Source organism: Diplotaxodon limnothrissa, linkage group LG17 (assembly GCF_057381915.1).
Source record: "Diplotaxodon limnothrissa isolate DT_005_m linkage group LG17, D_limnothrissa_male_GT1.1, whole genome shotgun sequence".
NCBI lineage: Eukaryota > Metazoa > Chordata > Actinopteri > Cichliformes > Cichlidae > Diplotaxodon > Diplotaxodon limnothrissa.
Window position 1 is genome coordinate 34,972,553 of NC_140612.1, and position 72,089 is coordinate 35,044,641.

General features: G+C 40.7%; 1 protein-coding gene across 1 annotated transcript; it reads right to left on the reverse strand.

Moving 5' to 3' along the window:
• Positions 1-26,521: 26,521 nt before the first annotated feature.
• On the reverse strand, positions 26,522-34,308 carry ifrd1 (interferon-related developmental regulator 1). Its single transcript, XM_085375762.1, has 12 exons — positions 34,085-34,308; positions 32,310-32,414; positions 32,121-32,202; positions 30,964-31,088; positions 30,690-30,847; positions 30,509-30,559; positions 30,120-30,298; positions 29,896-30,004; positions 27,520-27,654; positions 27,219-27,347; positions 27,015-27,110; positions 26,522-26,893 (listed from the first exon to the last, which is right to left on the reverse strand). Exons 1-12 carry the CDS (start codon positions 34,110-34,112, stop codon positions 26,807-26,809), a joined length of 1,284 nt encoding a protein of 427 aa, XP_085231888.1. The 5' UTR covers positions 34,113-34,308; the 3' UTR covers positions 26,522-26,806.
• Positions 34,309-72,089: the final 37,781 nt, after the last annotated feature.

Genomic DNA, 72,089 nt, shown 5'->3' on the forward strand with positions numbered 1-72,089 from the left:
AAATGTATTCCATTACAGAATACAGAATACATGCCCCAAAATGTATTCTGTAACGTATTCCGTTACGTTACTCAATGACAGTAACGTATTCTGAATACTTTGGATTACTTAATATATTGTGGCGAGTTCAGACAAGGAGGAGACGGAGGTATCGTTTGGTCTTGCTTCCCGTGAGCTAGCCAGGGAGCACAGCCGTTTATTACATTTGCAGAAGAACACACTGCCACTAGCTAACTGCTCAGCGCGGCAACCACAACACACATAGGGCGCCCTCTGACCCCGGAAGGACACACCGTCGCAGCGAGAGGGCGTCACCCGTCACCATGGCAACATACACAAAACATAACTGTACAAGCAGAACCCCGAACAGCCCTGACCCGCTACAATATTATCATGCTTTTTACAACAACGTGAATGTACTATTGCTGTGTGATTTATTACTATTACTGAAGGTCCGCGACTCCGAACTGTAGTAAAGGGACCTCTGACTAATGCTGGGCTCACACTGTGCGATTTTTGGCCCATTTTGAGCCGATTTTTGAGTCGTGCGATCGTTTTGGCGATCGGCCCGATTTTGGCCTTCATCGTGCGTCGTGCATCGTGTAGTATACGTGGGGTAACGAGAAGCGATTGACACCTCACGACCAGCTCCCGATCATCAATCGCTTGGTCGTGAGGGTGTCACCGCAGTTTGCCACACTGCGCACGCGCAAACACAAATGTCAGCGAAAAAGACGGCGTAGCACGGCAGTGCAGCGTGTGATCTGGACACAAGCGATGGAGGCACAACCTGTAGAACCATCCGAGCCCTTTCGATGTGGCCTCACAAAATTATCACGACCACAACAACCTTGAAAATAGTTGGATCGACACTGCTGCTCAATCACAGCTGCCTGACCAATGTTTTTCATTAGCAATTTAGCAAAGTTGATGGTGGTGGTGTGTCTGTGTGAGTGAAAGACGGAGAGGGAGAGCGAGCGACAGAATTTCTGTTATAACCTTCATTTTTATGGACGCACAGTGTGAGCACTCAGGTCGCATCAGAGCATCGGGCCGTATAGTGTGAGACCTGCATCGTGACCTATGAACTTCTAACCCCTGCGAGTCAATCGTACAGTTTGAGCAGGAGCTCAATCGCGCGACTGAAAAAATCGCACAGTGTAAGCCCAGCATAATACGGCGGGGTCCCTGTCGGCTGGTAGCCGAAAAATAGCTCTACTTTGTTGTGTGGGTCAACTTTTCTTGCGACAGACAGAGAGAGGCGTTGAAAGGCTGCTCCAACGGAACTTGTTGTTTTCGGAGGAAAACACGAACACAGTGTACAGTCGAGTCTTAATACCTTACTTACAACTGGGCTCGTCAGGCACTCTTCTTGGCTGCAGTGGTTATTATTATATTTACATGCTTCCAGCTCCCGTTTTTGCTCGATGATTGCTCGTACCTTTCCACTCCCCTTTTTCTCCCTCCTAGCGCTCACAGACACATAACGTGTATGGCAGTCCATTCTCCCTGCAGCACGGACTACACTGAACATGATGCTACATTCTTTAGAGCTATGCTTGTAGCATTCTGCCTGTTAGCTTAGCACAACAACAACAACAACAACGAAAAGGCGCTCTCTCACCCAGGAAACACACAGTCGCAGAGAGAGAGAGAGCGTCGCCCTGTAACCATGGCAACCGTAACGCTGCCGCCTGGAACAAAAGAACGTAGCTGTCAAACAAAACCCAAACAGTCCTGACCCGCGACAAAATGAAACAGGAAAGTACCCCAGTGTATTCCATTTATTTCACCAAAGTAACTGTATTCTGAATACCACCTTTTTAAACGGTAACTGTAACGGAATACAGTTACTCATATTTTGTATTCTAAATACGTAACGGCGGTACATGTATTCCGTTACTCCCCAACACTGCCCACTGTGGATCAATCACTTATTCATTTTATGCTTTTTCCCTTTTTTTGCTTTTCTGAATGCATATTTTCTGAATGTGGTTCTTCAAACAGGCTTTGTGATGGTGAGGACAAGATTTTAGTTTAGTTTAGTTTTTTTAAACCTAGCTTTACCTTTTGACATGGCTGGTCTCTGTGGTGCAGATTATTCATGCCCTGACATTCTGGTTAGTGTTTTGCGTTTTGCCTCAGTACTCTACTGGTGAAATCATTCTGACATCTTTTTTTAAAGTCTTAAAAGTATTTTGTGAGATTTGTAGTCTTTTTCTTCCACATCTTGTCTTCTCAAGATGTGGAAAAATCGCAGAACAGTGAGAAGGAATTTGAATGTGAAAAAAAAAAGTTAGCTTCATCATTTTTCTTGATGTGTTGCATGAGGGATAGAATACCCAGTGAGCAGAGATGACATCATTTACATCAAATGGGGGATTTGGTGATACCCAAGGTATATCTGTCCAGGAAGATATTAAAGTGTGTAGATCTCAGAACAGATGAGCCGCTCAGTCGAGGCAAACAACAAAAATAGAACTCCATTAGGAATAAATTGGAAATCGGCTCAGATAATAGTGAAGTAATTTGATCTGAGAAGAGATTTATCGCTTTCAGCAGAGCTTTTTACCAATTTAATTTGACATTAATTTGACAGATTGTTTACTCAAATCTTGAGCATGATTTTGCTCATTAGAAACATACCAGTGTTTGATCCCTATCACAGTGTCAAAATTGTCTAAACAAGGAGGAATTTCAGTTTAAGATGGAGAATTGTGCTGCTGGAGCTATTCCTTGACTGAAAATGACGAAGCAGTGCTCAAAAACCCAGCGATACACATGATCATCCCTATCTGGAAGTCATTTCACAAACATTTTAATACGTCAGTACAGACAGAGACAGGCAAAGAAAAAGTAATGCCACGTATATTCTGAAATATTTTCTTTTGTTAGCAAAGTTTAAAATGGGTAAACAGTCATCGTAGTTGTTTCTGTTTTGTTTCTGTTTATAAATATAAATATGCTATACCGGGTGTAACTGATAGCATGAATAACAGTTTATTCCCATTTATAGGTTTTCAAGGTATAGGACCCTGCTGTTGTGAAAGTCTTCACAGATACAGACCAAAACCCTGCATCTGTGGTCAGTGATTGATGGGTCTGACCACATTTGCATTGTCTGTGGTAATGAAGCAAAAACTGTCTGCCCAGCCTCAAACTGCCAGTCTTTCAGGCAAGAGACTTTCTATTCATTGTATGTCTTCCTATTGCACGGTTCTTCTGGAAAAGCTTCCCTTGCTTTCTGTGTGCAGATTGGACAAATGCCTCCGTCTGTCTGTCTGTTCTTCACCTTTCCTGACAATTGAACTTGATACACATTAAACTTTGCAGGACTGATACTAATTTTATCACCATGCCTGATTTTATGTCTTTTAGCTGAAACAGCCTTTTGTTTTTTGATATTTTAATATTTGTCTTCTTTTTCCTTTAATGCATCACCTTGAGAACTTTACACCAACTCATCAGTAAAGGTGCACTGGACTAAATAATGAATTTAGAAAAAAATACTCTAGATGCTTCATCTGCTATTTTTATTTTTCTTTCAGCCTGGCTGTATTTAAATGTTGTCATTAGCATTGCAAAAAATAACCCCACTGCATGTTTGGTCCAGTCATTAGACCATCATTATATGATTTATAGTTGTAGTTAGTACCCAATAGACTGAAGCTCAAGTCATACTTATTCCACTGCTTATTAGCAGTGGCATTAGTTGAAAGTGTCCTATGAATTTGCGTACTTCATTGTCTAATGGGTTGTGATAATGATTATTTTCCTCCTTTTTACGGCAAATGTGAGCTGTTGTCTATTAGCATCTTTTATTTCTCCATCCAGCTGTTTTTTAAGCACAAGTTATTGTTCACCAGACACCATTTTCTCTAGGAATTGTGCCTGCAAACAAACTGTTTCAAATTAAAACAGAAAAGCGATTCCCTTCTGGTAAATATCTGTATGCCTAGTGGATCAGCTGCCGAAGATGTATGGCTTGAATAAAATAACGGGATATGAAACACATCGCCATTTCCTTTAAATAAACATTGTGCTATACATTGTTGGGGCTGAACACAGCTGAGAAGGTCTGACTTCTTTCAGCTGCATCATTTAGAGAAAAGGCAAAAAGAGAACATGCAAGGTTTATTCTTGCATTAGTGCTAGTTTACCTGCTGCCCAAACCTCCAGCTGATATTAACAGGCTGCTTTTCTTCACGTCAGATTCAGCGGAAACTTATAATTCTGGTCCTCTTTAAAGGAAATAAAGGTATAAATGAGCTCAACACCTCTCCCAAAGAAACCTGTGTTGGGGTTGTTACTTAAGGATTTAATATATAACAAATTAGTGACTACTTATTTAATCCCAATAAAAAACTAACTGCTTGTTACATACATGGTACTTTATCATATAACTGCCAAGCTATATAATGATATTGAATAAGGAGAATATTTATAGTACAGTGTGTGGTTCTGGTAGTTCTCCATGTTTCCCTTCCTTAAGAATGGCATCTTGATAGCCATCTTTCCATTAAGACTATTTCTGATTAGTAATGGATCAACTGAAAGACCAGATAAATCTCTCAGGTCTTTGCTGACCTCCCACTTCTTCCTTTTTCCTCAACTTTTACAATGGCTTCAGACTTTTTGGCTTATAGCCCTGATGAATGCTTTTTTGGTATAAAAATATTATTTTATGTATGTCAGACTTTTTAAGAAATTGTGTTTTTGCAACAGGCTTCTAATAACAAAGTGTCTGGCTGTTAAGTGGTTCAATAAACCCCAAAAAAACATTCCTCTGAAAATGGTCGGGTACAAAAAGACTACCGAATATGAGTGAATGAGTGAGCCTGGAGAAGTACTGCACGAGAGCAGTTTTGTTTAAACTACTTGATGCACTGCATCAGTATCGAAAAACAGATTGAGTAAAATATCCCATCACAAATATGAAACCCAGCACTCAGTGATACCAAAAGTATCTATCTAGGAAACACATATTAAAACAATGATGGATGAGACTGCGAAGCAACACAAACACATCAAAACTAGATGTACATTAGGAATAAATTCACTTAGATAATAGTGAAGTAATTTGATCTGAGCTGAGCCATTATGGCTTTTAGCAAAGCTTTTTTACCAATTTAACTAGACATTAATAATGGCAGATTGTTTACTCAAATCATAAACATGATTCTGCCCATATAAACATGCCAGTCTTGGAACATTATCATGGTGTGTTTAAACAAAGAGGCATTTCAGCTGAGCCAATTACCCATCACTTACTTTAAAAAAAGAAACAAAGAGGAGTAAAGCTGAGGAGTAAATAGTTAGAACAGACAAGAAATAGACAGAAATGCATGTATTTACTGCCTCAGTCTTTTGCTGTGTCTATGGAACATATTTCCACAGTGTACAAACAAGGCTTTGTTTCCTCTGACTCTAAACAGATGACTGTGGAGCTGTAAAGTCTGATATGCTAGGTTATCTGGTCCATCTGCGGGCAGAGTGCTGTGCCTCAAGCTGTAAATCTACATGTACGTGTAAAGCAAGATAAGAAAGATCCCAAAGAGACGAAACCTTTCAGTTAGCAAGTAGCTTTTGTCGATTCTGCTGTTCTATCGCCACAGTTCCTGTTTCACTCTGAGTGGATCACTTAAAGTGCTGTCCATATCCATCACTGGCATTTTATTTAAACAAGCAAGGGCAAAATTCAAAAACGTCATAGAACAGTGTTGTGTGACAGTATTTTATACAGACTCATGCAACCATCCCCAATAAGCCAGGCATGAATCCTGCATGAGGGGCACATTCATTGGTTTATATCAAAAACACAGATTCATGTCTGTTAGGGGAAAAAATGGCACCGTAGACAGCCAAAGCAAACTTGTTGCCATGAAATACAAATAGTTTTCATTTTTGTCTGTTATTCTTTGAGTGGCTAAATAGCTTTAATAGCCATGTGACTTTTGTCTGCAGCACAGTATTATTCCTGGTTACCACGTTTTGGTTTTCATGCTTTTGTGCAGCCATGCTGGAGGAGGATCGCTTGCCCTGACGTGAACTCATCACATCTTACCATAGCAAACATGACTGGAAATGAAGTGCCACATTTTGTAATTTGGACAGTTTCTGCCTTTGGCAATAAGTAGTGCCGCTGAAAGGGAAAAACAGCCAGATTTATTTTTAATACAACTTCTCTTGGGAATGCGAAGGGGACAAAAACATGAAACACAAGGCTAGGGACAAAAAAAAACTGGATGAGTCATTTTCATTGAATTGCTACCAACTTTTATCATGACAAAGATTTGAGTACACTTCGGGGTATTTTAATTGCTTTTGTTCTTCTAATGAGGAAATTATGAATTTAAGTATATACTTAAGGATGAAAACAGTGTCCTCTGATGCTCAGCCACACTAAGACAGCCAAGAGACATGCTCACTGGCTTTACCAGAAATTGAAAGTGATGGACAGCAAAACTGAGTTAACCCAGAACAATCAGTGACCTCTATGCCTCCATGAAAACCCCCTTTAACTACAAGTGTCAACATTTGTGTTTGTTCTTGGCAAGAATAGCACCTCTATCCTGAGCTGTTATACCAATCAGATTATTCTTTTTGAAGACATCAGCTAAGTAAGAAATGTCTTGTTTTTTTCAAGGCACAGCACTTCTAAACAGCTTATGAAACAATCGATTTTGCGTGTCACAGTCATCCTTAGTGCAGCATTTTTGCTCACAGCTCAGATGTGTCACAAAGCATTGATAGAAGTGATCTGTAACAACAAAAAATTGCAATTTTTTGTTTTGTTTTTTTTGCACAGAACAGTATTAAACATTTATGCTAGTATTTCCTCTCATACACAGCATTAAATGGAGAATGTACTCACTTTTTATCTGATTAGGATTGACTTACATTAGCCAGGCTAATTGGATTGATTGTCATTTTCACCTATGACACTGTGTAAGTGAGTATCCCTTACAAAAAGTTACTACTATCCTTATCCAAGAAAACTTTAGCCCTTATTCACATACATTCACTATACTATACTAAGTACACATGTTCAACTACCCATTAACACAAATATTATATTAGCCAATCACATGGCAGGAACCATGTGATTGGCTGCGGTTAGGCATGTAGACGACCCGCTCAAGTTCAAGAAAGGTGATCTAAAGGGAAGAAATGTGATTTAAGTGACTTTGAATGTAGCATGGTTGTTGGTGTCAAACCTTTGAAGCATATGGGCTCCACCAGCAGAAGACCACACTGGGTGCCTCTCCTGTCAGCTGCTGCAAGCTAAAAAAAACAAAAAAAGAAGGGAAAATTAGACTGTAATTCACACAGGATCACCAGAATTGGACAGGAGAAGACTGCAAACATTCCCAAGTCTGATGAGTCACCGTTTCTTCTGGCACGTTCAGATGTTAGGGTAAGAATTTTGGTGTAAACAGCATGCAAGCATAAGATGCCAAGTCACAAAGCTCAAATCATGTCAACACCTTTCTGCATCTATGCCATGAAGAATTGAGGTCGTTCTGAAGCTAAAGGCCAGCAAACCTGGTAACAGCAAGGGCATGTTGAGCATATATTAACACCAATCCTTAGTCTGGGTAGGCAAGTTATTTTCACTACCACACCCTACTTAGCTGACCAACCACCAAATCAAATCAAATCACTTTTATTGTCACATCAAATGTGCATGTACACTGGTACAGTACATGCGAGTGAAATTCTTGTGTGCGAGCTTCACAAGCAACAGAGGTGTGTAAAAATACAATTGAAGTAGTCTGAACAGTTAATGGCTGGGGTGACTGGAGTCCTTGATGATCCTCCCCGCTTTCCTCAGGCACTGCTTCCTGTAGATGTCCTGGAGGGAGGGAAGCTCACCACCAATTATCCGTTCAGAACACCGCACTACTCTCTGGAGAGCTTTGCGGTTGTAAGCAGTGCTGTTGTCATACCAGGTGGTGATGCAGCCAGTGAGGATGCTCTCAATGGCACAGTGATAGAAGGTCCTGAGGATGCGGGGGCTCATGCCAAATCTTTTCAGTCTCCTGAGAAAGAAGAGGCGCTACTGTTTTGTTTATGTGTACTGACCACGTAAGATCCTCAGCCAGATGTACACCAAGGAACCGGAAGCTGCTCACTCTCTCCACAGCAGCACCGTTGATGGTGATGGGGGTGTGTACTTCTCTGCACCTCCGGAAGTCCACTATCAACTCTTTACGACGTTGAGGGTAAGATGGTTGTCTTGACACCACAGGGTCAGGGCGCTGACCTCCTCCCTGTAGGCCGTCTCATCACCTTTGGTGATAAGACCCACCATTGTAGTGTCGTCCACAAACTTCACAATGATGTTGGAGTTGCTAGTGGCCGTGCAGTCGTAGGTGTAGAGTGAGTACAGAAGAGGGCTCAGTACACACCCCTGTGGAGCACCAGTGTTCAGTGTGATGGGGGATGAGGTGATGCTGCCCAGTCTGACCACTTGGCGTCTGTCAGACAGGAAGTTAAGGATCCAGCTGCAGAGGGAGCTGCTCAGTCCTAGATCCTGCAGTTTCCTGTCCAGCTTCGAGGGAACGATGGTATTGAATGTTGAGCTGTAATCTACAAACAGCATTCTCACATACGTGTCTCTCTTCTCCAGGTGCGAAAGGGCAATCTCAGCTAAAACTAGACAATCTCATTATGAAGGAATGTGTGAGTGCAGATCTTATAAAACGTTGCTAAACCCTGATCGGTACAAATATATATGCCACATATATACACATATATGTGCCCAGCAAGCTACTGCCTCTTTAAACCTATTAACAGATAAAAATACATCAAAAAAAAAGAAAAAAGCATTCTCCGGTGATATTACTGGGAAAGTGTGTGTTAGTGTGTTAACGGGGGACTCTACCCCCCGTAGAAAAAAAACATAATGAGTAGATAATGTACGTTATCAGATCCTTTGATATTAATGCACATAGCGAGGATGCAGCATGAGCCAAATTCACATTAGAAGTATCTTTTCCTAACAAGGCAAAAAATTCAGGTGACATGCTGCTTAGATTTCCACTTACACGGAGGAAAGGAGGCATGAAAAATGAGAAGAAACGCAGTCCTTTATTAACATGTTTAACTGAATATCTTAGCTGTCAGATGTACGTTCACTGATCCTGTGCTATATCTAACAGATGACAGGTTGCTTCTGGGGGGTTTTTTTTTATGTTAGGCTATTTATTTCCATATGTGTAGGATTTATGAGGACATTATATTCATAAACCAAGCATTTTAAGTTTTATTTCCTGTGCAGCATTTTAAGATGTATAGGTGCAACATAAAGCATTTCATTGCATATTCTGGTACAGACACATGCTCCACAATACAAGCACTTAAAGTTAATAAATAAATAAATAAATAAGTGGAATGATTCCTATTATTAAACCCAGCTTCCTGTCACCGGAGAGGTGAAGAAGGAGGAGCAGCAAATACGCGAAGGGTGACAGCACTGATGGAAAGGAAAACAGCTGCCTATAAATAACATCAGCGGATTCACCGGCCCTTGTAAAAAATGATGATAGAATGCATTTGAACCCTGAATGCCAAGTAAAAGGAGTGGCAGATATATGGCGTACCGCTAACCGATAATAATTGGCTTCTTCTCACGTTGTGCTCTACAGTTCGTCTTTTACGGGAAAGAGTGATAAAGATAAGGTTGCCTGTTTGAGAGGGGCGGAGAAGGATGGTTGTTGGCGGCCACGTGCATCTCACAGCTGCACTCTGCACAGGCGGTATGCCAGTCTGTGTAGTTTTGGTGAAAAGACATCCTGCTTCAAAGTTTAATTACATTTCCTGCACGCTCATTCTCAGGAAATGTAAAATAACGCACATATGACCCAGCAGCTTTTCACCTGCTGGGGCCTCTAGAGGGGTCGCAAAATGTATTTTATTTATTTAAACTAAAACATTCATAGAGGCCTGTGTTTCATTTACATTGATGTTGAACATGTGCAGAAGTTGGGAAAAAGGTGCAGTTATTTATTGAAACAAGTGCAAACATACATGGATGTAGAGCTTACAAGGCTAAAAAAAAAAAAGCCCAAAAAACCAAAACAGTTCATATAATTCTAAGATAGCTGAAAGTCGGTATTTGGTATGACCACCATTATTCGTCAACACAGCCTGAGTTCTCTTAAACAGGTTTACTTGTAATTTCTTTAAGTAGTCTTCAGGAATAGTTCTCCAGGCTTCCTGAAGAACATTCAAAGCTCTTCTTTGGATTTTGGCTGCCTTTTGTTCTGTTCTCTGTCAAGATGAGCCCACGCTGCTTCAGCAATGTTGAGGTCCGAGCTCTGGGGAGGCCAATCCATGACTGATAGTGTGTATTTCTATCTATTTATGCTTTTACTGTATTGACGGTGCATTTGGAATCATTATCATGCTAAAGGAGAACCTGTTGCTAATCGCTTGTTTTCCAGGTGAATGCAAATCTGATGCCAGGTCCTCTATCAGGTCTTTGCTGGATTTCTTTCCCATTTCTTAAGGATTTAATTTTCAGACACTGTTGATCTCCTGTAGATAGTTCTTTAGACCTTCCACGCTTTCAGTGGCAGAGAACCAATCAGATTGTTTTTAGCTGTGATATAAGTATTATAACTTTACTTGCTGATTAGCTCACCTTGTTGACCATTTACTTTTGAACTCTGTGGGTCAGCGTTCAACTTCAGCTCAAGGTGGGAGTTATAATTGTTACTTGGAGGCATGGTTAGTATAGAATGCTGATGGTTCAATTCCTGAATCCTGTATAGCTGTGTACATGGAGCAGTAATCACCATGGTCAGTTATTGATGCAAATTGTTCCAATTTTAAAAAATAAAGTAAACTTTATTTTTATTTATGTATTTCTTATTTAGACATGTTTCATCATACTTTTTAAGTATAATTTGGTCTAAATTTTAGCTTTCATAGTTCTTCATAAAATATATATCTTACTGCCATTCACACATTCATTAATCCACTCCTGTGTTCTTGTTGACATTCCCAGGTTGAGTTTCGCTGTATGTATGTCCAGTTGTCCAATTTCCTCAATTTTATTAAGGACAAACTACATGCCATCCTAAGATGTGCCAAGTTTTCCACTAACAGCTCTTTGAGAATCACCTTGTTAGTGTGAAATTACTATTTTATACCTGACTAACTGTGTTATCTTTGACATAGCATTCAACTAAAGAAATGGGCCTGGTACAGATAAAATACAGCCAGTTATTAATACATGCGCCAGATACAAAATTGAAATTCAGCAAAGTTACCAGAGCATTTATTTTTGAAGGGTTTATTTAAAAGGGTTTCTGATGACTGGAGCATACAAACTAAAAGCTTTTCTTTTTTTTCAGTCTCAGTACAGACTTGCTGTGATAGCCAGTCATTTGACATTGGACTGACACTTGAACTGGCCTGGAGTGCTAGTCTAGTATAGAAGTGATGTAAGAATGGCAGCTTCCCACTGAGAGCCTCAGATAAACAATGATATTATGCCTGTCACATATTTTAGACACAGAAAATCACCCAAATCTTTCATTTAGGATCCAATCATGAGTACTATAAATGTCACCAGTAATAAGCCTATAAGGGCAAAATGATAAGCAGCATCCAGGGGCTTAAGACTGGATGCATTCAGGCCTTTAAATCAAAAACCCACAAAAATGGCTTCAACTATTTTTTTTATATTCGAAACTAAGATATTCTAAAAAAAGATAGCTCTCTATCTATAAATGGCAAGATATATTCAGTAACTCTCTCTCTAGTGTGACAGTGCTGCCAAAAAAGTTTAATATCTTTACTGCAGAGGTGTTGGTAAGTGTAACTGTTATCTTTTTAATATTTATCCTAAACTAAGCTGATCATGTCTTTGTTGTCCTCATATTTACCACACAGACATGAGAGGTGAATTCACTCATCTAGCTCTGGGTAAGTAAGAGCGACAGACGAAAGAAAAGTTGGAAAAAATGTTAAATGATCATCTGTGTACAGAGACACTGGCCATTTTGAGGATATATGTCATTTCATCCCTTTGGTCATGTTGGAGTGGCAGGGATTTAAAGAGCTATACCGTCTCTGTACATAGGGATGGTTCCTAGCTGCATGTGTGTTCGAGGGAGCAGTCAGCCTTGCACTGAGCGACCTTGTTTAATTCAGTGCATCCAACGCAGCGCGCTCACACAGCCACACACAGCCAGAGGCACGAGGCATGCAAACACACAGTCACACACACACATGCTTGCAGTCATGCAACAGACACACATCATGGACAGGCAAACACACACACACCCAATCACGCTAACCCTGAGGCCGAGGACATATTTTGTCATTGGTGCCTATCAACAGATATAAACCACAGACGGGTAAAGTGTCTGTGTGAGCTGCACGTCTACAGAGGATTTTTTTTTTCTATCTGGTTCGTGATTATGTCCTTGTGCTGTGTATACAGTATATTACCACAGCGCACTGTGTGTGCTCTTCATCTCAGCCAGTCAAAGACTAGAGGGAATCAAGAAATTGCTCTGATCATATCTTACTAGGCTCATGATTCATATGATAATGTGGATAAAGAAAAACAACTGCTAGCCAGCTTCCTTTATTCGCCTTGGAATACCTGCTACAAATAAAACTATTCAGATTGGGGGGGGGGAGAGACACACTAGTGTGAAGCTGAGCAAATCAAACTGAGGGGCAGTGTATGGAGATAATGAGCGTAATGAAAGATCCAGCAGATGGTGAAGAAAGAGACAACTTAACATCAAGAAAAGCTTCCTTTATGGAACCAGCCAATCCAACTGGTGAATTCCTACGGTGAGGAGCAGGAGCGGCCAATCAACACGCTCATTCTGAGCCTTGGCAACAACCTCCCAGGAAAAACGAAACAGTAGTGTGAAGTATGAGAGCGTGCGCGTGCGTGCGTGCGTGCGTGCGTGTATGTGTGTGTGTGTGTGTGTGTGTGTGTGTAAGATTGTCTTAACATCTGTGTGAGTGAAAAGTGTGAGTGTGTGGCTCATAACGTCACCTACAAAGCCTGCCTCGCCTCTTCTATATTCAGATCTCGTGTGGGAGCTGGTGTGTCTGTTCCGATCTGCTGTGTACACTGATCATTACGGCTGGCTGTTTTCATTCCATGAGTGACAGATTAATTGATGACCTCATGAATGCATTATTACAGTCTTCTATAAACACGCTGCTCGCGCAGCACAGTACAGACGCAGGTGTGTCTGCATAAATACAATCCAGCAGAAAATTTGTCCAAGTTGGATCAGGCAGAAATTGATTGTAGAACAGCTGATGTGCAGATAGAGATCCCCCTCTGGCAACAGTGAAACCAATATAAAATCCAGCAAAGGGCTAAAGAGAACTTTGGCTTTTTCTGAGTGGAGAAAGATCAATGTGAGGTAGTTTTTTTTTGTTTATTTGTTTGTTTGTTTGTTTGTTTTTATCTAGCCAGGACAGACAATCCTCTGTCTGTGAGATGACAGCAGTAAAAAGCTGCTTTGCTGTGTGAGTAAGTTGGAAGATATACTGTAGACATGGTGGCCATGAACAAAGCAGATAGAGAAGCTGTGATACAGATGCTGCAAGCAATACCACAAAATCAGGATGGATACTCAAATCAGCTTCAAAGATGAGCCAGCAGCTGCTGCAGTTCTCACAGCAGTTAAGGCATCATGCATGTTTCAAATCCTTTTCAGTACTTCATGAGTCAGTTGGTTGACTCTTTATTGAAATTAAATGCACTTTAATCATGAGTTGTAAATCATGCTCACATGCTGGAACGTGCATATGAAATATAAACATACATGTACCTTTGGATCACAGAATTACAAGAAATAGAAGTTACACCAACTAAACTGATCTTATAGGATTTGGGTCTGCTAAGTTAGGCTGATGGATGGATGGATTTGTAGTAATGTCACATTCTCTAACCTTGCTTTGTCCAAAATAACAAAAATCAGAATTCCTTAAGCTCACTGATTGCCATGCTATTTTGCTTGATTAATGCCAAAAAAAAGTTTGTTTGTTTTTAAAAAGGGTGAAATTCAAAACTTCTTAATGCTAAGCTAACCACATCCTCATATTTACCAAGAATCTCTTTCCCCTCTGCTGAACAACATGCTGCCTGCTTCAGGTTCATTTCTGTATTAACCTGTTTTCCTGTTGTTTTTTGGGGAGATAGATAGATAGATAGATAGATAGATAGATAGATAGATAGATAGATAGATAGATAGATAGATAGATAGATAGATAGATAGATAGATAGATAGATAGATAGATAGAATATCCTTTTGATTGAAGGATATGAAAGATATGGGAATGAATGATGGACTTTAGGCAGCAGCAGTGCTACTTCAGCACCATGGACAGTGCCATAGCTACAGTATTATTGCTACAGCTCACTGTTTCTTAGCCTAATAGTCCAATAGCAAAGAGTAGTGTTATGGATTTAGGATACTTTATAGCTGAAGAAAAAATGAGATCTGTATCCTTCAGTGCACATGTTTGTGTTTCATAGACAGTTAAGCAAACTGGACTCACCTAGCCTAATGTCTGTTTGTCTAAGTACCCTCAAGAAGATACTGAGCTATGAGTTCCCCCAGATGCATCAGAAAAAAGGAATTGTGTGAATGAGTAGATGAAGCTGGTAGCTTACCACCTAATCAAAAATCTGTGCACAAATCCACTAACATGTTGTTTTCCTCCCATTTGTTTTCATATAGTGGCTTCTGCATTTCTGTGCCTGTGTTCGTGGGACTGATGCTGCAGCACACAGAGGAAGTCAAGTCAAGTCAAGTTTATTTATAGAGCACATTTAAAAACAACCAAGGCTGACCAAAGTGCTGTACAGTAAATACAGATAAAAATACAATAGAACACAATTTCGTAATAACACCTCGCTGATAAAAATAAAATAAAAATATATAAAACAAATAAATTAAACCTTTCTAAAAGCCAATGAAAAGAGGTGAGTTTTAAGAGCGGTTTTAAAAGTTTCTAGGCTTTTGGAGAGTCTGACGTGAGGAGGTAAACTGTTCCACAGTCTGGGTGCAGCCACAGCAAACGCCCTCTCTCCCTTTGTCTTTAATTTATACCTGGGAACATCTAAAAGCATCAGGTCGGCTGACCTCAAAGATCTCCTGGGGCGATAAGTTCTAAGGAGTTCTGACAGGTAAGAAGGTGCAGTGCCATTTAAAACCTTAAAAGCCAGCAATAAGATTTTAAAATCAATCCTAAAGGCAACTGGGAGCCAGTGGAGAGAGCAGAGAACCGGAGTGATGTGGTCTCTTTTTTTTGAACCGGTCAACAGGCGAGCGGCAGCGTTCTGCACCAGTTAAAGGCGATGTAGACAGGAACGATCTAGGCCAGCATAGAGGGAATTGCAGTAGTCTAGCCGTGAAGTAATAAAAGCATGGACCACTCTTTCTAGATCGTTCCTGCAAAGGTAAGACTTGACTTTGGCTAAAATCCGCAAATGATAAAAAGATCCCTTAACTACAGAGCTGATTTGTTTATCAAGTTTAAAAGCATTGTCAAAAATAACACCAAGACTCTTAATGGAAGAAGTGCAATCGGAGGTTAGGGGTCCCAAAAAGTCAAGAGAGAAGTTGGGATCTTTAGGAAGCCCAAACACAATGACTTCAGTTTTGCTTTCATTAAGGTGTAAGAAGTTAAGAGTCATCCAAGTCTTAATGTCAGACAAGCAGGAGAGTAGCGGCTGCAAAGAAACATTGCAGTTCAACCTCAGAGGGAGGTAGATCTGAATATCATCGGCAAAGATGTGGAAGGACACATTATGTTTACGGAGCACATCGCCCAGAGGGAGCAAGTACAGAATAAACAACAGGGGGCCTAGTATGGACCCCTGAGGTACGCCACAGGTTAAAGGAGCTCTGGGAGATGACAGTTCACCAAGGTGAACAGAAAAACTCCTATTATTCAAATAGGACTGGAAAAACTTTAAGACAGTGCCCTTTAAACCGACACAATGTTGAAGGCGGGATAGCAGTATGTTGTGATCAACAGTGTCGAAGGCTGCTGTCAGGTCCAGGGTTACTAAGACAGCAGCACAACCAGAGTCAACAGTTAAAAGCAAATCATTAAAAACTCTCAGAAGGGCGGTTTCTGTGCTATGCCGAGCTCTAAAACCAGACTGGAACTTCTCATAGAGATTGTTATTGTCAAGAAATAGCTGGAGCTGCGTGAGGGCGGCTCGTTCCAGTACTTTAGACAGAAAAGGGAGGTTGGAAATGGGCCTATAGTTAGAGAGTAGGGATGGATCTAGATTAGGCTTTTTAAGGAGAGGTTGAACAACAGCGTGCTTGAAGGGTGTTGGAAAACAACCAGAACTGAGGCAGGCATTGATCAGGACCAGAAGGAAAGGTCCGACTGAGTCCAGAACCTGCTTCAGAAGCCGAGAGGGGATAGCATCGGTGGAACAGTTGGTAGTCTTAACCTTGCAGACTATTTCATGCAGCTGAGAGAGAGAGATTGGTTCGAACTGATTAAAGGCAGAATGGCACAAAGACAAAACACAGGGATTGGAAGGTGAAGATGGAATGACAGACTGCAGGGAGGAAATCTTGTTTACAAAGAACTTTAGAAAGTCATTACAGAGGGTGGCAGAAGGTGTGAGGCTGGTGGATGTGTAAGGATTTACAATGGAATTTAAAACACGAAACAGAGTCTGAGGTTTATGGACACTACTGCTAACCAGGTTTGATATGTAGGAGGACTTGGCCTCTTTAACGGCTTTCTGATAGGTTGAAAGAGAGTCTCTGAGGATATTAAAAGAAATGTGCAGCTTGTCCTTTTTCCATTTTCTCTCAGCACACCTACAGGTGCGCCTGAGAGCACGAACAGAGTCTGTAATCCAGGGTTCAGCGTGAGCTTTGGGACGGAGTGTTTTTAGGGGAGCGATGAGGTCCAAAATAGAAGTACATGTTGAGTTGAAAAGAGCAGGTAGGTGTCGTCCTCTTAAATATGGCCTCTTGCCTCCTCTCTGTGGCATCATCCAGCGAACAGTTGTCAGCCCTGACGGGGGTCTGCGCTCGCCATTGGCCTCACCAAGAGAAAGGCAGAGGGAGTTAGTGAGAGAGAGAGAGAGAGAGAGAGAGAGAGAGAGAGAGAGAGAGAGAGAAAGGGAGGGAGAGGAGTGTCCATGAGGGAGGAGGAAAGTGTAAAAGCGTTTGTCAGCGCACGTGCACTCATGCATGCGCGTGTGTGTGTACAGTAGCTATGAGTCACACAGTGTGGGGGCTACAATGCATCTGCGCCCAGCACGACAAATGTGTACCGCTTGACTCTTTTTCAAGTCTACAACCACATTCCATATGGTGTCAGCGCGGCACAGTATGATATAGAGCTTGCACTGTTTTGCTGAATGATGAATGAGACGTTAGAAATCCAGTCACTGGATATTTTACTCTTAGTGTGACCGGTGAATCCGGAAAACCATTCAGATGATTCCAGAGAGGAAACAAAACAACAACAAAAAAAATGCGGTCTGAATGACTCAGCTTACAAAAGAAGGGGGTAGGGGGTGGAGGTGGGATTGTGTGGAGGTGGGGGTTTTTTTTGGGGGGGGGGGGGGGGGGGTGCGGTAAATCAGGAGGAATGCAATATTAAGAACAGGTGGGTGTAAATAGAAAAATGTAAAAGAACTAATTTGATTATCTTCCTGGGTTGAAATCCTTCACGTTTATTCCTCACAATTCATACTCGGTATCATCAGTTATGCTCAGTTGCAAGTTGCAGAGGTGATTACTGTCTACTCAAGTGTTGCTATGCCGGACAGGTTGATGGTGAACAACTGCCACCACCTGGCCAAGTTTAAAATTGCACGCCTTGGCATCTTTACTCCGACAGCGGGGACTTTTTTTTTTAATGATGTCGAGGGCCAACCGAGTGCAATGTAAGCAAAATTAACACATAGCATAATTGCATCAGTGTTGCCGTTGAGCCTATTCATAGCTCGTCTGTTCTCTTTCATGTTTCAAAGAGGTGCAATGTAAATAAACTCCACTGGCTTCAGCTGAAAACAATTTCAGTGCAGCAGCAGTGAAGGTAAAATTAACCCTTAAGTGTTTTTCTTTGGCAAAAGTTATATAATTAAATTGTTATTAATAATATTATTAACAGCATGGTAAGATTTCTAGTTAGCTATTGTTGCTCAGGCTCTGCTTTCAAGGAGATTCTAAATTAAACATAACATAAGACAATTTTAAAATCTTCATATTTTGCCTCCAAGCAGACAGACTCACTTTCTTGTAATATTTTAAAAGTGGTCTTCAGCAACACTTTTCCAGGCTTCCTGGTGGACTTTCAAGGTTTATCTTTGGACATTGGCGACTTACAGAACTTTCACGCAAGAATTTGGCCTATGTTTGCATGGTATGCAGTGTGGGCTTAAAAAATCTGAATAAACTGGACAAGTGGTGGATACCTTCTTAAAGAAGGTATACAGGGAGAAAAAACTGAGGAATACAAAATTACACAAGAGGTGGACTGAAAATCACTAGCAACCAGACTGATGTAGTGATGAATCCATATTTGAAATGTTTGGTTCAAATGAGGAGGTCAAGAAAGAGTTTCTACAGCCATCTTTAAAACATGGTGGAGGCTCTGTAATGGTTTGGGGATGCTTTTCAGCCAGTTGTGTTGGGGATCTTGTCAAAAGTGATGCAATTATAAATGCAAAGAAGTACCGTCAAATTTTGATCCATCACACAAGTAAGTAAAATTTATTTATAAAGCACTTTTCACAGTAAAAAAAAATACAAAGTGCTTTAAAATCCAAAGCTGATTTGTTAAAACAATTTCTTTATAAAGACCACACTAATCCAAATGAGAACGAAATAAAACAGGAATAGCCTTTGACACCAACAGTCTATTTCTGAAATATTCAGTGATTCAATGACAATGATTCCAAACACACTGCCACTGCAGTAAAATCATAACTGGATTTAAAAACTCACTCACGGTCACAGATAGGCTTCCCAAGAACCCGGATGTCAATTAGCGTGGGACAGAGAATGAAAAACAATATCTAAAGAGATCATTGAGTATCCTTCAGGAAGCCATGAGAATTATTCCTGAACACTACCTAAAAAAAATGACAATAAAACAAATTCAACGTGTCAAATTCAGGCTGTGTTGAAGAATAAAGGTGGTCGCACCAAATGTTGACTTTAAGGCTTGTTAGGAGTGTACAGACTCACTTTTTGCCTTATATACTGTATTTCTATGTATCTTTGCATGTTTTAGTAGTTCGTGGCACCCATTTCCCTAGCAGAATATAAAGAAATGAAGGGTGTCTGAAGACTTTTGCACAGTAATATACATATACTCCTTATCAGGAGAAGATTTAATATTCTTTTTTTTTTTTTTTTTTTTTCTTTTTTTTCTAATGACATCAGAAACAGCAGTATGCGACATTACGTGATGGCAGAGCTTCAGTTTATCCTTTGTCATTTTTTTTTTTTTTTTTTTTTTTTTTTTTTTTTTTTAATAAATAGGACAGGGGGAATGAATGAGAGAAAGAGGGGGAGAGAAAGAAAGAAAACCAAAGGGGAGAAGAGACGGTGAGAAGGGGGGGGAAGAGAGAGAAAAAAAAAAAAAAAAAGAACTCCTGGGTCACCTGTATGGAGAAAAAAAAAAAAACAAACAAAAAAAACAAACAGAGGAGACAGCAAACAACAAAGAGCAACATAATAATAGAGAAAACAAAGCACCATCACAATAAACTAGCTAGCCATAGATATCAATATTTACTAAATAATAAACGATATTGTGCAGCACGCAAGATAGACAGCGCACAGTGTGCTTTGAGGCAGCAGCCAAGAAAGCTTTAGTCCGCGTCTGTGAATACCCATGTGTGCATACCTGTGTGGATCAGCATGCTTGCATTCCAAAGGTTTCTCCATGTAATGATCTGCTAGGGAGTGTGGGGGGGCCACAGCCCCGTCCTCCAGGGTGTGAAGCGGGTATGGAGGAGATCAAAACTCCAGATATCCAGAGGCCCCCAGAACACAAGAGACCATGGAAGACCAACAGAGGGGCAGCCGCGCCACTATTCCAGTAAGAGCTGAGGAGAGTCCCAGATGAGGGCTCGCCCAGCAGCCGCGGAGCAGAAGTCAGGGGGAGTTGCAGTGACGCGCCCGTGAGCTCCGCCGGCCCCCAGCTGCGCCTGAGTGACCGAGCCCCAGGCCGAGAGGCCGGGGGCACCCCACCTCCAAAGGGGGCCCGAGCGAGCCCCAGGCCCCACGCCCCGACAAGCGGCCGCCAAGGAGTGAGCCGGTGTGTACCCGGACGCCCACCCCCAGACACAAAGAACCACCAACACACCGACACCTGAGGGAGTCCGCCACCGGCAGGGGAAGTGGTGGTGGGTGGAGATAGGCCTCCAAACCTTGGAGGGCCTGAGGTGTCCCCAGAGAGGTGGCGTCTGATACCCAACCTGACATATAGACACAGACATACAGGCACACACAGACACAAACATCCATTCCCACCCTCATGCTCTCATATGCACTCACTCCACACTCAACCAACGTGGAGACAGACATAAAGAGACGCTGTACACACAATCACACTCCCCAAGCGTACTCTACAAACCGGGTCTAGGTACCCTTGCCCCTGGAGGGGGGAATTGCACCCAGACCCAGGTGGTGTTACCCTTTTCCCTGCGGTGGGGAGAGGCAGACCACCCCGACTCCGCAGCAGCAGGGAGGCCCCACACCCCAGACCGCAGTCGGACGGCCAACTCCTCCTACTAGCCCTCCCGCTCCAGCAGGCCGCAGAGAATGGGGGTGAAGATTTAATATTCTCTTGCAGGAAACAGGCAAAAAGTAAAATCTTTGCGTGCTTTCCTCTGTTGCCTTTTCTCAGCCTGAATGCACAAGATGTAGGATGATCTAAATGAAAGAAGCCAGGCCCTATAGGCCACGAGTGTGACTCTTGGAGCAACCCAAGTCAGTTTGCATTTAACAGAGATGGTGATATAAGCAGTGAAAATAAGAAACGGTATATACATACACTCACTGTGTGCCCAAGGATTGATGATCAATATGGTGCACTTTGAAAAACATCTTTTTTCCTGGAAGTTTGCACATACACTATCATTCACTTTATGTTTGCGCAGACATGTAAACGAGTGACTGATACAGTGATTGCTTCTCGTGATGATTTTGCAATGCATGTGCTGTCATAAATAATATGCAGCACTAACAAACTCCAGCTGAAATAAAGCGCATTGGGAAAGTTTAAATAAAAACATACATCGTCTGTCTCCATGGTTCCTGCTAAGGCAGTGGTTGCCCTCAGAGTATGCATTTAAGTGTGCCATCTAAACCTCCACGGCTGATCTAACGCAGGATGATGTTTACCCTCGAGACCGCGCTGGCGGGCAGGAGAGCGAGAGATGCTCGATGAGTTTTCTTGAAGAGTTAGGTCACCCAACCAATGAGTTTTCACTGTCTAAATTTTAGGGCACAAATCATTTTGAGGAATTTCCATTTGCACTGCAGTCACCGTGTGGTACACCGACGCCCCAGAAGGTGACAGAGCATGGGATAAATCATCCTCCTGATGATATGTATTGCAGGATAACTGTAGTTACCAGAGGCAGCAGCCGCTTTATCAGTCCCAACAAGGCCTTTAGCATCTCGGGATGAAGAACACACAACTTCCATTCAGTAACAAAGTGCTGCTAATCTCTCTATTCATTTTTCATTGTGAAAGATACTGCGCACACGTCGCTTCAGGGAGCGTGGCCAGGGAGAATGAGATGCTGGAAAGAAAGAGGGGGAGGAGGGAGAGAGGTAAGTACAGTAGGTACATGTGGGTGGTGCACTATTGTCAACAATAAATATTTGCTAAGAAGCAGGTTGATTTATAGGAGGTGACGCAGTAACAGCTGCTTATATGACAGGGATTCACAAGCGGAATAAATACATTAACCTGGTTAACTATTGAAAAGCATCCATCTGGAGGGAGGGGTGTTTGTATGTGTAAGCAGGCCCGTATCTGCCTGCGTGAGCGAGACTGCTACACGAGATCAACAGTTTGGCTTTGAGCCCTTTTGTACTGCCAACGTGTGGCACGATGAATGGAAAACTAAGCTGAAGAAGAAGCGCTTAACCAGCCATGGCAACGACTGGCAAGCTGTGGCAGTGTGTCGCAATTGATCGAGCACAATGCCACATTAGTGCGCATTAACTTCTGCTATATCAAGGCAGTTAAGCTAATTGCACTGAAAGGTCAGCTGGCTTGAGTGGGATACACATTTCCGTATCACACTGCTGCGGCAACAGCAGGATGCAAAAGAAGAATAAAAATTTAAAAAATACATCTTCCTCTTACATGTACCTTTGAGCTCGTTGTTTTGCTCTTCCAAACACGCAACGGTCAAATCCCACTCACAGTAACATATTCTGTTTTGTTCCACACCTCCTCAGTCTCACTGCACTTTCCACAGATTTTTTTCTCAACTCGCACACAGCAAAACAACACAGACAGAAGTGCTTAATCGAGTATGAGGAACAGTCTTTTAAATTGGGGTGAGTGATATATGACACATAAATGAAACCAATTATTGATTGAACTGAAGATACCTTATCAAGTCTCTTACGCGTCTGATCCTCATTTATCCCTCCTAATTACATATTGATGTTTTTATTCCTTTCTATGCAACTCAACTGTGATGAAATCTGTATAATAACAATGGTTCATTAACACTCCCTTTCCACCTGAATGCCTGTATCATGATGAAAACGATCTAATTAAATGATTGTGTTTATCTGCAAAGAAGCTTTGATCTTAAATAATCAACTCTGAAACTAATATGGTTTTAAACAATATGTGTTTGTTAATCAGATTTTAAAAATGCTATAGTCAAAGGTAAAAGATGTATTCAATTTGATTGATTGTCACTGTGAATATGAAGAGAAACTTTATCAGGTGGCCAGAGACAGAGCGACAGAAAATCTTTCTTCTTCGCCCACAAGGCAAAGCATCTATTAATAGAATATTTCACATTATAAAAACAACACAGAATGTTGTTAAATGTGTTAAAAGGTTATATGCTTTGTTTTGTGGCTCCAGAAGGATCTAACAGAATGGAGTAACAGAGAAAAATGGACACAAATCTTAAAAGTGAGGCTAAGACAGAAGAGACTTTAACACACTTTCCAGTAACCAGCAGATGGCTAGTCTGGTTGCAAAAATGATTCTGGCTTCTGACACTGCAGCATGATGTTAATTTTACAAGTTAAGGTCTCATTTAGAGTAAAACAGCCAATAAATCACTATACTTTAGGGCCTGGCTATATCATGGTTGACAAGTTAGTACTCAATGGAGCCCTTGTTTGTTCAGTGTTCAGTGTCAGTTTTTCTTTATTAACCCTTTTTTCAACTTTTTTTATTTCGATTTTCTCATTTTGCTGATATGGGATGTATTTTAAAAATAAAATAGTCTAATTAATATCCCAATGAACAACAGATGCATCTTGCTAACCAAGATAGTTAGCTAGAAGTCAGGGCTTTTTCTTTTAGCATTATCCAAATTAACTTTGATTTCAGCGGTCACCAGGGCAACAGCTTAACTGAAAATAAGTATTTTTTTCACTGGCTGGGGCCTTCTCTATCAACTCTCTTGTCGAAATATGGTTACTATGAGTTAAAAAAAAACAGATCACAACTCAAATGATAAACTTTGTTATGTCCATCACTTATGTACAGTCTGTTGTAGATACATGGTTAAAATTAATTAGTTATTTTTAATATTTAACAAAAACTAAGCCAAACTGCACAAGTAGTGCAATAAAAACTAAATGCATCCTTACTGGTTCCATGGGAAACAATGACCCTTTGTTATATGAACATATGTTGTTGTTCATTTAAGGCTTATTGACCTTTTTAATAAATGGTAAGAACTAGATCATTTTGATGTCTTTATTTGAAACCTTAAAATTGAAGGAGGGTGCACTTTTCTTTTACCGTGACTGTAGACATCACTCTCCAGCATTTTAAAACCGAAACCTCAGTAGCACGGTTTTCTAAATTAAAAACAATAATTAAATATCTTTATTTTAATGGCATAATCATGTTTACCAGTAGCAATTTATAGCATGGAGCTATGAATCAAGCTTTATCAAGGAGTAAAACATGCCATGAAAATAGAGGTTATTTAAATGATTATATTATAATTGGAGGTTTGAAGGGGAATCACAGCTTCTACTCAAAGACTTATTTTTTTTAGTCCCAAAGCATTTGACTAACATATTGTAGAGGCAAAGGGCTCGTGAGTTAATTACCTGCAACTTCAATTTTCTTTCATTTTCCTCTTGAACAGAACAAGCCCACAGGGATGCACATTTTGAGGAAATTTGTGTAACATGAGCAATTACCTCTCCCTAATTGAGCTGCTGTTGGAAAATAAGTGAAACTTTCCTTCCTGAAGTCACAACAGTACAAGAATGAGACGTAAATGTTTACTGAGGAGTCAATGCCTCAATCGTCCTGTCATGCCACATAAAGATGGGCAGCTTAATGCTAGTATGAAGTAGCCCACGACTTCTTGATTTAATACTGGCTCAGTCACCCTTAACACAGACAAATTTTCTCTGCCTCTGCTTCTCTGTTGATTTTAAAGGGCCAGGATATGAATGATGCAAATTGCTACGTGTCAGAAAGTTTTCTTAAACAGAGAATGAATATGCATAAACCAATTAGATGCATGAATCAGGTTTTTAAGAAGAAAACTAAAGCAGGCAGCCTATAGATTAAAGTGATAGAAAATGCAAGTCAATACTGTGAATTTAAGATATGAACAAAAACTAATACTATGTGCAATAACTTGAACACTTTTCATTTACACATTTACTTTTTTCTTCTTACATCGGATTGTATATTTGTACATTTTTTTTCTGTTAATACTGTTCATATGTATATAGTGCTGCAGAACTGTGCAGCCCCCCTTTCATGTTTGCACTGAGTTGGAGATGCTCTGTATCTCATTGTAAACTGTATAGTGACAATAAAGTCATTCTATTCTAAAATAAGTCACGAAGTAACGAAATACTTATATCCACATACTGTATAAAACAGATGGACAAAGAGTCTAGAAATCATGTTAAACTGCATTCTTCTGGCCAGCAGGGCCAGTTTCTCTGGTTTATCTACTGTAAACACCTTCCTGGTGAGTTCATGGTGTCAAATTACAGTTTCAAGCCTTATTACAATGAGATTTTTTTTTATTTATTTTTTAAAGATAAAAAAAAAAAAAAAAAAAAAACTAAAAAGGTTCTGATTAGAGTCAAGAATAAAGCAAATTAGTCTTTAGAGTGGGCCCATATGATAGCATGTTTCAAAAGAAGCATGAAGTCCCAAGTCAGTGAGAAGAAAAAAAAAAAAAAAAGGCTCCCTTCCTCTTAAACTAGATCTGACAACATTGTATCTTACTCAGTTATATAGTATTTGTATTCTTTTTATTCTATTGTATATAGTATTTTATTCAATTGTGTACATTTATGTACAGTATCCCATTCTTATCCGATTCTAGTGTTTTATTTTTTGCTATGTAACTTTCCACTGTAACAAAACAAATTTCCCACCTATGGGACTAAAGGTTATCTTATCTTAGTTTTAGCCTACAGCTACATCATCCACTCCACCCAAATTGAAGGACCGGTTTTCCCCAAGTAGACACAAAAAGAAGCAGCTCCGTTTCGGCTTTCTGTCAGTAATATTGTTCAACCTGAAATATGAGGATGCTGACTGGTGATAGGCCTGCCTTGACCATGTGACAGTCTATTTTTATGGCTCCAAAAGAAGCAGCCCGCTGAGGTTCACCTTAGGGGAGAGTTAATATGTTGTGAGCTTTGCAGCTGCTAGACCTCCATTATATCCATCTCTTGTGTTCCAACAGTTTCACCTGTGACAAACTGTGCACCGCCTTACTCGCTTTCCCTGCAACACCACTGTTACCTTGGCTGCAAGATCCTTCACTTTGATATGTGGAAGTAGTGCTGAGTAAAATTTCTATTGCCCTTTCAATCAGAATGACCTTCATATATTTGCCAACAGTTCCAGTTCTCAAAGCTACTAACTCAAGGAACTTTTCCAGCCGTTTCTTTTGCAAGCTCTGCTGACACTGTCCCAAGATACTGTATCAGATCAATGAATCCAATTATAGCCAATTCATAGCATTGTATATTGAATACAGGAGCTGGAAAAAAAATAAGAACAGTTGTTGCAGCTTTTCAGCATTTATTGCACCATCCTCAACCTTTACATTACATACACAACACTAAATACACTATTTTAGCTTACACATAAATAACGCTAAGTGTGAATTAATTAGATAAACTTATTACAAATCCAAGAGTTAGGGACGGTCACATGTCTTGATGTTACTACTTAATGGTACGAGAGACAGATCCATCAAAAATGTTAATACCTGTGTATTTCATTTAACAAGGGAAAAAAAAAAAAAAAAAAAAGGAAATGTGCATGATACCCAACAAATGTACACCACCTTTCTGTGAACAAACTGTATTCAAGTTGTAGTCCACCTAGAATCTGTTTAATTATCAAATACTCACTTGCTGTAGGTGACAGAAAGATGTTTTTCCCCCAATAAAAAGCAACAGCTGTTATTAAAAAGATATAAGCCTACAGAAAGTGAGCATTTGATACACAAAGAGATCTTGGGACAACTGCATTAACTTAGGCTTGTGACAATTCATCTAAAAGCAGAAAAGCTTGATAAATAGTTTATTAGAGTCAAAAGAAATTATTAAAACTCTCCCACGTCCACCCTCTTGTCTCTGAACTTGCTTCTGGCCTTGGTCCGAGCCTTGAATGCAGCAGAGTTGTGAAGATGCTGGAACAGAAAGAATTTCAAGCGTTCATTAATAAAATGCCACAAAACTTTGAAAGCATTGATACTTTTAAGCTTACAAGAACACCACAATGGTTTAAATGAGCCTTCCTTGCACACCTACCCTTTCAAAGCGAGAGATTTTCATGGCCTTCATGGTGGCTGAATCAACCAGCATAGGTGGTCCCAGTTCAAACACGTCTCTGATGAATTCATTTGCCTAGTTGGAAAACGTTAACAAAAACGTCAAGTCCAGTCACTAGCGCAAAAGAAAGACACTAGTTTATCACAAACTCCTATTGTACATAAAGTGTTTCTAATAAGATACCTGTAGGTGGTAGTTCATTCCAGAGCCCACGAATTCTCTGAAGGCATCGTATGTCCTCTTTCTGACCCAGCTGTCAATGTTCATTCGCTCTGTGCCAAAGCGAATGGTCTCAGATTGGAAGGCCCCCTCCTGGAAGAGAAAGCAATATAAATAAGTCCACGGTCAGACACCATCATTCACTGTCTCTACCTCCAAGGAGCTGCTGTTAAGTTTTACCTCTGTTCAATTATGTTGGTTAAAAGCAGGAAATTAACATCCAACTGGCAAAAGGAACATGGTTCACCTGACATGTAGCGCTTACCTCAACAGCTTTGAGAACATCCCTAAACACCGAGCGCTGCTTCCTCTTGTCAGTCTTGGCTCTGTGCTTGTTGCAGTCTGTGGCCAACGCGTTCAGTTTATCACAAAGTTCATCCCAGCCATCAAATTCAAAATCCTAAATAAATGCAGTGGGGGAAAAACAAATAAATAAAATATGCAGCTAATGTGTTTTTAAAAAATTAAAAAAAATTTAAAAAAAAAAAAAAAAAAAAAAGCACAGACAGCAGGGCTCTAGAGTGCGACCAAACTTCTCCATGGTGCGACTCATAAAAAAAATAAAATAAAATAAAAAAAAACACTTGGTCGCACCGGTGCAACCAAGTATTTTCTCGGAAAAAACGTTTCAGCAACCCTAAACTCTTCGTGTGTTCAACAACAGACACACATTATGCCCATGTCGTGTTCTAAACCAATCAGAGATACTCAGAGGCGGGGACCTCTGTGATTGGCCGTGGTCCAGATATTCCTGCAGACCTACTTGTGTTTATGTTTGAAAGTGCAGGCAGATAGAGAAGGGTGAGTAGCCCAGGTCAGAAGTGTATCAAGTTGGTATTGAGAAAATATGAAAAGAACAATTGATAACTTTTTCGTTAAGTTAAGGCCTGATCAGTCCAAAATTCTGAGCCAGCGCTCTGACACGGAGCCATCAACCTCTGTTTTTGTCAAACACTGGTCCGGAGACGGCATCAGAAAATGAGCCACATAGATCGACTCCCAGCCGGAGTCCACTGAAAGTAAAAGTGAGAAAATGTATAAATTTCAATTCGAGTGGCTTGACCAGTTTCCCTGGCTAAGATACAGCCAAGCTGACAATATGATGCACTGCATTTATTGTCGCGAGTGTGGAAAGATCATGGCCGGCAACACTGCATTTGTCACTGGTGCTAATACGTTTCGAATTGAAACCCTGAAAAAGCATACAGCATTGAGAAGACACATTATATGCCGCGATAAATGCTCTGCCAAAATGTCCCCGCTCCCCACTGCCTTTCAGCGGCAGGCAGGAGTAAACAGGTCATCGGAGGAGGCCGAGATGATCATTAAGTTTAACATCGCCTACAATATTGCAAAAGAAGAAGTTCCGTTTACTAAGTTCAAGTCAGAAATAACTCTTCACAAGAAAAATGGCTTGGACATAAACCCCACATACAGCAATGATGTTGCGTGCGCCCAGTTTATAGGCGTAATCGCTGACACACTGAAAAAAAAGAAGTCAGTGGAAATTGCGAACAGTACATACATGGCCTTCCTGATCGATGGAGACGCAGACATCGCCACAAAAGAATGTGTCATTGTGTACGCTCGTATCTTGCAAAAAGGAAGACCAGCGAAAAAGTGATTGGACACATTGAGGTCCAGCATGCCCATGCCCAAGGTAAGCCATGTCATGTCACGTAGCCTATGTATATGATTAATAATATTACGTTGTGTTACTGAATTAACCATATCTAGCATATTCTTATCATTGAAAATTAAACATAGCAATAATACATGAATATAGAAACTCAAACTGAAAAAGACTGCATTGTAAACTCTTGATCTGATAAGTAAATGGTATATTTTTTAATTTGTTTAGGAATTTATGCTGCCTCAAAGAAAGCATTTGCTGCTCTTGGGGACCAGTGCAGTAACTGGTTGGATAAAATCATTGCTATGGGGGCTGATGGAGCTGCTGTTAATTTGGGCAGCAAAGGGGGTGTCAAGTTAATCATTTTGAAAGGTTGTTAGTTAATCATTTACAAATCAGAAAACGTGAACATGTAAAACTGCGGTGTTAAGTAATGCGGTTTAAAAAATTTGGGTACGCCTAACTTTTGTGCTTGTACGCCTAAATTTTGTGCTGGTGCGCCTAAATTTTATTTTTAGGCGCACCACTGCAACCATGGCAAAAAGTTAGTCTAGAGCCCTGGACAGAATATCCTGCTCCTCTGGGGCAGGCCAGCAATCTCAACTAAGAAATCCTGGCATAGCATTGTTATGGACTGTATTCCCAATGAATATATAACTTGTATGCTCAACTCCATCTTGGACTCTTTCAGTTTGGGGCTTTCCCCAAACTGAATTAATTTGCCTGACTATTGATCTTACTGTGATTTGTTTTGACTCCTGGTGGGGTTGCGGTTTACCTCAACTGCCTTGTATGTGCCTCATAATGTTGTATTGCCTGAGCTAAGTTCAGTTCTGGTTCTTGTGTACTTTTTTTAGTCATTGTCTAATACTATTGGGGGAAGAAAAAAAAAAAAGAAAAAAAAAAGCACAGACAGGACGTGCCACATGTTAACATTTGAATTAACAAAAGAAATTAACTTTAGGATAATCTGGTGTTGGGGAAATTAAACAGCAATTGCAAACTTACAGAATCGATGTCCCTGGCCAGCTCAAAAAGCAGAGCAATAGTCTCCCCAGCTGCAATCCTCATGTTCACGTCATCACTCTCGAGCAACCTCTGCAGTTTAAGAAGGTGTCTGCAAAACACATAAGCAATTCTTACTCCACTTAACTTGGTTGGAGAGCAATAAACTAAAAGCAGCAGAACCTGTGATTAAAAAAAAACTTAAGGGTTGGCATAAAGGAGCTTACTTCTGCAGGATGTCTTTGAGCTGGCTGGAACTGCAGATTGTGAGCAGCAGTGCCCAGGACCGCAGAGAATTTGTGTGGAGCTGGCTCATTTGAGGACTGATTGAAGGACAAGTGCCATCCGCCTTTGCATAGGACCGGGTGAACAGGTTCTCAAAACACTCCATGGTCGCTTGCACATCCTAAAGAAGCAAACATCAGTAAGCTCTACTTATTACCACAAATAACATGTTTCCGACTTACTGAAAAAATTACTTGAGGCATGTTAGATTTCAGCAGCACATGTTTGCCACTCATTGATATAGCATTATGTTAGAACTGATGAGTAATATATGACAAATGAATGTCAGACGTGACACTGGTTTGCACTCAAGCCAAGATCAGAAACTTACCAATATGTCATCCTCAGCAACTAATGTGCAGAGGCCCAGACTTGTTGCTACCTATTAAGAAACAAAATAAACAAAACCATATCAGTTGATATTTCATGGAAAAATCCAAAAATGTGGTAATCTTTTTTTATTAAGGGGGGTGCATTTATTAAAGGGGATCAGTACAATAAAAGACACTCACAGCCTGTCTGGCTTGTATGTTGGCTGATCCATCTGCCAGGATGTTTTTGAAGATCGGTTTCAGCGTCTTGAACACCTCCTCGCTCTCAATTCCTGAGCCCAGCTGGATGCACAGCAAACAGGCTAAAGAAGCTGCTGCTCGCTGCTCCTCACCTTTGCCTAACACGAGGAAGAAGAAAAAAGCCAAATGATTTATGAGCACGAAGACAAACATGCGCTTAGTTTAAAGCATTGGAAAACCTGCCATCTCATTGACAGCAACACGTTTTTAGTACCTTTCTTGAGGCAGCGTTCAATACTGTCTGTGATGGTCATCCTTCTCTCTGAGATGAACTCATACAGGATGCGTGTAGCCATTGCTGTCTTAAGCCCATCTAGTGCCCCCTGTCTCGTCTTAGCACTGAGGAAAAATAAATATATATCAATCACCATAAAAGTGATAACCATTATACCATGAAGCCATTTATCAGAAAATACTGGCAACCCTCAGTACTACCCCTCAGCCTCCTAGTAGACACAACTATGATATCAATTACAAATAATACAAAACCCTGTTCTTGTGTTATCAGAGTTACAAGATTATCAGAAAACTCTGACATCAACGTCGAGGGTAATAACTATAAGTTATAAGTCTATAGCAGGTTTTTTCAGGATGCATGTGGCCAGTTTCAGCAGATGTATTCAACCAGCCATCACACAGCAGTTTCTCAAAGACGTTGCCCTTTCAGGTAAACAAGTTGAGGTCAATTAGCTTGTTGATTTAATTTTTTTTATTTATATATAATCTTAAGGTAATAACAAAAATATTTGTAAAAAAAAACCTATACAAAAAGTTAAGAATGTGACTTCACCCATTTACTTTTATATAAAAATGTTGTTTGACAAGTGAAAAGAATATCAGCTGAATAGATATAACAGATTTAGCAGCTTCTGGCACTTCTGGGGAATCCCTTCTATAATAATCACCCCACTGAGGAAGCCAATGGTGACAGGGCCTTTTTGGGATGAAGTCTATTTTTAAATTGACAAGCCTGCAAACTCCAATAAAAACTTCCTGCACTGGACTCACTGTTGCATACAACTCAAGTTACCCCGCGTTTTTAAAACTACATTTGAAATTTCTTGATACATGTTCATCATCCAGGTAAGGAAATCCCAAGTGTCCCACATAGCTTTTCCAGTGGGAGGAATGTTTTGTCACTTCAGAGTGAAGTACTTTTTGGGGTGTATTTGAAACATCAACCCTGTACCTTTGTTAAACTGGCAAGACAACATAGCAACGCTGCATAAAAGGGGAAAGCATTTCTAAATGGTGCAAGTGTTACCTAAAACTCTTGCTCTGACAGGATTAAGTAACTACATTGTTGATCTCTTGTAAAACTGGATCCAAGACAGAGGCAATATAGATCAGATAACATTTTGGTCATTTTACCTCTTATCTACTGTGCTATCTATGAACCCCTTCAGTTTATACTGGAAATCCTCCTGGGCTGAATCCTCATTGGTCTCGCCACCTTAAAAACAAAAAAGCATTTAAGGAGGTCGTAAACAGACTTGTTTGATGTGTTTAAAGAACACACACGTTCAAACAGAGTACAGTCAGGGGTACACACAAACCTACCTTCATCTGCTACACTGGTGGCGTCACTGAAGCTGCTGCAATGACTGAGGGTCTCAATGGAGGCATCCTCATCACTAAAAGGCTGCACAGCCCCATGCTGGCCCCCTGAAAAACAAAACAAAGACACATAAGCACGGGCAATCAAATGTAATTTATTAACACAGAGCCGTAGGTCATTGTGAGTCAATTGTGTAATCCAAGCGTCAGGCAGGTAAGGCAGCATACACTGTACTTATCTAATCAGCTGCCTGTCCGTTGCTATTGGCCTTTTCATTATCTCATCCAAAAATAAATATGCACCACGTTGTCAAAGTGTGCTGCCTGTGTCAACAAAATGTTCAGGTTGGAGGGGCACAGGCACATCAAAAATGACCTGAAACAACATTGTATGGGTAACCGGTATGGCCCGGCAACCGCAGCAACTGTCCAGCAAGAGGCAAACACAGTTTGGGTACAGCCGAAAAATACAGGAGTATCACGTCTAGTATTATGTCACTGAGGCATAGGAGGAAGTAGATTGTTTTACTAAGCAAAGTCCACATCAGACAAGTTACTATCAGACAATTTATTATCCACATAGTAGGGACAACGTGGCTGAAACGGAACAGAGCGAAACACGATGTATTGGAAAATGTTCTGGTTACTATAATAGCTCTAGAGGGTGGGATGGGCAAAACATTCACAGCTAAAAGAGGCTGCTAAAATCTTGGGTGAGATCTTTACGAAACCTTATAAACAAACAAGGGTTTAATTTAATCCCACTTAAGGTGAACTCTGCTACTGCAAAAACTGGACAAACTTCCAACCCCACCCAGACTCAACAGGCTTCTCTGCCTTGACCTGAATTTACCTCTGGTAGACAGGTTTAGGTGAGCGTACGACGGCAGGAACCCGCCGCTTTTAGAACACAATGTGAAAAATACTTCCGTTATTCATAACAATCAGACCTAAAAAAATATTAGCTGAAAATAAAATATCCGTCTTTAAACTGATTAAAAATAGCTATTTAAGATCTGTGTGTTGACGTGGACTGTTTTCCCCACACGACAGCTGATTTCTGAAAACCGGGTGCCGCCTCCTTCCTCCCTCCGAGTCCAAAATGTCGGACTTGTGCCTCAAAAACAAATATATGCAGTATGTTTTAAAAAAAAAATGACCCTTCCTCAGTGACATAATATGATACTCAGGCTTCAAAACTGCTAATCGGGTATCAATATCATTTTCCCACATAAGGCTAAAGATTAATCGAGGTCAAAGAATTCTAGTTTCCTGTGGTTTGCGTTATATACACTTTCACAAAAATCAAACGTATTGCTTTATAACATTTATGATGGTTATAATCGAATTCAAGGAAGAAAAAGCTTGGGTGTTTTACTCCTTCAAACGTTTATTTTTACTAAGCAACCACATGTGTCTCGCGTTGAAAGGGAGTGGGCATGAAGCTAGCCCTCGTTAGCTTGTGAAGTACAACAATTATTCAGGGCTTTTGTTGAGTAGCTCATGTTATACTATAATGTTGTGCTTTAAAGGCCCTTTACAGTAGCTTTCATATGACAGTATCAATACTATGATAGTACACTTTTTCATTAGCAGTGTTGCTTTGTGTGAGTACAGCTAGCTACGTTTTGTGTTTTGACCTAGGCCAGCCTCTACCTTTTGTAGTCCGTACTGTAAACACCTTCAGCTCCATTCGATGAACAAAGAACACGGAAAGAACTACAATTACCATCAACAAATACACAAGGCCGTAGCATAGCAGCCGCTAGTTTACTTACCCCTATTCTTTTTCTTGTTCCTCGGCATTTTCGTGCAGACAACTAGAAAATTTTAACCAAAAATCAGCCAATACACGACCAGCCTTTATTGTATTGTCTGGTAAAATGAAAATATTCCCTTGGCACAGTGGATAAAAAGAAATCGAAAGCGATCTTGGAGATAGACTGTGGGCCGAGACGATACATTTTCCCTCATAAACCAGGGCTACGTGAGTACAGCGCGGTTCTCAGTATTTATACCGGCGGACATGTCACGAGGAGTTTTCCCGGCTTCGCTGGCCAATCCTGGAACAGGAAAGAGTGTCGCATGTGTTCGCGCGTGATGCAGTGACAGAAAGAGGGGAACTGTGAGTCCTGTTCTGTTATTTTGGGGAAAAACAATGTCTGTGTATACAAATTTGATACATTCTCCAAGACAAACCACGAAATCAAACGGCGTTTACGTTTACACAAAGTGTGATAACACCACATTAGACTGGTTACGTAAGTTTTAAAGTCGCAAGGTAGGAGGAGGAGGTGGAGATGGCTTTCAGCTCTGGTTGATTGGGACCCACAATAGCCCATCGTACAAGCTAAATAATAGTGAATAAATTCCACTGCAAGAAAAAACACATATTGTCTGACATAAAACATGTTATCACACAAGACAGTGATAATGTTCCACTGTGAGACTGCAAGTGTGCGTGTCTTGCAGTTGATCACATTATTATAGAGCTGTTGATGAGATCATGTTATGTATCTGTGATGAGACAAATATTGTCATTAGAGAATTGTGATGCAAAATGTTTCACTCGGATGCATTCATGTTTTTTATATAAAGTGGATTTGAAACTGTGCCTGTCTAGAAAGTTGAACAGTTATCGTCTACTTGACAGGGATGTGAAAGAGACTATCTTGGCTTTTCCCCTTTTAGTAGACAGGGACATCTGAGATACTTCTAGAAACCGAGCACTGCTTCAAAATTGTTGCATTCGTTTCAAAAGTGCACGAAGTAACACTGCTAGAGCCAATTAATTCTAGCTAGTTTTACACTGCTTCTGCATTTAGTGGCAGTTGCAATAGATGTCTAAAGAAAGACTGCACATTGTCAACTTTCTGCAGTTAAAAGTTAAAATGCTTAATCAGCCAAATATGAACCATTCCTAAATCTTGCACTCACTTGCCTCTTTGACAAATATAACTTGGGATTTTGTTTCATGTCACACTCACATGCCAAATATTAACTTTATTCATTTTACATCTTTGCCTCTAAAAGCACAAACACAATAATAATGCAGTAACTACATTCCAAATCCAGCAATCAGCATTTTACTCCTAGTCAAATCACAGTATAGGGCTATTAGTTGTTCCTGCTATTGACTCCTTCTGGAGCTCCATGTATGCAGATTTGTTAATATTTGTTGCGCAGGATTGGTTCAACATAAAATGCCTATTTTTTTTTAAGCTGTCAAATTATTCAGACAGGTGCCGCTTGTACTTTTATAGCACTGTGCAAAAGTCTTGACCACCCGTTATTTCTTTATATCGTGCTTCCAGTTTTTAGTTTGTTTATTGAACCAAATAGCAAATAGTATCTTTGAACCAACAAGGTGATACCCAAAGTGCTATTAGCTGAAAACTTTGCATATCTTGGCACAGTGTGCAGTCTGACCTTCAAAAATCTGAGAAAACTGAACAAGTGGAGGGAAAAAATAGAAGTGTGAGGATCTAAAAAACACATTCAGTCGATGAAGAGTATTTGAAAGTCGTGTTCTTAAGAAATAAATTAAAACTTCAGTTTTCAGGAGGACATGGTCCCAAACACACTGACAGTGCAGTAAAAGCATACCTGTAACACTATCAGTCATGGATTGGCCTCCCCAAATCCAGAACAGAACCAAAGGCAGTCAACAACTAAAAAGCAGCTTTGAATGTCTTTCAAGAAGACTGGAGAACTACTTAAAGAAATTAAAAGAAATCTTACCTAAGAGAGTTCAGACTGTGTTAAGTTAGAATAAAGGTGATAATACCAAATATTGACCTTTAAGCTTGTTAGAGTTCATGTTTGGGCGTTATACACTGCAGTACGCATGTATTTACATGTATGTTTGCACAGTTCAATAAATCGCTAAACCTTTTTTTCTATTTCCCCAGCAAATTATAAAGAAATGAAGGGTGACTCAAGACTTGCACTGTGTTGTATTTTTAGCTAGTCAAATTTCAAAAACCGTATACAGGGTATTGGATACAATGTAATAGCCTGCGGTTTTTAGTGTATCCAATACACTGAGAACCACAGGCAATTGCAACATGCCTAAAAGCCTAATAATATTAGGCTGTTAGGCTATTAGGCATGTTGTGTTGTAATGCCTAATATCTTAATAAATATCTTTCAAATTACATAACCGTGAGCTTAGGTTGGCAGCTTTCCTTCTTTTCATTATTGAATTCTCTAGCTTTACCTTGAAACGACAGAAATAGGTCTTTCTTACACAAGTGGAAAATCTCACAGCTGCACCCTTCTTGCTGTTCCCACCGTGCTGTTGTTAGCAGCGTTTCATTTTTATGTTTGTTATGTTTGAATACAAACCTGCAGACTTTGAGTTTTCATGTGCCTGGTGTTTGACTATTGGAAGGCTTCCAGAGCTGCTTCCCTAACACGCACTCTTACACACTGGTCATAATCCTCATTTATTTCCTTTTTCAGTTCATTAATAAGCTGACTGTTCATAATGTTGCTGCCTGATGATGAATGGGGATAGGTTTGGGGTGTGTAGAATGTTGTCGTGTTTACTGTTGAATGTTGTCATTTTCTAATTTTGTAGTTGTGATAAGCATTTGTGTAAAAGTCGAAGTTAAAGTCTATTTAACATATTTTTAGTGTGCTTAAAATGGAACAACTTTAAATATGTACATGCAAGGTAGGTACATTATGTATAGAAAGACTTTTAAAAAAGAAAGAACACCTCTTGTGGTGTCTTTTAATCTTTGAATTCTCCTGTTTTCAGTCCCATAGGTGTGTAACAAATTCCTAGCCATGCAGTCTGCCTTTACAAACAGTTGCATGTGAATGGGTTGTTCTAAATGAATTCTAAAGAACTCATCGAAAAAAGGTGTTGGTCATTAACATCACAGGGACCAACGGGTGAAACCTCTGTGAGACAATGCCTCACTATCATGTGTGCTTGACTTGAAACTCCAAAGAAGGGAACACAACACTGCACTGTAGGTGGCTGATAAGCGACGATGTAAATCAGCACCTCTGTTTAACGATGGTCGTTCACAGTGGACATGGGAAGCCTCCTTTACTCCCCTCCCAAACAGTCATCACAATCCAAAAAGGTTTTCACACCTCAGTTCATGCAATGACTCACATGATCAATAGTGGGTTAACAACTTTTGAGAATACCTGCAAAGGAGACAACCCCCTCCCTGGAGGTTTACTTGGAGCTTCCCCATCAGCACAAAAACTGTGCCCCAGGAGCTTCGTGCCAAGGGTTTTTATGGCATTTACACCTTTTAATGAATAAACAATTATTTGAATTGCTTTTCTGAACATCTTCCAAAAAGACACATGAGAAAAACAACATACAAACTGTCACAGTGTGTGGAACCAGACTGTGTGGAGTGAGGAGGACCCACGTGCTGACACAAAAAAGAACAAAACTTAAGCTTAACAAAAAACAAGCTGTTTATTCAAGGCCAGTGAAACAGTACAAAACAAAAGGGCAAGGGTGAAATTAAGCTATAACCTAAACTGGGTGATCTAACGCCAACATAAAAAACCTGGAACATGAACATGGAAACCTGGCATTGAAAACCTGGAATGTGAAGCCTTGACATGAATATATGAAATCCCTGGAAACATGACATGAACATAGCAACAAGCAGGCTAAACAGACGACCGGACAAGGAATGAATGAAAACACAGAGACTAAATACACACAGGAGGTGATCAGGGGAAGTGGAAACACTCATACGAATGAACATAATGACGCCACAGGGGAAGTGAAACTGAACACAATGAACATGGGACACCAGACCTCTTCAAAATAAAACAGGAAACATAACGAGATTCAGACATGGCAACGCAAGCCTGATGTGATAGGCTGTATCCCAATTCAGGGTCTGCAGCCTTAAAGTACGCCCTTGTGGACCTTAACGGTCCACAAGGGCCGCGTACTCAAAGACCGCTAAGGCCGGAAGTGCGAGGCTTGTGAAATGGGACGGTCTAGCCTCCGTGGCGCTGCCCAGGTTGCCTAGCAACCATGCTACTAACAGCTGGAAACGTTTCATACAGCATTGTTTGACAGAAATGAAGGAGAAAATCTTTTGTTCATTTGTTTGTTTGTTTCTACATGAGCTTTGATCATTCTCTGTAAGATTAAGCTCAGCTATTGAACGGCGTATATTTTAAAGTAAAGGCTTTAAAACCAAGTTAGTACAAACGTCACTAATGTCACATAACTTTGCAGACATGTGGCCAACAGTAATGTTTTAATGTTCTTCGTTATTAAACATTTGCACATAAATAAGTGACATAATATTCAGTACTTAAAATTTACTCTTCGGCCGCCCCTCATCCGCCGTTTTTTTTCGGCAAAATTATCCACACCCACCGCTGCGCTATGCATTCTGGGATATGTTGGGCCAAGAAGTCTACACCGTCACATCCTTCAAATTCAGGGAAATGAAGGACGCATTTGAGGGCCGCATTTCGAGCAGCCTTCGAATTGGGACAGCCTTCGTCGCGTCGCTGTGACGTAATCGGCCTTAAAATGCGGCCTTTATGGCTGCAGACCCTGAATTGGAATACAGCCATAGAAGGGGTAAAGACACAAGGGGAACCTAATAAACAATGAACTATAACAGGGTGATCTAGGCAAACCAGAATGAGCTTAAGATAACTAAATGATCTTAAACATAAATCATGAACCATCAAAATATATTCAAATTCAAAGCGCTGGGTCAAATGACCCAGGACCATGACACAAACATGTATAGAATACAGCTGTGTCCACATCTCGCAGAAACACCTTTAGCAGCAACAACTTCAAGTAATCATTTTCTGCATAACCTTACAAGTCTCTAACATCATTGTGAAGGAATTTTGGCTTTCCCTTCTTTGCTTCAGTTCATTGAGGTTTGAGCATTCAGGTTTGCAGGCACAGCTCTCTTAAGGTCCTGCCACAGCATTTCAATCCAGTTGAGTCTATTGCAACAGTCAGAGTTTTGTCTTTTCTTTTTCAGGCATTCTGTTATAGGTTTGCTGCTGTGCTTATGATCATTGTCCTGCTCCATGACCCAATTTCAGCCATGCTTTAGTATCTGTCATACACATAGCTTCACATTTGACTCTAGAGTACCTTTGTATACAGAGGAGCTTGTGGATGACTCAGTGACTGCAAGATTCCCAGGTCCTGTGGATAGCAAACAAGCCCAAACCATTACCCCTTCACCAGTTGTTATGAAGTGTTTGTGCTGATATGCTGTGTTTGGTTTTCTCCAAATGTAGCACTGCACATTATGGCCAAACATCTTCACTTTGATCTGTCCAAAAGACGTTGTTCCAGAAGTTTTGTGGTTTGCCCAGATGCAGCTTTGTAAATCTCCTGGTAGCCATTCCACATTTCAAATAGGACTGTCGTGAAGTTTTACATTTGACGTGCTAACCGAATGCTGTCGAGTTATTATTTATATGCATTTGATTAGCAGCACTTGGTTGCTGCTTCCTATTCTTACTTACTATGAAAACAGTCGGGTTGTACTCTAGCATTTTTACAGGTTTTGCTGTTTACATTGCAATGCGACCCACGTAAACATGTTTTCTATTCTAACTTTATATTTTGAGTCTGAACATAATGCAGACACGGAGGAAAACATTATGTAAAATTTATATCAAAATGAGCACAATCAAAGAGGCAAGCAAGCGAGACCAGGGCAATATCATTGATGTCTGTGTCCTAATGCTCCACTTCAGAAGTCAAAAAAAGTTCACACTCTTTAAAAAAAATCATTACTAATTCAACTTAGCTTCATTTTATGTTTTTCCCCTACATATGCAATGCCTCCAGTGGGGCTTACCCCACAGTTTGAGAACCACTGCTCTGTGATCAGTTCTTCTTTGTAAGCATATGGATCAAATCCACTAAGAGTAATAAGAGAGATTAGCATCCACTGCCATAATACTATACTTTGTATACTTTCTTATACTTTTTATTCATTTAAGCTTCATATTCGCAGTCGTAAAGTGGGTTATTAATTAGCTGGACATTGTATGGCTGAATCTGACATGTCTATGTGTGTGTGAGAACCTGCATTTTAGATGGAGAACACTAAACACTCACAGATTGTCCCACATAGCTTTTCCAGTGGGAGAAATGTTTTGTCACTTCAGAGTGAAGTACTTTTTGGGGTGTATTTGAAACATCAACCCTGTACCTTTGTTAAACTGGCAAGACAACATAGCAACGCTGCATAAAAGGGGAAAGCATTTCTAAATGGTGCAAGTGTTACCTAAAACTCTTGCTCTGACAGGATTAAGTAACTACATTGTTGATCTCTTGTAAAACTGGATCCAAGACAGAGGCAATATAGATCAGATAACATTTTGGTCATTTTACCTCTTATCTACTGTGCTATCTATGAACCCCTTCAGTTTATACTGGAAATCCTGCTGGGCTGAATCCTCATTGGTCTCGCCACCTTAAAAACAAAAAAACATTTAAGGAGGTCGTAAACAGACTTGTTTGATGTGTTTAAAGAACACACACGTTCAAACAGAGTACAGTCAGGGGTACACACAAACCTACCTTCATCTGCTACACTGGTGGCGTCACTGAAGCTGCTGCAATGACTGAGGGTCTCAATGGAGGCATCCTCATCACTAAAAGGCTGCACAGCCCCATGCTGGCCCCCTGAAAAACAAAACAAAGACACATAAGCACGGGCAATCAAATGTAATTCATTAACACAGAGCCGTAGGTCATTGTGAGTCAATTGTGTAATCCAAGCGTCAGGCAGGTAAGGCAGCATACACTGTACTTATCTAATCAGCTGCCTGTCCGTTGCTATTGGCCTTTTCATTATCTCATCCAAAAATAAATATGCACCACGTTGTCAAAGTGTGCTGCCTGTGTCGACAAAATGTTCAGGTTGGAGGGGCACAGGCACATCAAAAATGACTAAACACTCACAGATTGCTGAGCCAACTAAACTAATGTCATGGATGTTTTACTGCCTAGCAGGAGAGCACCTAATATATTTCATCTTCCACATCTTCCTAAAAGCAGTTTTTTAGTCTTCTGATGATGCCATATGTGGGAGAAAATTTGTCTGGCACAGCATTTGTCATTGGCTGTAGCTTGCAGCTGCATCAAATGCAATTAGAGAGAAAAGAACAAAGCTCCCAGTCATTTTTAAGTTATGTTTGTCCACAAGCATTTTCTAAGTTGTTTCTTAACATCAGGAAAAAATTCGAGACATATATCACTTCCCTTTTTCCTTTCAACTTTAAAGCATTTTTTCACACTTTCTATACAAGTACTTTGTAATGATAGTGCTCTGATGTGACCCAGAATGCACAGTTCAGACAAGGTAATGGCTGCGTTCATACATTATAATCTGTATGAAACATTTAGTCTTTCGATTTTAATAATGTGTTTGAGTAGGACAGGTCATTTACAGTGTATTGCGGAGGGACCAAGCAGGGGCCTTTTGAAGACACTGTGTGTTCAACAAAAAGCTGACTTACTTTATACGTCAGTTTATGCATGGAGTAATGTGAGTGAGGTCTTGAATATTTAAGGTGGCAGACACTTTTTATCCTTAAGATGGCCCAGAATAAAATGCACTCCCTTCCATGTAGCCCTTAGGCCCTGGTGTACAAACACCACTGCTTTTCTGTTTGCAGCATCAAGCTTGAATAATTGATGAGTGTTGCTGGGGTGTGCTAAGTGGACACAGTAACACAGAATGCAAAGTTAAACAGGAAACACAGGCCATCTGCCTTTTTTATTTTTAATTCTGTCCTCTCTGGAAGCTTTTGCAATCAGAATTGTGATCTAAATTCAGTGTGGTGCCAAAAACATTCTGCTTTTGCAGGAACAGCTTTATAGAATCTCTATAAGCTCATCTTATTGTTCAGGTGAATCTTTTATCTGTTTATTTATTCATTTCTATTTGTGTTATTTCAGTTAGAGCTAGCAGAAAGGGCTTAAAAAAAGCTCAATTTCTCTTAAAAAATACATTAAACCTCTCAAGCCAAAAGTATTGACAGAGAAAACTGGTAATAACATATAATTAGCATATTCTTTCTGATTAAGCAAAAAATAAAATAAATAAATAAAAAATGAGTGTTTTGAATCATTACAGTTGCATCGCTCAGTTAAAACAGATGCATTGAAAGTAAAGGTTCCCTGTAATGATAACAGACTTTGGCACTAGGGGGAGCCACACTGTTTGAAATTCAAAAGCTACTCACTCCAACTTAGCAACTGATATTCCCAGAGTTGTTGTTGTTGTTGTTGTTGTTGTTGTTGTTGTTTTTTCAAATACATAATTTATAGACATTGAAAAAGCATTTGCTGCTGAGCTGTGTATTGCTTTAAATGCTTAACAGGCTGGAGTGTGCAACGATAAAGTTAAATATCCAGTCATAGTGGGGGGAAAAACTTGCCTCTCACATTAGTCCTCTGTTGGGAGAAATGAAAAAAACAGATGTTGTTTTGAAAGTTGGAAATGGCTTAGGAAAGCCAAAGAAGTGGATGTAGGAAAGAGATAAAAATCACCTGCCAGAAGCTAAGTGTAGCAGGAAGGGAGAGAGAGAAAAAAAATAACAGAGCAGCCCAGTCCAACCACACTCAGCATGCCTGGCATGTAGCATCAATGGGCACAAGCCCTGACCAAGCTAATGCCACAGGAATACAAATCATGACCAAAATAACAGATAGCAGGGAGCAGCAGAGGGAGACAGCTAATTCATGTAGATAATAGAAGTGAAAAAAATGTCTGAATATTAATTTCAATGGCAATCCTACTGTTTTTTTAAATAATTCATGAAAGTTATAGCCTGGAGCGTCGAGCTGAGGCCGCATGGGTTAAAGTCTGATGGGGAGAGAAGCAAGTTAGGAAATGATCTCAGCTTTCTAAGTTGATGAAAGCACACCGTCAAAAGCTGAGCAGAGGTGATGTTTCAAAGACTGCGAGCAATTTCCTTTGAAATTTAGCAGCGTGCTTTCGCTTCCTGTACTGGTCATTTATTGTAAAAAAATGTGCTATAACCAGAAACAAGTGGCATTGTGTTAAATTGGCTCTTGGTGGTTATACTTCCTCAAGCTCTGACAACACGTGAGTTATTACCAAGCCAGAAAAATGTCAAACACTACTTTATTTTGAATTTCTTATTGTGTACACTATAATATATATATTTTCCTGAATTGAAGTTGCTAATTGAATTTTAGATAAATTTGTTAATTCTGCATGTGTTCCTTTGCATTTTTTTCATTATTCTGTGCAGGGATCGTGCTACATTTAATTTACCATATCCGACTTACTGCATGTTTGAGTGGTTGAAATGATAAAGCAATGTAACTTGGTGTATCCTGTGTGAAAAATGGCACTGGACGCCACTTGCCATGATTAAAATTCGTATGAGTTATCAAATATCCAGCCCCCGTTCGGGAGTGAAAACAGCTGCTTTGTTGACAGAGAGCCGGAGAATCCTCTAAGTAGAGCATCCAACTCCTAATTACAGAATGTTAGTCATTGGCTCAAGCCCATATTATTTCCCCTCATTTTCTTATTTTAAGAGGATTTTCCACTTTATCAGACAGCTTACTATGACAGCAAGGCCACGCTTCTGTCATTGCGATTAACCCCACCAACCATGCACATGTGTGTTACTGGCTCGTATTAGGCGACTTCAATCTAAATTCATTACCTTTTTAAGAGGTCTCCAGAGATATGGAAGGAGAGATAGAGAGAGACAGACTCGCAGAGAGAAAGAGGGGGTGTGGGCAGGGTCTTTGTTCTGAAGCTGAGGTGTGCCGCACCCACAGCAGAATCCTTAACATGGATTTTTAATTGATCAAAGAGAGCAAAACAGAAGCAGTTGGGGCAAAGGTCGGCCAGAAACACCTGTATGCTAAACTTTGCTCTGCCTGTCTTTTAATAGAAATGTGTAACATGGCTCAATCATTAGCCTAGTAATGAAATCCTTATAGATAAACAAATCCACAATGTAACATCACTGTCACTGACAGGTGACATAAATAACACTGATCATCTTATTGTCACACAGAGTTCTATGGGAAACCCTGTGCAGAAGTATATTGATACATACCACAGTCTAATTAATACTCAGAGTCATGGGCAATCAAGGATCATTCATACATGTGGGGAGTGAAGCCTGGTCCGTGTGGTCCGATTCAACAGACGAGCTGCTGTCGCTCAAATTGCCAAAGTTCATTTTGGTTCTGATAGGAAGATGTCAGAATAAACAGTGCATCAAAGTTTGTTGTGTGTGGGGCTATACAACTGCAGACCGGTCAAGACACCCATGCTGACCCATGTCCACTGCCAAAAAGCTCCAACGATGGAGACGTCAGCAACAGAACTGGAATATGGGGCAATGTAAGGAGATGACCTGGTCTGATGAGTCGTGTCACTTACCTGGGGAAGGCCTGGCGCCAGGATGCACTATGGAGGCAGTGTGATACTTTGGACAATATTGTGCTCGGAAACATTGCATCTTGCCATCCATGTGGATGTTACTTTCACATGTACGACCAACCTTAGCATTGTTGCAGAACATACAATACAATACAGTTTTATTTATATAGCACATTTAAAAACCCAAAGGCACACCAAAGTGCTTCACAGTAATATGGAGAGTCAGCATAAGTCAATAACAGAGTACAAATCGGGCACTAGCACAGACAGGATAGAGGCACTAACAGACCAGAAGAGTTAGATAAATACAAAATCTGCTAAGAAAACAAAAACAGTAGTAAAATCAATAATAAATAATACATTTAATAAAATTTTATAAAATATTTAAAAGTTTAAAATTTAAAAGATTTAAAAGGGTGTTAACTGGTCAGGAAAGCCAAGTTAAATAGATATGCTTTCAATCTTGATTTAAAGGATTGGATAGAGTCCAAGGCTCAAATAGAAGCAGGGAGGCTATTCCAAAGGTTGGGTGCAGCTGAAGCTAAGGCACAATCGACTCTGGTCTTCGGTTTAAACTTAGGTTGGGCCAGGAGTAATTGACCTGATGATCTTAATGCACGACAAGGAGTGTACAGATTGAGGAGGTCAGTGAGGTAGCTGGGCGCAATGTTATTCAAGATTTTAAAAGTGAGTAGCAAGATTTTAAACTCAATGCGATATTTGATTGGTAACCCGTGTAGATCAACAAGAGCCGGAGTAATAGGGTCAAATTTTCTAGTTCCAGTAAGAAGGCGATGTATGTACATGTACACCTTTTCATGGAAACGATATTCCCTGATGGCTGCGGTATCTTTGAGCAGTATAATGTGCTGTGCCACAGAGCAAGAATGGTTTAGGAATGGTTTAAGGTGTTGACTTGGCCTCCAAATTCCACTCCATGCTTCTGTGGGATCCATGGAGACCCCACTTCACAACTTAAAGGACTTAGGAATATGTTACAAACATCTCAGTACTACAGCACACCTTCAGGAGTCTAGTGGCATCCATGCATCGATGGGTCATTATCATACCATATTAGACAGGTGCTCGTGATATCATGCCTGATCAGTGTATGTAAATGATGGGCAAGTTCTGTTGCGAAGCCTCCATCTCTGTGTTTTCTAACCAAATATGACGTGCAAGGGGCAGATCTGACTGAGAAAGTGATGACAATTGCTAACAGGTAACTTGTCAATCAAAAGGCAAAACCTGTTTTATTCTCCTTTTTGTAGGTGATCATGATTTCATTTTATTTTATTCAGTAAGACTTGAAACTCACAACTGAAACTTCAATGTTTACTGAAGTCAAAGCAAAGAAAATGTTTTTTTCATAGGCATGTCCTCTGCAAGCACTTCCACATTAGCTTTCCTTTTCAGTCCCAGACATTGTATCTGTCAGAACAAGGCAGAAAGGCCTCCAACCCACCCAGATTCAGCCTCACACCAAGGCCTCGTTCTGCAGCCCACAGAGTTCCACTACCAATGCTTAGAGGTCCTTAGCCCATGCAAAAGCCAGGATATCCATTCAAGTTCCCAGTGTACTGCAAACTAAGTGTTGAGCTTTAGGTTACTTCTTGCTGAAACTACGATATATTCAATTTGCTTTTTAATCTGAATAGAAATCTGCAGTGAAAGCATTTTGCAGTTCACATATGGCTTATCTGAGTCGTGGAAGAAATCCATTAAGGTCCCCCAGCACAAGCACTTGTTTGAGCATGCACACGTACACAAAGCTGATAAGGTAATGTCATTGTCATCTGGCCATCTGACTAAGTAGATTAAAAACACATTTAGGCTGGTTGTGACTCCCCCTCGCTCTTTGGTTTGTCCTCACTACACGCAACCTTCTGTGCCATTTCAACACTTGCAGTTGTGTCCTCGATCGTTGACATTCAGATATATTTTTACCTGTTGTAAACCCTGTTCTTTGAATAAATCCTATATTTATGCTATATTATAGGATTGCTAGAATGAAACAGAAAAGCCATAGACAACTTGTTCAATTCCATTTCCTCTGAAAAGCCCCCGTCTTGTTTTGGGAATTTCCACTCTTCTCTCTCTTCCTTAGCTGTGAGAGCGGTTATGGAAAAAGCTGGGAGGATTGGGCTTTTCTAGAGATTCCGTTCAGCATTGTGTCAGGAGAATGTTCGGTGATGAGCTGGAAGCTGCTATAACAAGCTTAAATAAAAAATCTTCCCCAGCTACCTATTCTATATGTCTCGTGTTAATTCTCACTTGAATTGTGATTGCCAGCAATTAAATGCCAAAGGGATAAAAAAAAACAACTATTAATTAAATAGATATATTATTTATTCATAAGACATATACTACAGGCAGCTAGATTCTGTATGTCTGGGCAGAGAGCAGCTTTCCAGACAGTGGAACAAGAGGACGTTATACCCAGGGGCTGTCAAAGCTGGCAAATCTGTTTGGGGATTTCTCTCTCTGTCTTGCCACAGTGGGTGAGTCCGCTGCATTGTTACATTTCCCTCCTGTATCTCTCTATCTTGTGCATCCATTCTTTTCACTCTCGCATTCATACATACACAAAAACCATGCGCATCTCTCGTCTCTCTTCACTTCCTCTCTCTCTGTATTTACACTGTCTTCATTTTGGTATTCCCAACTATGCACCTGTGGGATTGCAAAGGCCCTGCAATATCTAGACTGATATTTACCCATATTGCACTTTCTGCACCTTTAGAGCTGGAAAATATCAAAGCCCTCTTGGATCTATATTTTGTGCAACAATTTTAAAAAGGGGTAAACTGTAAGTAGGCAGAAAGAAATCCTTTCTGTTAAATCAGCACAAAGACCCAGCACATCCATTTCATCATATATATATGTAACATATATAAACATATAACTACAGTTTATGTTTGTGTGTTCATATGTTTGTATCACTGAGATATACCAATATAAGATTTTTGTCATGAAAAAACAATAAAATAACATAATGAAGATATATTGTAGCTCTTAAATACTTATCTGAGTGTCCTGTCGAAAGCTCGACCAATATATTGGCCGATATTAGCAATTTCCTAATATAGTGATTGCAGTATTTATAAACGATAGCAGATAAATGAAAATTTAAAAAGTAAAGAACAAGGAGAAACACCCTCCAAACATGTTATGAGTGTAGATGTTACATAATTTGTCTACTAAATGACACTCTGCAACTTCCCTAGAATATCACAAACACAACAAAACAAGGACTAAATGGCTGCACAAAATGAAGGTTTGGGAAGTCATATATCGGTACCAGTCCTGCCTCAGCTACACTATATGTTCTTGTTAATAACAGATTTCACAGGTCACTTTATACAGTATATCCACTTTGATGTACTTAAATATAATGTAAATAACCTAGATTCTCGGTGCTCTTAGTATTTAATTGTAAGCATGGAGCTTCGAAGATGTGGTCATCTGCAAGCCAGATAGGCTTTGCCTTGAAGAATTTAGGGTTGTTGAAGATTGGCACAAGTTAGGGATTAAAAATCACAATCTATATATACTTCTTCTACGGAACCTGAAACAGAAACATTGTATGTCAGGCCAGAAGTTAACTTTAATCAGTAACTGCATACAAAAATGTTGGCAGAGTTAAGGACACAAAGAGACAACACTTCAAAAAGGGACCAGACGGAGACCCAGCCTCAGTATGGGGCCAAGTTCCTTTGGCTGTGCTGTGTCCAGGAAGTTGGTTGGGAAACTTTGCTCTGTCATCTGGTGTCCAGTAGTAAAGTTTCTGTTCTCATTTCAGACTTCTCCTTTTGGCAGCGTTATCAACTTGGATACACACAGATAATAGTCTCGAGCATCCTCATCTACTTCTGAGGCAGAGGCCCTTACAGATAAGAAAAAAAAAACCAAAAACCTGTGCTGTGTGACTGTGTGTGTATGTGAGCCACAAAAGGTTGCAAGGATGCAGTCAGGCAGATGTTCTCGGAGTTGCCTGGCAACCCCGTAGCCACAAAGAAGAGGGAAGTGTGGTGCTGGTTATGACGCTTTATGTAACCACAGGGATGAGTGTTTGAGGATAAAGAATGAAAGAATTCATTCCCACAACTTCTCCTTATAGTACCTCGGAAAATACTGCTAAGAAACTTAGTTTGTTAAAAAATGCTGAATTGTATGCTTTGTGCCTGCATTTGCCATTTACTGAAGCAGTGCTAACCAAAAACTATAATAGATCTTGCTTTATACACTCACTGTTTCCACAAATGATATAACTTCACATCCTCTATATGGGTAAACTATCCTTTACTATTATTGATGTTTTCTATTCTGTAGGTCAGGACCAACTGTGCACTGCAGGACGACACGCAGCGAAGCCACAAGAACCTCCGGTGAACCTGTGGTCGGGAGATTCTTCTCTCCCCCACCTACCTGCATCAAGAGCCCGAAACTTAGGGTAAACACAGCCTCTGGATAATCTGAGCTACATTTCCAGGAAGCTGTGTGAAAGATTACAACTATGGGGTAGAAGAGAAAGACAAAAGTGTGGGAATATTAGCAGGATGAGCGAAAAGTGAGAGAATGGGAAGAGATGGTGGGCAGCAGCAGCATGCTCCAATTCCTTCACTCACTTTTACCTCTGCAGATGGACACCTGTGATGTACTGAAATTAGCATAGCTCCTTATATCTAAATAGTGAGTGATTGAGCAGAAATAAAAAGATATTAAGCGTGTTGCACTATGAGATATTTATGTTCTGTATGGTAGTACTTTTTTTGTTGTTGAAAAAATACAACCTAAGACAGGGGTGTCGAACTCCAGGCCTCGAGGGCCGGTGTCCCTGCAGGTTTTAGATCTCACCCTGGGTCATCACACCTGAATCAAAAGAGTTCATTACCAGGCCTCTGGAGAACTGCAAGACATGTTGAGGAGGTCATTTAGCCGTTTAAATCAGCTGTGTTGGATCAAGGACGCATCTAAAACCTGCAGGACACCGGCCCTCGAGGCCTGGAGTTCAACACCTGTGACCTAAGACAACCTGTGTATAAATATTTAATCTGTTAAAAATGTTTTTCTGACTCGCCTATTCTTAATGCGGCTGTCCACACAGACGGCTTAATTTTGCAGCCATTTATTTTTTAAAACCAATCTCGATTTCTCAGATTTTTCTGATTCGAATAAACAGAGCTCACCAATCAGATCACTGCATTTGGTAACAACTGCCCAGTAGCTCAAAACGTGCATCTGTCCTGAATAGACAAATAGCAAAATAATACCACATAAACTCCGATGGACAGCTAGATGATCCTCCAGGGTTAATTGTCTCTATTAAATTATTTCTCTGTCTCCTCAGATGTGGTCCAGAACAAGAGCTCAAACTAGCCTGCTAACTGAAATATGTGGAGTCTGGGGCAAACCATGAAATTCTCCGTGCTGCTGCCTTCTCCTAAGAATTGCATGAACCCAGAATCTCCCTTTCTTCCTCATCTTGTTTAGAAACATCAGGACCAGCTCATCTTCATTTGATGTCTGCATTTTTTTTGTTTGTTTGTTTGTTTGTTTTTTACACAACAACTTTGGATCTGAATAAGATTTTTTCACAACATGCTCAACTTCCAATGGCCTTAAACACACAAGCTCTGTGTCATGATTGGAATGTCATGAGCGCAAATGGAATAATTACAAAAAATTATTCAAGTCAGTTAAGAAAAGCTATCTGATGAAAGTAAGTTGTAAAAAGTAATCGAGGAATAATAATAATAATAATAATAATAATAATAATAATCCATCCATCCATCGTCATCCGCTTTATCCGGGGCCGGGTCGCGGGGGCAGCAGCCTAAGCAAAGAGGCCCAGCCCTCCCTCTCCCCAGCCACCTCCTCGAGCTTATCCGGGGGAACACCAAGGCATTCCCAGGCCAGCCGAGAGATATAATCTCTCCAGCGTGTCCTGGGTCTGCCCCGGGGCCTCCTCCCGGTGGGACATGCCTGGAACACCTCACCCAGGAGGCGCCCAGGGGGCATCCTTGTCAGATGCCCGAACCACCTCAGCTGGCTCCTTTCGATGTGGAGCAGCAGCTGCTCTACTCTGAGCCCCTCCCGGATGGCCGAACTTCTCACCCTATCTCTAAGGGAGAGGCCAGCCACCCTTCGGAGGAAGCTCATTTCTGCCGCTTGTATCTGCGATCTCGTTCTTTCGGTCACTACCTACAACTCGTGGCCATAGGTGAGGGTAGGGACGTAGATCGACTGGTAAATTGAGAGTTTCGCTTTTACACTCAGCTCCCTCTTCACCACGACGGACCGGTGCAGCGTCTGCATTACTGCAGCTGCAGCCCCAATCCGTCTGTCAATCTCCGGCTCCCTTCTCCCATCACTCGCGAACAAGACCCCGAGATACTTGAACTCCTCCACTTGGGGCAGGAACTCATCCCCCACCCGAAGTGGGCACTCCACCCTTTTCCGGCTGAGAACCATGGCCTCAGATTTGGAGGTGCTGATCCTCATTCCCGCTGCTTCACACTCGGCTGCGAACCGTTCCAGTGCGAGCTGGAGGCCCTCACCCGATGAAGCCAACAGAACCACATCATCTGCAAAAATCAGAGATGAGATTCTGAGGCCACCAAAGCGAAAGCCCTCCGCCACTTGGCTGCGCCTAGAAATCCTGTCCATAAAAATTATGAACAGAACCGGAGACAAAGGGCAGCCCTGGCGGAGCCCATCACCCACCGGGAACGAGTCCGACTTTTTGCCGGCAATGCGAACCAAGCTCTTGCAACGGTTGTATAGGGATCGAATGGCCCGTAGCAATGGGCCAGACACCCCATATTCCCGCAACACCTCCCACAGGACACCCCGAGGGACACGGTCGAATGCCTTCTCCAAGTCCACAAAACACATGTAGACTGGTTGGGCAAACTCCCATGCACCCTCAAGTATCCTGGAGAGGATAAAGAGCTGGTCCAGTGTTCCGCGACCAGGACGAAAACCGCATTGTTCCTCCTGTATCCGAGGTTCGACTAGCGGACGAACTCTATAATAATAATAATAATAATAATAATAATAATAAAAATTACCCCTTTTCTTAGTTTTTACTATTTTCCATGAGCTTAAATGTAGCATACCAGTCAAAAACTTACATAAAAGATGTCATGTTCTGGACTATATTATACAGTTGTGGACTATGCCTTTTTGTAGCATTGGTTTTAGCATTTTAGCTGTTGCTGTTTTTTTAGAACAAGACAAGACAGTGTTTGGACTAGAGGATAGAGTGCTAAGTTATCAGCTAATACTGTCATCGTTCTGCGTCGTTAGACCCAGCGTTTTATGTTTCAGGTTAATTCTTGTTTTTAGGGTTTTGTATTTAATGTTTTCTATACCTACCTGTGTCCTCACCCAGTGCTCTGTTCATGTCTCTGAGTTTGTGTTTGTGAATTTCCTATTTTACTTTGAAGGTCTGTGTCTCTCGTGTCTAGTTAGGTTCAGCTGTGCGTCCCTCCTATGTGTCTATTCCTGATTACCTTGTGTATTTATAATGTGTGTCTACCTCTGCTCGTCGTCGGTTCATCTGTGTATCTCCGTGTCTCTCTGCCCAACATCCTCAGTCTGTCTTTTTCCCCGTATACTGTGGTTTCAGGTTTGGTTTCTAGTTTTCTCAATTTTGTGTATTTCTAAGTTACGTTCTCGCCATCCCCGCTTCTGTTTCTCATCATTCACTGTAAATAAAACTCACTCGCATCACTGCCTTGGTCTGAGTCTTGGGTCCTTCTTTAGACCACACGACTGCTGCCACAGCCATGACAAAAACTGGTGAACTTGGTTTGCAAGGCATATCCAAATGAACCTAACTAACTAACATATCAATTACTTTTGGAATATTACCTTCATTAAAACTGATGCACAGACTTCTTGGGCAGGCTGTTCCCACATAGGAAGTCATATGATTTCTCTGGTAACTGCAATGACACTAAAACCAGAATTGGTATTTCAAAAATCATGTAGGTCTATTAAATTAAAACCCTATCATCATATTTCATCATGTCACAAAGATTAAAACAATAGTCATGTTCTTCTTAATTTTTTTTTTCTACAATAATTAAACTATTCAGACATTGTTTAGTAGGAAATTCTTTTTTTTTTTTTTTTTTGGCCTGTCCCGTTTGGCTCTTTTGCCATCAGAATTGTTGTCTAAAGGCAAAGAAAGATGCCCAACGGATTTACTTTACCAAACTGACCATCCCAGCCTTGCCGTAATGGTCCATTTGATTCACCTTTTATTGTTTATTTTATTTTCACTTACTGAATACGGGACAGACTTGACTGGGGGAAAGAAGGGGAGAAAGAAAGAGGGAAAGAGAAACAGCTGAGAAGAGGGACGGGGGAGAAGGGCAAAAAACAAAAACCAACAGAACGGGCAGAGAAAAAAAAAATGCATATATCAATCACCTGGATCACCTGCTGAGAAAGAAAAAAGAAAGCAAGCAGAAGAGAACAAGAGTAATAGAATAAACAACATCACAATGATATATGGGAATATGACAGTAAATACTAAATGTTAAACATTATTGTGCAGCACATAAGATCAACAGAACACAGTGTGCTTTGAGGTAGGAGCCAAAAAGGGTGTAGTTTGTGGGTGTGATCACCCGTGTGTACACCTCTGAGCATGGACGCGCTTGTTTTTTGTTTTTTAAAAGGTTCCTTCATGTAATAATCTGCTAGAGGGTGTGGGGGGGCCACAGCCCCGTCCTCCAGGGCGTGAAGCAGGTGTGGAGGAGATCAAAACTCCAGACATCCAGAGGCCCCCAGAACACAAGAGACCAAGGAAGACCAACAGAGGGGCAGCTGCGCCACTGTCCCGGAAAGAGCTGAGGAGAGTCCCAGATGAGGGCTCACTCAGCAGCCGCGGAGCAGAAGCCAGGGGGAGTTGCAGTGACGCGCCCGTGAGCTCCGCCGGCAGCCAGCTGCGCCTGAGTGACCGAGCCCCAGGCCGAGAGGCCGGGGGCACCCCACCTCCGAAGTGGCCCGAGCGAGCCCCAGGCTCCAGGCCCCGATAAGCGGCCGCCAAGGAGTGAGCCGGTGTGTACCTGGACGCCCATCCCCGGACACAAAGAACCACCAACGCACCGATGTCTGAGGAGCCTCCTCTGCACCCTGGTGACATACCCCTACTCCAAGGCCCTGCATGTGTGGGTGGTTGTGGTGGAGCGGGAAGAGGGAGGCAGCTGGAGATGGGGAGGGAAGGAAGGGAGGGGCAAGTGACCCCTCCCTGGGGCCAGCTCCCCCGCTGACCCCAGTAGGCACCCCCATACTCCGCGACCCGCCAGGGAAAGGGGGCCCAGGCCCATCCAGACCGGGCCCAGTGCAGCAGCGCCGCCCGGCCCCACAGAGCCCGTTTAGTAGGAAATTCTAATGAAAGCAGAAGACAAAAAGGACAAAGAGGAAGGACATTCATTTTCTCCAGGTGCAGAAGTGGATCAGTGAAGTACCACACACACTAGTGCAGCTGACTGAGAGCGCACAATAGACTCAACACATTTCTATTTGTTTTACAATTTTCGAGAAGGGCCTGCTTTAAAATAGCTGCACAACCTGATGAATGACCTATATTTGGTTTCAGAGAGGTTTCATGAGGGGTACTTCCCAAAGTCTGACCTGTATATGCTCATCCACTCAGCGTCCTCCTCAGTCAAGTTGGTCACCACAGTTTCTACACAAGCACTAAACTGCCTTGAATCCAATAATTAAAGTAGTTTGTAAATCTGTTGATTCACAGGTTTCACCTCAATATTGTATGTTGTATAGCAATAAAATATGCTCTAGCTGGGTGTGGGTGGTCATCTTCAATTGTTTATACACGCAGAAGCAGATTTTTTCTTGCCAAAACATTAGGAGAATTAATGCTGAACTAAGCTGAAGGTTTAGAGCAAGTTGTTCAATAATCAGAAGGTTGTTTAATCCCTGGCTTCGCTAGACTGCATCTCCTGAATGTCCTTGAGCAATACAGAAACCCCCAAATTCTGTGTAAAGTAGTCGAGCCTAGAGCTGTGAATGTTACGGTTCTGGGTCAGTGTTGACCCAGCATTTTGAGTTTCTTATATTTTGGTTTATTTTTGCATTATGGATTGTTTTCTGATGTTCTGGTGCTTTTGTTTATTATTATTATCATTATAGATCTGTTTCTGTTATTCTTGGTGAGAGCTTTCTGCCATCCTGCGCTCTGAGGACTGGGTGCCAGATAAAGAGGGTTAAAGTGTATTTATCCGAAGGTGAAGGACTAGTGCACTGAATACACAAATGAGAGACAGAGCCAAAAAAAAACAGTCATGGGGGAAGGATTTGGGGGTCAAGTGAGTCAAGCTGTGGGTGGGGATTTGGATAATGATAGAAATATAGAAATATAGTAATGGTTGTGTGCAGAATTTAAATGAGTTTGTGCGGCGGTGCAATGCACGGATTGACTCTGAATTATTACCACTCTATGCTCACTGAGGCTGATAGGCCAATGGGCACTCTGTAATTGAGAGAGACAGAAACAAAGAAAGAAGGGAGAAAACACTAAAAGGTGCAGAAGTATGGCTTTAAATTATATATTATCATTTTTTTAAAGTTAATGAATTGTAACTTACTACTCCTTTGATGGACAGTGTGTAGTCACATTTAATAGCAGAGAATCATGTAGTGTCTCAATGGGCGAGACTTGTACAAAGGCTGCAAACTAAAAGAGATTATTTTAACAGTAACCGAATAAAGCTAATGAAAATATTTAAGCGTGTCATTATCCATCGCTTTTACTTTGCAGCATTTCTTACAGAACTGCCTCTCTCTTTCAGAGAGATGTTGTGTTTTTCCTGTGCATGTATACGTGTGGTTTAGATCTCTAGCAGAGCAGATGAGTAAGGCTGTGGGCAGAAGCAGGGCACAGGGCCTCCTGTGTCGTAACACCATCACTAGCGCTGCTGCCCTCAGCTACAAACACACTTTCAGAATTCAGACAGCATCCAATACTGTGTCTACTTGTTTACTGTTATCAGTGTAAAGCCTGGTGTATCTAAAAATGAGACATTGTTTAATAAATATACACTTTTTTTTTTTTAAAGGTTAGTAGTGTAAGAGTGTCTGCAGACACTCTTACACTACTAACCAAGTGGTGGTAAAACTGTGAAAAGTGCAACAGAGGCCATTCACCTTTAGCATAAAAGCTGCACCTCCTTAAATGTGTTGGTTGCAGATTGTGTTGGTTGTCTAACAATTGTTGTACAATTCCGTTGATAAAATTATCATTCAGTTAAACTTATTATTGCTCTTCTCTTGCTTCTGAGTCAGGAACATGATTCAAAGAGACACCAGCTCACGGACTCGTTCTGTGTGGCCCACAGGCTAATACTCAGGGTGCTTTTAGGCTTTAGACTTGTTTCTGTTAGGAGTAAACAGGCGGCTCTGTCTTTTCTCACCTGGATACTTTGTTGGATGCCAGGCTGCTATCAGATAAAGGAAACTCCATAAAACAGCAATGGCACAGAGTCAGCATGACTCCCCTGGAACTGTGCAATCTATTTCTGCCTTTATCTGCATGCTCAAATCCAAGGTGCTGCTTTTCTGTCTTGGTCTCACACGATCTGTCTGTCTGTGTTGTGTTTTCCTTCCTGTTCTTATAGTATTGATTCTGATTTCAGCACACACTGAGTGTTGCTTCCTGGTGTGGCAGCTAGGTGTTTGTTTATCTGTCAGCAAGCCCCCCTGCGGCCCTACTTATGCAATAGAAAAAGACAAAATATCAATGCTTGTAGCTTGTTGACATTATAGTGAGGTGGCACATTGTAACTAGTCTAAATTCTAAAAAGATACAATTGAATTCCCTCTATAAACTGTTGATAAATCATTTTAGTAAAAACATTTGTCATTTAAATTACACTGAATCTAAATGTTAACATTGTAACATTTTGCACTCACTGTAAAAATGCATCTTTTGCAGAAAGCGATCAGTCCAATCCACCCTTCGCCCTGCCTCATGTATAATAAAGCCTTAACACTCTGCTGGGAATTTGCCAGGGAATTCATAATTTTCCAGCTTTCTCTTCCTCCAAGGAGCTTTTACCACAATTCCACACCAGTAATATATGCAGCCAGCGAAGAGATCAAAGTTGCATAGATCATATTTTGGTGTGTTTCATATATACGAGTGCGCGTTAGCTGCTAACAGGCATGTAACTTCAAAAGCACCTGAGGCTTGAGGGCATGGAATACAGGTCCTGATGTCAGATACCTCCACAGTGTGTGCCGCCTTCACATAATGGGTGCATAGCATGAAGGTGAATCACTGAATGTGATGCCTCAAAGCTGTCAGTTTGTGAGTTCTTACCTTAAATAAATACAATTCTGCATAGTACTGTTAGCACACTGTGAGAGGGGGTTGTTGGTTTGTCAGGGTCAAATCTTTGTCATGGGGGGGAGGGCGTGTCTGCACAATGAAAATGTTACTGTATGTTAGATTATATGAAAACTAGGTTCAATCTACTAGTACCCTGTATTTAATGAATATTGTAGGCAATCCATAAAAGATGGATGACAATCAATTGGAGTGTGGGTTTGCATTTTGAAGCACTTGCATTTTAACTTTATGGCAAATGATATCTTTTTTTGGAGCCAAAACTAATTAGGTGAGAGGGTTTGTGCCAAATTATAAGCTAACACTAGCAAGCTTGGTTAACAGTGACTATTTATTTGCAATCCAATTAATTTCACAAGTAAAATGAGCTCATTTCACTGCACAGTCTTCCTGGATGGGTTGGAAGGGCTGTTAGCACAGTTTAACTGCACAGCAAACCATAGCAGGCTCTGCAAGGCAGCAGCACCTCAACTATGGTTGAAAGGATCAGTTTTGGTGATTCAAATTAGCTAAATTGAATCCTAGCACACAGTTAGTGGCTTGAAAAACTTGAAAGGTCTGAGAAGAGAGAAGGGTTTGCTTCAAAACGTCCCCTAGGAGGGATTCAAGTGGTATCCTAGTCAGATGCTCGAACCACCTCATTTGGCTGCTTTCAGCGTGAAGGAGTAGCAGCTCTACTCTGAGCCCCTTGTAGCTGTAATTGTCAGTGTATGCACATTGTTATACAAATGCATGTATGGCTTTACTTTGATTGCCTAAATCAAACTCTTATTACTGCTGATGGTTTAATACCAAGGTCCCATTATGACTCACTGTACCATTACCTGAAACAGAGTTGCACCGCACTCTTTTTATTGATTTGGTGCTCACGTTACAGCTCTACGTGCCTTGTTTGGTTAATAATAAAGTGAGCTGACCAGTCACTGAGAAATTGTGGCAATCATTTAAGGCGTGCTGTTGAGACATGCAGCAGACTGATTCAAGAGACCGAGCCAAAGGGCTTTTAAAGGTTATGCCATCATTTGTGACAGCCGGAGAAGAAAAAGAATATCCACAGGGACTCAGCTCTGTCTGACAGGCCAGAGATGATGAAGGGAGACAGAGAGACACAAAGAAAGCGAGGTGACTGTGTTGGAGTGAAATAAGGTCTAATAAAGGCATTGATTGCGAGCATAAAAGGACTTGTTTATTGTTTTGTTTTTTATCTCTTGGAATAAAGGTTGGACTGTCAACAGTGTCTGAACAAGTGAGTTTAAGTCCAGAGGGGAAAAATGTTATGCTTTAAATAAATAATAAAAAAATAACACAAACACCCGAGATATAAATCGAAAGCTTGCTCTCCAAACAACACTGTAGTGGAGCTTGTTGGACACAATCTCTTTCCCTCTCCCTCCGAGGGATGGGCAATGGCGAGAACAGAACACGATTGCTCTGTTTGGATTAAATGTACACTACAGGAAGCGATAAATTATATCCATGGGAACACAGCCGCTGTTTCTTTCCCACTGTACACTTCTCAAACTGCCAGCTTGTCTTTCTGTCACTCACCTAATCTCTAATACATCAATGATCCACCGAGAAACTGCTATCATTCCTGGTTTTACCTTGTCTAGTAGGCGCAGCAGTGAGTACGTGAAGCGTAAAACACTGCAGTGCATGCTCTGGCTGCAGAAGACATCTGACAGTCAAGGTTAAAGGGCCGCAAATCAAACCACGAGGGCACACAGGCGCAGAGTCAGAAGCCCAGGCAAACCTGATATCCAGCTGCCCTGACATTTGGAAGGCTTTTTGATGTGGGATGCGGAGCTGAGCCATGTTTGTTGTTTTTCTGCCTCTGCATTGCTGCAAATCTGTCCATTGGGCTCTTTCTCTTACTGCCTCTCACTGCTCGTCTCTCTTCACTTTGTCATCATTTTCTCTCTCTGCCTTTTTCTTGTTTTACTTACCCTTCTTATCCTTGCTTTTCATATGCCTCGCAATGGCAAGGCAAGGCAAGGCAAGGCAAGTTTATTTGTATAGCACAATTCAACAACAAGGTGATTCAAAGTGCTTTACAGAGACATTAGAAACAAGAACAAATAAAAAGCATGATTTAAAATTGAATAAAACAAGCAAATAAACGAACTAACTAATTAACAAACAAACAAACAAACAAACAACAGTATATAAAATCAAAACAGATAAAATCAGAACAGTAGATAAAATCAGTAGTTAAATGTAAGTTTTGAAATTTAAGCTTAAAGTGTGGATTTGGTGCTTTATTCAAATGCAGCTGAGAACAGGTGAGTCTTCAACCTGGATTTAAATAAACTGAGTGTTTCAGCTGATCTGAGGCTTTCTGGGAGTTTGTTCCAGATATAAGGAGCATAAAAGCTGAATGCAGCTTCTCCGTGTCTGGTTCTGACTCTGGGAACTGATAAAAGACCGGATCCAGATGACCTGAGGGATCTGGATGGTTCATACTGGGTCAGGAGGTCATTGATGTATTTTGGTCCTAAACCATTCAGAGCTTTATAGGCCAGCATCAGAACTTTAAAGTCTATCCTCTGACGGACAGGCAGCCAGTGTAAGGACCTCAGAGCTGGACTGATGTGGTCCACTTTTTTGGTCTTAGTGAGGACTCGAGCAGCAGAGTTCTGAATGAGCTGTAGTTGTCTGACTGATTTTTTAGGTAGACCTGTAAAGATGCTGTTACAGTAATCAAGCCTACTAAAGATGAATGCATGGACTAGTTTTTCCAGGTCCTGTTGAGACATCAGATCTTTTATCCTTGATATATTCTTGAGGTGATAGTAAGCTGACTTTGTTATTGTCTTAATGTGTTTTTCTAAGTTTAGGTCTGCATCCATCACTACACCCAAATTTCTCGCCTGGTTTGTGGTTTTTAGATGTATAGATTGAAGTTCTCTGGTGACCTGTAATCGTTTTTCTTTGGCGCCAAAGACTATTACTTCAGTTTTGTTTTGTTTTGCTTGAAATGCTCTGTGTTGCAGTTGCATGCATGTGCATATCTCTTAAATGCAGGGCTCTTTGCAGTGAATGGAGCAGCAGTTCACAAGCCCCCCTCCCAAACCACCACCATCACCTCACTGTCAGACTGTTATCAGAGTAAAGCCTGGTGTGTCTCCCACTGTGCCAGAAGGCGCAGACCTTTCCACCACCAGCTTTCATCTGTGCCTTAATGCAACAGCACTGAAAGCAGATATCCACACACCGAGACGCACACATGCACACACATGTCATTTGCCAGGGTTCTTTGACTGTGTCACCCTAATTGCGCATCCCTACTCTCTCCTACTTATAACCTTGGTTTCCTGTTTGATGCTCAAAATGTTGTCAAGAAAACGAATGAACAGCAAATCTGAATGAATATTGACATTTAAGTAATCTTCTATTGTATTAACGAGTCCTGAGTCAGGTGATATTTGCTCAGAAAGCTGGAAAATATATACAGTATGGTGCAAAAGTGTTGTGGCACGCCTCGTTTCTTTATATTTTATTAAGAAAACAAGACTGATTGTGTTCCACTATGTGTGGTATTTCTAGGTATGCTTTTGCTACATTGGCATAGTGTTTAGGATCATTGTCATGCTGAAAAAGGAAGCTGTTGCCATTCAGATGTTTTACAGATGGTTTTGCATGGTGGGTCAAAATCTGACGGCTTTTCTGTGTTCATAATTTTTGCCCTACCTCAGTCTTTTTTTTTTCCTTTCCTTAGAAATTACTCTTGACAGTCACCCTTCCAGTGAGACCATTTCTGCTGAGGCAAACAGTAGATGGATCAACTGAAGGGCCAGATGCATGTTTCAGGTCCAGTGTCAGGTCTTTGGTGGATTTTTTTGTTAAAACCATGACTTTCAGATGCTGTTCATCTGCTGAATATGTTATTTTAGGTTCTGATGTTTCTCCTTTTGTCTTCCACTTGTCCAGTTTCCTCAACTTTTTTTAAGGGCACACTGCACTCCATGCTGCCAGTAAGTGTCTGAAGAAGACATTTTTAAGGGTTTTTTAGAATAGAATAGAATAGATCTTTATTGTCACTGTTACAAAAAAAGTGAAACACAGTTTGGCATCTCTCCGTTGGCAGCATGTAGATTTTTATATTCACATTCTTTTAGGATAAGAGAAGAAGATAAAATAGACTTAAGTTTAAGAGGTACCTACACAGTTAGTGAAGTGCCCGTTGCCCGCTCTGCCGCCCTCACCACCCATTGCTGTTTTCTCTTGTCCTCCACAGTACAGCAGTTGAACCAGAGTGTACAGCAGTAGGTTAGAAGGCTCTCGATGGTGGATCGGTAGAAGTTAATTTCTACTTCCTCTCCATCAATGTAGAGGGTGGAGTGCTCAGATTGCTTTGTTCTCCTGAATTCAATTACCATCTCCTTGGTCTTGGCTGTGTTCAGATGTAGGTTGTTGTTGTCACACCATCACTTCAGATTACTGTTGTTGTCGATCAGTCCTATGATGGTAATGTTGTCAGCAAATTTTATAATGGTGTTACTGGTGTGAATTGGAGAACAATCATGGGTAAAACATGAGTATAAGAGTGGACTGAGGACACACCCCTGTGGAACGCCTGTGTTCAGATTGAGGGTGGAGGAGGTGTTCTCTCCCATCCTGACTTTCTGGGGTCTATCACTCAGGAAGTCTAATATCCAGGTGCACAATGAGCTGCTGAGTGCTAAGTGGCTTATGTGTTTTAACCAGTTTGTGGAGTTGAACTGTGTTAAAGATAGAGCTGAAGTCCACAAACAGCATTCTCACATAAGTGTTACTATTGTCCAGATGTGTGAGGGTTGTGTGAAGAGCTGTTATTATGACATCCTCTGCTGGCCTGTTTGCCTTGTATGCAAACAGGTATGGATCAAGGCCTGCAGGAAGGACAGCTTTGATGTGTAACATGATAAGTTTCTCAAAGCATTTGGCTATTATGGGTGTTAAAGCAGTGTTAGCTGTTTTCTGCTATATGTACAGCACTGGCTGAGTTAGGTGCCTCTTGTACGCTTGAATGATTCATGGATTCGTTTCAAGTCACTTAACACACAAAAATAATAGTTTTTTTAAAAAGACTTTCCAGTCCTTTCAAACCAATTGCTGGACTGAATATGAGTGAAAAATTAGCAAACATCCAAGGCAAAACCTTTAAAAGACCTTCAGAAAGCCTGGAGAACTATTGCTAGAGAATACTTTATAATAATGCATGAAAGTCTGAGTCTCTGAAAGCAAAACATGAAGAAATGAGGGGAATAAAGAGGAGATTCTTCATTTCACAGTGTGGATTATACAAAGAAAACTCTTTTATGATGCAGAAATAATGGTGATCATACATTGTTGATTTTGTTTTATAGTTTTAGTGGTTTCCCCCTTATTTAACATAAAATGGTACAGCAAAATGAGAACAAAGCAAAAAATCCACATGTGTGTAACATGTGCAAAATTCTGCATGAATTAAAAGCAAGATAAGAGCATGCTTTATGCTGTGTTAATTTCATTATCTCCATGGACCTGTAAATGATGACTTATGCATACAGCATGTGCCTGATAATGCTTCCCAAAGGCATTAAATCTTTGCTGTATCATGTCCTGCTGTCATTTGTAATTCTGTTGACTTATCTTTCCAGATCAGTCTTCCTGCTTCTGGTTTTGGTGATGAGTCCAAAGCCGCTCTGTAATACTGACTCATGCTCACACACTGCAGCATCAGGATGACCTAAATGTTAAGTCGCTGAGGCAATTTAAACCATGGATTCAAAACAAAACACTACAAGTGTTGTTCTTTACAAATTGTCAGTGTGTGAGGCTCTACCCTGTTATCTGTAGTGCCCTATGAAGCAGCCAGTCTCCACAGTCTGCCACATGAGCTCACGATTCTAATAAGATAATCATATAGCAATGGAAATCACAGATCTTTCTTGCCACCATAATATAATTAACCGATCCCTTGACCTCAGATTCTCTTGCCACCAAATGAAAAATCATGCGCTTTATCTATATATATAGATATATATAGATATAGATGGATAGATCAGCTCGATATTTATCACGCATAATCTTCACTCCTTTTTCTCCCACATGGACATATTCAGCCATGTTCTCACATTGCTTTGACACCCTTTGCGTTCTACATATTCACTGTGATCACATGTGATTTGATAATCTCCAAAATGTACGCAGAGTGATATGCAAATCAATTTTCAACTTCCACTTTATTTATTTATGGACCCCAGCTCGTTCTTCGTGTAGCAATGATTTGGGGTTTGTTTTGTTTTGTTTTTTAACCAGTGGTGACATGACTGCTTATTTTTAACTCCATTTAAGCACTGGCAGTTCCACTGTATAATTCCCAGCCATAGGGCTGAAAGCACTAAATGTAGGTGTCAGGGGCTACATTTAAACGTGTCAGCAGACTTTTATGTTATTAATCCTTGTAAATAAGCAGCTCTTGGTAATCACACCTCTCGTGACATTTTTATGCCCTGAGGGCCAAGTGCACGAGAAAAGCAGGAATTATCAGCTCACACGTGAGTGAATCTTATACACCGTCTCTTTATGCAGATCATAGGACGTAGGTGTTTTGCGGTTACGCTCAGTACAGCACGGACTGCTCCTCACACCAACACCCACGGACCAACCGGCTGTTAGAACAGCTTAACACCAACCACAAAAGAGCAAACAGCACTTAGCCCAGAAGATGCTCAGTCTGTCGCCAGCCTGTTGTTTTAGATATGACTAAGATTGATGACTAAGCAAAGAAACAAAAGATTAAAAAGTATTTGCCTTACGAAATAAGTACTTTTAACATGTTTTTGTTTTTTTTTTAAATATCGTGACAAATCTTTAATTTGAACAACTGTGAAAACAAGCGAATGAAAACAGTTTCGGTTTCTCACAGCGTGATTTTCTGTCAGTAGTTTAGCTGTCTGTTTTAGGGTTTTTTTATGCTGTCATTGCTTTAATTGGGTGTTAACTATTCACTTCTGCTTTCTATATTCCTAATAATCCAATTTTAGTAGCTATAATGTCATCTGTGTAGCAGTTCACTTTTCATTGGAAAGTCCGCTGCTCTTTCCTGAATAACAAACACACACAAAAAAGAAAAAAGTTGTGGATGGTAATGCAGAATTTTAATTTTGAAGTTTTATTTTGTAATCCTTAGTTGTCATGTAGCCTAGTTTTACTTCTGCCTTTATTCTCTTCCTTCCAATTTTCTCCAAAATCTCTCTCAATCAGCTACTCCTCTACATATACCTCCTGTAAAGCACTGCCCAGTTGTCAGATTGCATTTGAACTCTATGAAGTCATCCTTTTTTTATGCACTCTGTGATATCCTTTGCATACATTTTATTTATTTTTCGTTTTGCCCTCATCTGCAATGTTTGCCTTGACACCAGTATACATCTGTTTTATTGTCCATCCATGGATTCTCTTCTGCTTATCCTTATCAGGATCGTAGAAGCCTATTCCAGCTGTCATAAGACAAGAGCCAGTGTGATAGCCAGTCTATCTCACAGCTAACAGAGAGAGAGACAATCATCTGCACTCACATCTATTGAAAATTTAGAATCATAAGTTAACCTAACTCCACTAACTACATGTCTCTGGACTGCGGGAGCAAGCCAGAGAGATACACAAATACTGGGAGAACATGCAGACTCTGCGCAGAAAGTCCTCAGCCAGATGGTGGAGTCGAGCTCTGGACCTTTGTGCTGTGAGGCAACAGTGCTAACCACTGCACTGCCCTATAATCCTGTTATTCATCTATTAAAATGTCTTTTAATTTTAATGATACAAGAGTAAAGTGTCAGTTCTAAAATGCATTTGGTGAAATTTTGCTGTTTTAGCCAGCAAATTTTGCTTTGAATTTCTACTTTCTCAAAATCAATAAAGAGCAGGACAGAGGTGCTAGCATTAGCCTAACATCTAGTTTCTATAAAATATACCCCTACAACATGGGTATACCCCTTATCATTGTATTTAGTAAGCTATGCGGCTATTTAATGCCAACATTTGCACCTTCTTTGAAGCAGACAGGTACAGTTGAAATGAACGGCTAACAAAGCTATACTGCTCTCCAGACTCTCGTGGATGCAAAGAAATCTGTAGGCTGTGTTTAGTGACTGTTGTGCCAATAATACATAATGTGGATGCTGTCCACTCTGAAATGCTGTTATCCCATCTTAGCACTGAACCATTTCTTCATGATAAATGACTTAGAGACCACAAGTCTTCTGAGATCACTACAGTTTTGTGTAGTGATAGCACTTTAGCTGATTCTTTTCTCTTTCTCTTTTCTCTTGTGTTCTTTATCTAGTCATTTCTGGATCTGTAATGAAATACATTTTTCTCTCACTCAGTGAAGTGCATACATGTGTGCAAATATGCCATCAGCCAGTGAGATGAAATGCCTGATGTATGTGGGTCGGTGGGTGTGGGAAGGGGACACATTGCCAAGGATTGCTTTCAACTTGCTAAAAGATACAGCCATTTATGACAGCCATCTGTCCAACATGAAACTGTGTGTGTGTGTGTGTGTGTGTGTGTGTGTGTGTGTGTGTGTGTGTGTGTGTGTGTGTGTGTGTGCACTTCCAGGCACAATCAATTATGTTTTCGCTGGTGGGTGTTTGGGGTCCAGGTGGCTGTATACTGTAATATTGTGCCCACAGTGTGCAACAGCATGGGGGATGTGGGAGCCCAGCACAGCATTAGTCATAAAAACACAGGCACTGATGCCCTGCTGCTAACTGTAACCTAAGGAAATGTGATATACAATCTTTTAGTGTTATAACCTATAAACTGTTTTAAATATAACCTTGTAAACTATATCATAATTAAAACAAATACATATCTGATTGAACTTTAGAAAATTTAGCTATCACTACAGATATTTAAAATATTTACAAGCTTTTATATAAGCCTGCTTTGTTTGTTGGCAGCTATCACATGATAAATTTTGTGGGTGGCTGAAATGATTTGTCTTTTCAGTGGGTTTCGCAGGCAGTGACTAAAAAGATCATATACTGAAGGCTAAAGAAGATAACAGATGACGTTTGGTTAAGGAGGTCTGAGTTGCTCCTTTTTAACTCCACTTGTTGCTTTCTTGAAACAAGATCAGATCCCAAAGGCATGAAAGATCTCTCTGCTTTGAGAATACGTTGAAAACAGAAGCACTTTGGTGAGTAAGAAAGCAAAGATTTCCTTTCAAGGGTGAAATCAGGCATTAGTGGAATATAAAAAATAATTGGATCGTGCTCTTCTGTAGGGCTTCATGAGCTTTTTGATAGTAAATGTGTTGGGTGTATCAGAGAAGCAGTTAAAGTTGATAAGCGAGAACGTGGAGGGAAGCACTGCACTTCTGAGTCTTTTGATTCCCACGGTGAACACTTGCAGGTGACAGGATGCTATCCTGTATTACAGATTACGTTTCATTGCCTTTGAGTGCGGTTTTGCATATCAAACCCATGACAAATCGTCTATGGTGCTTTCCCTGTTGATGCTAAGGAGAAAGACGGAGGAGGTCTATTTTTACATCCAGCCAAAACACGGTTTGAAGTGAAGGCCCAGCGGAGAGGAGGGGTAAAAAAGCTGCACTGATGTGCTGCTGTCATCCAAAGACATGTGGGGCTGGAGATGCTGTTTTATCACTCATGTTGTTCAGATTGAGACTCAAGAATGGTGTCAGTTATATGGAAAACTCTTCTTTCAGTGAGGGTCTTGGCTCAAATGAGGCTGTTCCACCACTTGTCAGCAACTACTGGATAGTTTGTCATGGCATTTTTTTATAGACTGCCATGGTCCTGAGAGCAGGAATACCACTATCTTTAGTAATACTCGGTTTTACTGATGCTTCATCTACTATCACTATATGGCTAATGTTTATGAAATTTAATTAAATGGCCCAACTACTGATTGAAATTAGCAATTGGATTAATTTAGTTATTTAATTATTTTGCACACATGTGACCAAACCTTTCCACCAAATCCAATCATCAGGTTTTAATTTATTTAAGCTTAAGACCAAATATATCAGCTAAATGTTAGCATGTTAGCATTGTTTGCATTTGTTATATCACCAGTATCACGTTAGCATGCTAATGTTCATCACAAAATTGCTACTATGGCTTGAGTCCTGTCTTCCTCCTATCGCCCACATCTGGTCATTGCAGATAGCTGCCCCTTCCTAAGCCTGGTTCTGCTAGAGGCTTAACAGGAAAGTTAACAGGAAACAGGAAAGTTTTTTTTATTCCACTGTCGCCAAGTGCTTGCTCAAAGGGGGCAGTTTGATTGTTGGGGGTCTTCTTTGTATTACAGTAGTGCCTTTACCTTATAGCATAATGTACTTTGAGACGACTACTGTTGTGAGTTGACGCCATATATAGATAAGTCCTAAATCACAAAGTGTTCACCAGCAATGGGCTCTTCATGCCCAATTAAGGAACGTAGTGTTTTTTTACTTTATTTTCAATGATTGGTTGGTTTAGGTACCTAAACAACTTGGTAATAATCAGGAAAAAAATCATGGTTTGTGTTATAATGAATGCTATTTATTCCTGCTGTACTATTTATGTTTTATTCTGCCACAGTTGCTGTGGAGCACCCACAATTTTGTTGTACGTGTGCAATGACAATAAAGGGCTAATCTTCTTCTTCTGCTTCTACAGCATTTATCCTCACCACTGACACTTCTGGTTATTAACATTTAACGCCAAAGGTTTATGTTATATCTCAAGGGTGAAATGGGTTTCATATGTGGGGTGCGTACAGTGTTTAAGACAGTGCATATCTGTGTGTACATTCATGTACATATGCATCAGATGTTTATGTATTTAAGTGAATATTACTGAGCTGTTATGGACAAATTATAACCTAAGACATTATTGCACAGACAGTATAAGAAGAGCAAATGAGAGCTACACTAAATGTTCCCATACAGCAAATGTGCTGTGTAAGCAAATGAATTAAGACCAATATTTCTATATATAGATCCTTCGTCAGAAGTATTGGGTTGTGAAATCCAGTCTTCATATGGTACAATGTACAAAGAGGGGGATTTTTCTAGCCTATTTTCGTTGCTATATTTAGAGGCCTGTTTCTATTGGAGATGAGGATATTGCCCGCTGTTCACAAGCTGAAGGAGGCATATGTCACCCCCCACCCCTCCCCAAAATGAACACCACCACCTGACCTACACTTCCTGGTGTGAATTAAATCAAAGCTAAGGAGTGCTGAGAAAACTTGATAGGCAGTGGTCTCTTGAGATAAGCTAGTGTCATTTTTGCTTCAGCTGTCCTGCAAAGAAAACTGGCCTTGTGTAGTGTCACTTTTTGACATAAAGCAGTTGTAGTTACCCGGTGGTCTGAAGCACAAAGGAGGTTAGAAGGGAAAAAATAAGTGGAAACTTAAATAATCCAGGGCTGTCCCCAAATGAAACATGAAAGCTCTATACTATAGTTTTAAAATGCATTGCTGAGCACGTGATCTTTTATCCCCTTTGTTTACTACAACTTGTTGTGTTCCAAAAGCAAAGAAGTCTTGGCTGATCTCTCTTCTCTTCTCTTCTCTTCTCTTCTCTTCTCTTCTCTTCTCTTCTCTTCTCTTCTCTTCTCTTCTCTTCTCTTCAAGCATTTACTTTGATTTATGTGTCACAGATGCTAAGTTTATTTGGGGTCATGGGCCAGAGATGAAAAGTGATGGTGGTTGAGTGGCGGAAATGCTGAGCAATTTTCAGAACCCATCTGGGCTTGTAGAACTGTCTGTGGCAATGGCTGACTTGGTCTTCCATCTGTCATCTCCAGCCATATGTACTCCCGTGCTCTGCCCAGAACATGTGGGTCCCAATGAGATGAAAGTCAGAGAAAACAGGAAGAAATGTCATTATCTTGGGAAGAAACATGGGGGAAGTGGATTGGGAAGAGGAGAGGAGGCAAAACGAGCACCTGAGCAGACTGCTCGGGTGACTCGACCTGTCCTCAGTACACTGAAATAATCCTTTTAGAGTTCGGTCATTGAACAGATATTCTACTTGTAATCCTTCTCTCCATGTTTTGCCATCTTCCTCCAGCTGTTACCTTTGTCTGTGGGCTCACAGTGTCATATGGGTTGACACTGCAGACATTAAATGCACAGCAAATTCATTTTCATTATAATAATACACAAAATCACGCAGGTGCATCAAAGGCCCCTGAAGGTTCTTATCCATATCATATGCTATGAAGTGATCATGTTGCCTAACTACCCAATACAAATCTAATAAAATGACCAATTTGTTTGGTTTTCACACCTATAACACCTTAGTACAACATCATATCATTTTCACTTCATGACAGTAATATTTTATAATTTATAAAACGTGAATTACATATTCATGCATGATATATTATGATATCATCATAATCACCAACAACAAGCTAAAAAACCAAACATCATTGTCCTGCTGAAAGCTGAAGCTGCTGGAAATCAAATGCTTTTCAGATGGTATTGCATGGTGGATCAAAATCTATTCTGTTCCATCCATTTTGACAAGATCTCCAACATTATTGGCTGAGATGAGCCCTAAACAATGACAGCGCCTCCACCACACACCGTGTTCCCTTACAATCTGAGCCAAAGATTTCAAATTTGGATTCATCATTCTATCACTTCTTGTTTACCTTCCTTAAGAATGACTTCTTGGCAGCCACCCTACTACAAGGCAAGGCAAGGCAAGGCAAGTTTATTTGTATAGCACAATTCAACAACAAGGTGATTCAAAGTGCTTTACAGAGACATTAGAAACAAGAACAAATAAAAAGCATGATTTAAAATTGAATAAAACAAGCAAATAAACTAACTAACTAATTAACAAACAAACAAACAACAGTATATAAAATCAAAACAGATAAAATCAGAACAGTAGATAAAATCAGTAGTTAAATGTAAGTTTTGAAATTTAAGCTTAAAAGTGTGGATTTGGTGCTTTATTCAAATTCAGCTGAGAACAGGTGAGTCTTCAACCTGGATTTAAATAAACTGAGTGTTTCAGCTGATCTGAGGCTTTCTGGGAGTTTGTTCCAGATATAAGGAGCATAAAAGCTGAATGCAGCTTCTCCGTGTCTGGTTCTGACTCTGGGAACTGATAAAAGACCGGATCCAGATGACCTGAGGGATCTGGATGGTTCATACTGGGTCAGGAGGTCATTGATGTATTTTGGTCCTAAACCATTCAGAGCTTTATAGACCAGCATCAGAACTTTAAAGAGGACATTCTGATGAGGTTTCACTGAACAGTTGATGTGTAAGCTGAAGGGCCAGAGCCATCTTTCAGTTCCTCTTTCAGGCCTTTGCTTGATTTTTTTTCTCTCTATTTCTTAAAGACGTGACTTTCAGATAGATCGTTTTTTTTTTAGACCTGCCACTTCTTCTTTTGTTCTCTTTTTGTCCAGTTTTCCTCCATTTTTTCCTCAGCGCTGCACACCATGTCAAGACATACATTTCCAGCTTATAGCTCTTTGGGAATTTCCTTGTTGGTACAAAAATGCTATATCATGCCTGTATAACAGCATATAACTGTGTTGTCTTTGGCATTTTTATAGCTTCAGCTATAGAAATTAGAAAAAAAATATGTTTTTTTGTGATTTTAAAGTTACAATTTAAAATTGCCTCTTTGTTATGTTTGTTATGTAGTCCGTTATGTGTATAACAACACTGGTTAATGCCTTTCCATACACCCATAATAATCCCATAACACAATAGTGCCCTGCAGACTGTTCACAAAGCTCAGGGATCTGGGACTTAACAGCCGTCTGTGTGCATGGGTGTTGGACTTCCTCACTGGCAGAACTCAGGTGGTGAAGGTGGGTAGATGCGCCTCTAACAGCATCACCATCAACACAGGAGCACCTCAGGGATGTGTCCTCTCGCCACTGCTCTACTCCCGCTACACTTCAGACTGTGTGGCCACCCATGGCTCCAACACCATTGTGAAGTTTGCTAACGACACAGTGGTGTTGGGTGCCATCTCCAACAACGATGAGGCGGCCTACATGGATGAAGTGAAGAATCTGGTATCATGGCGCCAGGACAACCACCTCCAGCTGAACGTCGGCAAGACCAAGGAGCTGGTGGTGGACTTCAGAAGGAGTCAGCACAGAGACTACAAGCCCATTATCATCAATGGAGCTCCAGTGGAGAGGGTGCAGTCCTTCAAGTATCTTGGTGTCCACATCTCCTCAGACCTGACATGGGCTGCCCACATTCAGGTCCAGACCAAAAAGTCTAGGCAGCGCCTGTATCACCTACGACAACTGAGGAAGTTCAGGGTCTCTCCAAAGATCCTCAGGATTTTCTATACAGGCGCTGTGGAGAGCATCCTCACACAGAACATGACATCGTGGTTTGGGAACAGCTGTGTGAAGGACCAAAAAGCTCTCCAGAGAGTGATCCGTACAGCAGAACGCTGCTGCAGGATTGCGCTCCCCCTGCTTCAGGACACCTACACCAGGAGATGCCGGACTAGAGCAGCGCAGATACTGAAGGACCCGTCCCATCCCGGCAACAAACTGTTCCAACTTCTGCAATCTGGTAGAAGGTTCCGCATCATCCGGGCAAGGACAGAGAGACTCAAGAGGAGCTTCTATCCCCAAGCCACCCGGGCCCTAAACACACACACCTGCCCTCTTACATCATCTATAATTGACTGAGACAGGACTCTCTTCCAGACACTCTAAACCAAGGCACAATGTACATTCCAAATTCCTTTAATTTTAAATATGTTTATATTGTCTATTCTGTAAAATAGTCAGATGTCTATTCATATTAATGTACAGAATTCACCTGCTTGCTGCTACTACCGCACATTCACCCAATGTATATACTATATATTAGGGGTGCAACGATACACAAAATTCACGGTTCGGTTCGGTTCGATACTTTGGTGTCACGGTTCGATATTTTTTCGACACAAAAAAATGTTCATGCATTTTTAATTTGTCATTT

Coding starts and splice junctions, on each gene's coding strand:
- ifrd1 (XM_085375762.1), bottom strand. CDS start 34,112: ATGCCGAGGAACAAGAAAAAGAATAGGG. Junction 32,203..32,309: donor CACCAGTGTAGCAGATGAAG/GTAGGTTTGTGT, acceptor TTTGTTTTTAAG/GTGGCGAGACCAATGAGGAT. Junction 30,299..30,508: donor TTGCTGAGGATGACATATTG/GTAAGTTTCTGA, acceptor TTGCTTCTTTAG/GATGTGCAAGCGACCATGGA.